At 34.6% G+C, this 72,089-nt stretch overlaps 2 protein-coding genes across 2 annotated transcripts; one reads left to right on the top strand and one right to left on the bottom strand.

Moving 5' to 3' along the window:
- Positions 1–60,724: 60,724 nt before the first annotated feature.
- On the bottom strand, positions 60,725–61,435 carry LOC140450773 (uncharacterized). The gene has a single exon (XM_072544445.1). The coding sequence runs from the start codon at positions 61,433–61,435 to the stop codon at positions 60,725–60,727; it is 711 nt and encodes a 236-aa protein (XP_072400546.1).
- Positions 61,436–66,883: 5,448 nt separating this feature from the next.
- Positions 66,884–71,271, top strand: LOC140450772 (uncharacterized). Its single transcript, XM_072544444.1, has 2 exons — positions 66,884–67,595; positions 67,661–71,271. Exons 1-2 carry the CDS (start codon positions 66,884–66,886, stop codon positions 71,269–71,271), a joined length of 4,323 nt encoding a protein of 1,440 aa, XP_072400545.1.
- Positions 71,272–72,089: the final 818 nt, after the last annotated feature.

The following is a 72,089-nucleotide window of genomic DNA, read 5'->3' as shown; positions in this document are numbered from 1 at the left end:
GAATCATAATTATTAACAAATATCTGTTTTATTTTTATTGTAGTGCTTTATGATATACAATGGTTTCTGTTTGATTACCTGGTGAATATACAAACAAATCTGATGGTTTTCCAACACGGGAACAGGCAACATACAATTGCCCATGTGAAAAACATGGGTTTTCTAGATTAATACCACAAACACCTAATGATTGCCCCTGGGACTTATTTATGGTCATAGCAAAAGCAAGCCGCACTGGAAACTGTAGTCGTTTAAAATTAAATGGTACATCAGTCGGAATCATTGGGATGCGTGGTATCAAAACGTGTTCTCCTTTATACTTTCCTTTCAGTATAGTTGCTTCTATCACTTTGTTCAATAATTTTTTTATCGCTAACCGTGTTGTTGCGAAGACGCGGTTGGTTGATATTTCTCAACATTATAACTACCGATCCAATCTGTAATTGAAGATTGTGAGGTGGCAATCTTGGTAAATTCAGCGAGTTTAAAAATTCAGGCGGATAGTTGACGAAATCATCTTGATTAGTATCCGAATCAACTGATTTATATATCCTCAATTCGCCTGTAATTTGTTCTTGAATTTTAAAATTTAATTCATTTACATCTATGTTTTTTGCAGCCAATATAGCCCGTTTGCTCAACCAATCATGGTTTCTTAAATTTTAAGCAACATCTGTTAACCGACAAAAACTTTGAGGAAAGTTAATGCAACCAGTCAAGGTGTCTATAGGAAATTTGCCATTACCAATGTCAATGAGTTGTTTAGAGAATATGTTTTCAGATTGGTCATTTTGCAACTCGACACGCATATTCTTGCTTAAGTGTAATACCTTGACATGTGTATAAAGCTTAGCCAATGAACCTTGCTAATATACAATTAGAGTACGAACAGGTATTATGTTCGTAGCTAAACTTATTTTAGACTTTACTGTTTTTCCAGGGCTGGTTCACTAATTATGATAAATAACTACAACGTTGGTATACTACAAAATTCTATTACACACAGTACAGTAGCATTAAACAAAATTCCTTATCTACGGAGGCTGGTAATACAATTTTTAGAGCGTCATTGCGTAAACGAAGGTAAAACCCCATACGGTACGCACTCAACCGCTGTTACTTGGTGACTGACTAAAAATGTGTTCTCCTCGAGGCGTAGCGGGGTAAGTATCTGCGTTTTTAACAGGTCAAAAGGAGATATAGACATAGCAGATAACATACGGGCAGTTGAAAAACAATGTACATTTCATTAAAAATATTTTTAACTGTTGTAAGTTACAACAACATGTTTCGACAAATTGGAGGACTTTAAACATGCATTGAGTTCTGATTGCCCCGTAGATCTTGTAAGATTCTATCTAAAGCCTCCAATGATTTTTTATGTGCCATCGTGCATTCATCCCAAACAATCAATTCACATTGCTGTAAAACCTTGGCCATTGCAGAGTTCTTCCAAATGTTGCAGGTCGGAGTTTCGTTGCTTTGCATGTTTAATGGCAATTTTAGTGCTGAATGGGCTGTTCGATCACCATTAAGCAAAGTTGCTGCGATTCCCGATGAAGCGAGTGCAAGTACAATTTTATTTTGTGAATGAATTGTTGCTAATATCAATGAAATCAAAAAAGTTTTTCCTGTACCACCAGGTACATCTAAGAAGTAAATTCCTTCTGTTTTATCATTTGAGGAGCGTCCACACAAAACTACACATGTCCACTTAAAGTAGTTTTGAAATATGTTACAAAAACTGTTTGCACAATGGCAAGTAATTTTTATTTGACGAAAATGTCAGTAAGTATACTTACGTGCACACTGCTTTGAATACAGTTGTAATTACTTTTTTTTGTTTGAATGACTATTTGCTATTTTTAATTTGGACATGTTCAATATGGATATGTGCAGTTTTGACTGGACTGAGTAACGGACATGTGTTATTTTGAACAGTTTATTGATAAAATTCACGAAATTGTTATTAGTATGCATAAAATCAAAGAAAAATAAATCATTTTACATTATAAAAATAAACAATAAACTTCAATATTTACATGTGAAACTTTCCGCAGTCTACTTCCAAGCAATCGCATGTCTCTTCTTCATCGACCTCTATTGTTGATGATTCTTCAAAATTCTGTATTGAATTTCCATAAACAATGTTTTTAAAAAATGTCAGCTCTGGTAGATCTTCCCATTTAATTTTTTTTTTCATCGTTATTATACTGTTTTTCCAAAAATTGCTGTACGTCTTTTTTCTTATCTTTCGCAATTTCGTTTCCAAGTGACAGTTGTGTTAACTTGAATGTACTTTCACTTTTGCCTCTTTTTACTAAGCATTGATATGGATCTAGTTGGATTTGAATTCTATAAAATTTGGAACCAATGTACTTAACAGTTGTAGTATTGTTTTTTGTAGTAAATTTTTCATTCAGAGTTCAATGCGTTTAAAATTTTTTATTCCTGGAATTTTGTTGTACAGATCATCCGTTATGTTTTTTATATCGTATAAAAACCAATCCTTTTCTAACATCATAACATTTCCGATATTAGAGTAAACCTCATTGTATTCTTCCACACTTGTGATCAAGTCTTTGCGTTTCAATAATTTCACAATCCTTAAAATTGCGCGGTCTGCTAGAAGGTAGCTATGCCCTCGAACTGAAAACTATATTATTATAGTTTTGACTGACACGAGATTCTAAAAGCCAGCAGGCCAAAATATGCATTATATACGAATTTTTATTTTGGCCACCACAACCATCACAAATAAGCCGTATTTGCTCACAATTTGTTGAATCCAAAGAGTCTTCCTGTCTTCTCTCGGCCACAGTAAGCTTTGGACCTCTTCTCCCATAAAGCTCTCTTCTTTCCACCCCCAAAACATGCAACGGAACACATCCACTTATGGTCCATAAGGCTGCCGCAGACACAGTCCTGTAGGCGCATGAAACTCGCAACAGACTTGTTCTGTCTACTCGTGTCATGAGACTCCTATAGGCCGTTATCTCTACCGCCTCGCTCCAGACTGGTGCCGCGTAGAGGACGATCGACTGTACAACACCGTGTAAGACCCTCCTCCTTTCGGATTTAGGTCCTCCAATGTTCGGCATCACCCTCCCCAACGCAGCCGCACTATTCGCAGCCTTCCGGACCACCTCCCGCACGTGCTCCCTCCATTTTCCATTCTGGTGCAATGTCACTCCTAGATACTTTACTTGTTTCTTGGGTGTTAGACATGCTCCCGCACATTTGAATTCAATATTTTGCCTGTTCCTTGTTCCCTTCAGAATGATGGCTTCGGTTTTCTCATTCGCAAGTTTCAGTCCGTGCTGCGTCATCTATTTCTTTACGACGCCGCCTGCGTTTCGAATCCGGTATTTGAGATCTGGCTCATCCCGGGCCACTACCAGTACAGCGAGGTCATCCGCGAATGCGAAGGGGGTTGTACCCTCTCCGTATTCACAGTGCATAACCCCGTCGTATGTCAGATTCCATAGCGTCGGGGCCACGACAGATCCCTGGGGTACCCCGGCCGTCACGTCCACGAACGTGCCCTTTTCCACCATAATCCTTCTCTCGGACAGATACTCCGCCACCACATTCATCAGGTAACCAGGACATTCTCTCTCCTCCATTGCCTTCATTACCTCGTTCCACTGCAACGTATTGAATGCATTCTTAACATCAAACAACCGCAGGGCCGCCCAGCGATGTTCATCCCCTCTGTTGGGCAATGCTTCGAGTACACTCATGATTGCATCAATCGTGCTTTTCCCTTTACAAAAACCAAATTGTCTCTTTCATAAACCACCTGACCTCTCAATCAGACAGAGGGGGCGATACTTTTCCTTAGCTTATGTCCTCCAACTCTCAGGAAAGGTTTGTGCTTCCAGCAGTGCATTCACGTGTTCCAGAAGCCACGCAGGTTCCACCCGTCCTAGACCCTTCACCGCCTCAGGTGGTATCTGATCTAGTCCTGGAGACCTGAAAGTCTTCAGTGAACCTAAGTCATTCACTCAGTGAGCCTCGATAAGTTCATCCATGGTAAAGGGTACAGCTCGCTCAGCTCCTTCATCTCTCCATACACCATGACATCTGCCGTTCGGAAAGAGCTCTCTTGTTACCTCAAGCTTCTTGTCCATAGGCATTTCGTAAGGAGAATACGCATGGAACTTCTTCATGACGATCTTGTATCCCTGACCCCAGATGTCCTCATCCAGCTGTTCACACAACTCTTTCCAGTGCCTTCTTTTTTCTGTACGGATTTTCCTGTACAGTTCCCGCTTCCTTGCGCGGTACTCTTCTTCGATCTCCTCGATGATCTCAGGGTTGATTCCTGCTCTACCTCTTGCTCTTGTTAACCTTCTTCTCATTGCTATACATACATTTCTTAGTGCCTCGATGTCCGCATTCCACCAATATGGCATCCTGTTGACATCTTTGCGACCAATCTTGCTTCCCTCCATCGCTTCTTTAATGACTCTCTCCAGGCTTTCCACTGTCGGTGATTGACCCTGCATTATTGTCACTTTTCATTTAATTAGCTCCTCGTATACTTTCCAGTCATTCCCATCGCCGCATCTGCCCACCGACGTCCCGGATGCACGGACCGTGTTAGTGGTCCCCTTTCCAGTTATCGAGAACTCAATGTACTGATGTTCAGTTCCAATGTAGTCTGGCAAAACCTTACAGCCTATTGCTTTCGCCGCTATTTCTTGTGTCGCCATGGTCACGTCGATGTACGTACATGTACCTCTCCTAACAAACGTAGGTTCCAGAGCTGTGTTCAGAACCACTAGGTCTAGAGCACCCACCCAGTCAGTTAGTATCCTGCCGCGAGTATCGGTGATGGGAGATCCCCACTCCGCTTTTGCTTTTGCGTTAAAACCTCCCAGTACTACGTACTCGCCCACCGTCACGTTTGGAGAAATATAACAGCAGACCAGCCGCACCCCCTCCATCCGAACAATCACATATCCTTCTTTCGGCTTATTTTCATACACTCGCAGTTTCCTATTGTAGATTCGTACAGCAGCTCTCCCGGTCGTATCTACAAAGCATCCCCTTCTTTTCACCGCTGTTGGATTTGGTTCTGCCGTCACCAGCACATCGATGTTCTTTTCTACTGCGGTAGTCTCAGCAAGATCATGTGCTAATCTTGCCGTTCCCACATTAGTTTGGAGCACTCTCAGCTCTCGAGTCATGTTTTTTTTGTTTGCCATTTTTAAACCTTGGACTTCTTTCGCGCTCTCTTTTACACTCTCGTACTCTTCTTGGGACTAGTCCTCAGTTATTCCTATTTTCGACCAGTCGGTTGAACTTTGGGCATATTCTTGAATTTTCCACATCACATGCCCATTCACGTCGCAGTTGGGGCATATGGTTGTTTCTTCCTTGCATTCCAGCGCTATGTGACCCTCTTTGCCACATCGGAAGCAACATCCTCTTCTGTTCTGCCCCTTGCAGTGTCATTGTTTGTGTCCAAAGGCAAGACATCTAAGGCATCTCGGTATTTCTACCCTTCATTTTATTACTCGGCATAATGTGTAGTCTACTTTTATTCTTTTCATTTGCAAGATCTTTTCGGCAACGTCTTCATCCACATCGATCACGGCACTCATCAGCCCTCTTACTGCGCCTCGTGTCTCGGTCCAAATTTTTATAATGTCACATGCCCGCTATTTGCCAGCTGCTTCCTCTGTGGCCACTACTCTCGACACGCATGTATTATTAGAGAGAAGTTTCTTCACTTCCTCCGCCATTTCCCATCCTCCGACCAACTACAGTGATATTCCTTGGTCTCTAGTCTATCTGATCCTTTTAATGTCAATGTCGTTTCTTCCTGTCAGTTTGTTTTTTACCTCTGTCATTAGATCCACAAAGTATTTTTATTTGGTTTTATTGATGATTACGACTCCATTTTGTTCTTTGGACTTGGTGTTGATATTGTAACGATATATTTTGCCTACCATATTATTATTATTATTACTATTAGGGGTAGAAGATGGGGGATAGACATTCTTGGGGCGAAGATAGGGTAAGCAAAATGAACGCTATTTGTGCGAACGGCACTCAGGTTTTGGTAGGAGAGCTGGGGTCGTGGATAAGTAAAAGACAAAGGAGTTTGGATTGGGGCAACTACAGAAAAATGAAATAAAGGGTCATAAATCTCTTGGGACAAACAAAAACAAATCGAAACAGGAAACACCTCAAGAAATTTAATATAGGGCGCCACTTGAGGTGCCTAATTATACCTATTACAACCAGCTAGTTGCAACTGGAGATATAATTATTAAACATAAAAAACATATCTTTTTCAAATAAAACTCAAAAAGAAAGGGTTTGTTAAAAAAAATAAACAAAATGTTGAAAAACAAAATTTAACATTTATTTTTGTGTCACCACAAACAGTTACAAAATATAGAGAACACAAGAATGCTCAAAAAAGACAATACAAAATTATAATGACAATAGCTGCAAAATACAAAAATACAAAAAAGACTTACATGTGTCATCTGTTTACAATTTCCAGTAGTTGGAGATACTACAAAACTTACAGTTGTTAATGGGCGACAATTTGTAGCAGAAATAAATTATTACAAATCAAAAAAATATCTTTTTAAGTGAAACTATGCGTAGTGGTTAACCTTCTTTAAAAAACAAAAACAAAATCTCAAATATGATTAGGTATTTACCAAATGTCAAAAATAGTGCTAGCTGTCATATGTTAATACTAAATCTTAAAACTGAGAACAATTAAAATGACAGCAAGCTAGGCCCCGCCCTAACATCTACAATTTTAGTTATTACAATTTCTTAAACTTTTATGAAAGCAATTATTATTAGAAAATGTTTATTTTTCCTTTAAAAGTTCAACCAAAAAAAATTACCTGGGTTTCACTAAAATTTCTGGGGTTAGGAAATTCACTTACACTGGAGATTTACTGCCACCCAAAAAAACTGCATCTATAGTCTGGAACGGCTAAAAGTTGGCAGTGGACACAAACTTCGAAAATCTGCTTCTTTAAAAAACTGGGACCATGTGGGTATTTTTCAAATCTGTTGGAAACGCCGCAAATCTCTTAGATACAAATCTTTTTTTTCAACAAATTTGCCGGCTTCTTCAAACCACACACACCGACATCTGCTCTCAATGACCAATCTTTTCAACCTCATTTTAACTTCACATATAACTGCTACTATACTATACATTTTCCCATGAAAAAGGGCGAAAAACACAAAACATTACGAATTTGAAGGAAAATTCGGACTCCAATAAAACTAAACACGCCTTTAACAGCGGCCGGCCTTACCGAAAGCTAATTATCTAAAAAAATTCCTCACATCAGTTAGAATAAACAAACCACTTTGGGTATAAACAAAACAACGGAAATTAAGACGTAGATTAATTTGAAAACGCAATATCGGGCGGTTTGAACAAAGAAATAAAATGATTCATTATCGACGGCGGCGACCTAAAAAAAGAACGAAAGATTATATGGGTTTTAAATTGAAGGATACGAACTAAGAAACATTGAAAAAATTCTTCGTTATTTTAATGCATATGTAAGGGGATTTCAATTAACACATATACGAGGGGATTCCAATATATTTCAAATGCTACAATATTGGTCCACCTTCTTGTTGTTTTTTTACCTAGGTGCGTGATCGTTACATCTCTTCCTCTTACATCCCATTCCATAATTTTTCTCGAAGTCTCAACTCCCAGTGCTGCCGGTGTGTGGATTCCCAAGTTTTCTCTTCTCAGCTCCTCCATCTTCTGTACCAGTTTATTGCATATTTTCAGGAACTTCACCGGCACAGGTTCTTCCTTTTTGTTTGGGAGAAGTTTAAATCCATACTTCTCCTTGTGGATCCACGTTCCATCTTTATGAGCAGACATAGTGACTTTCATAGTTCCCATTTATTTTTTAGCTATAAAAGCCAAGCTTGGCATACAGGTTCTGTTCTGCGCATACAGGTTCTGTTCTGCTCCCAAAATGAAAACGGATCACTTAATCTCGGCAGCAAAGGCTGCTGCAGATATAGAGTCAGTTCATTTGAAAAAGAACTTTGAATCCGCGTTTCCTGAGAACTTGAACTGGAACCACTGTTCACCAACTCCAGATCGTGTGAAGATCAAAGTGGGTTTAATTTTAAACTCACTTTGGCTTCTTCATTATGGAAGGAGCAGGAAGGAGAAAGTTTTCCGATTTCGGTAAGGTACGTCCTAACTTCGAAGCCTACTTCACTTTCCTACGCTTCAATTTTGGCCTCAGTGAAAACTTGATTAAAAAACAAGTCTCCCCAGTTTAACCTCGTCTCGGCGTAGGCTTTTGCCTCTTATTTTTGGACTCGGTCATTGTAAACGCCATGTCTTCGCTGTAACCGTGCTTACAATCACGGTTCAGACTGAAAAGTCTGGCTTTGACTCTGTCGCTGCAGCTCCTCGGCGGTGTGCTCGATTCGCTTCGCACGTCTGTACTGTTTAGCGGTGAACGCTGAACTGACTAAAAGAGTCCTTAGGAAGTCGATAAATTTATCTACCAGTACAGCTTCCCCCACCCTAATTGATTATTTCACACATGAGCCATTAACACGGTCAAAGGTCAAAGTGTGCCTTATGCTGGCCACTCACTTGCGGATATCGAAGAGGCGATGGCATGCAGGCCGCGACTGAAAGCCGTTATCGAAAACCGATGCATACGAGATGAGGTCGTTATCCGACGACCATTTCCTTCATATAAAAATCTCTATGAAACCGCAACTCTTCACCATACACAGTGCAGTTATCGAACAGAAAACATGTCTCTCTCACGAAAAAGGACGTGTGCTTTAATAATTGTGCTTGAAACACAAAAGAAAAATAAAAGAGCGTACTGGTTTAAAGACTGGCTGATGAAAAGGAATAGGTTCTCCTAGATGTCAATTATGGCAGAATTAATGCTTTCCTGTACGGACGATTATAAAAACTATTTAAGAATGGATGAAACATGTTTTAAAACACTACTTAAATTAGTGACACCTTTAGTTAAAAAGCAAAACACTAAAATGAGAAGTGCAATTACTGTGAAAGAAAGACTAACTGCAACATTAAGGTTTTTGGCAACCGGTCGCAGTTTTGAAGACATGAAATATACAACTTTAATTTCACCTCAAGCGTTAGGGGTTATAATTCCGGAAACATGCGCGACGATCTACAAGGTTCTAAAAAAGAATATTTAAAGGTAAATATGAAATTGATGATTATAATAATTCTTAGAAACGAATAACAAAAAGGCAAAAAAATAAGTAATTAGAATTGTCTAAAAAATCATATTACTTAAATATTCTATAAATTAAGTAAGTATTATTATTATTAAGTTATATTCTATATACCGACATTTTTATTATTGGACTGTCTATTTTCACATGATACGTCATTATTGGTATTATTTATTGGTATATTACTGGGAGTAGAATCAAATTGACGAGGCGCAGGATGCGTAATATATGTTGCTTCATCTAGCTTACCTTGTACTCCAGCAAATAAAATTTGGTTTATTAAATATTCTGAAATATTTCTTTGACGCTCATTCATTTGTCTTAGTTTAAATGCCACCGTCGTACCAATACTGCTACATTCGTCGTCAGGTTTGGTCAAAATTTTGTATGTTTTATCAATAATGTCGTCTCGATTATTTTTTTTTCCTTTACGTATAGTGTTATTGGAGTAGGTAGGCACTCTAGATGAAGTGCTATTGAAATTTCACAATACTGTGGGGGAGCAATAGATGGAAAGCATGTACGAATAATCAAACCACCGAACATCGGTTCCTATTTTCATAATTACAAGAATATTGCAGTATAGTTCTAATGGCAATAGTTAACGCTGATTATGAATTTATTTATGTGAATTGTGGCTGCAATGGTAGAGTATCAGATGGTGGCGTTTTGGAAGTAACAGATTTTTTTGAAAAATTAACTGAAGGAAACTTACACTTGCCTAATAGTGATTAAACCACATCGAATTTAAATTTTGTTTTCGTAGGCGATGATGCGTTTACCTTGAATGCACACCTACTAAAACCATACCCTAACAAAAATTTAAACAACGAACGGCGTATTTTTAATTATCGGTTAAGCCTTGGTTAAACTTTGTAGAAAACGCGTTTGATATTTTGACGAATCGCTTTAGAATACTTCACACAGAGATAAACATGAAACCGGAAAAGAGTGACCTAATTGTTATGGCTTGTGTCCTATATAATTTTTTACGACGCATTGCGAAAGGTTTATACATGCCGCCAAGCTCAACAGATATAGAGGACTTAAATTCAGGAACAGTTATTAACGGAAACTGGAGAGAAGGGTACGGTATAGATGGACTTCAGGCCAGTGCTTCTCGGTATCACAGCAAGCAAAGGATGTCCGTGAAATGTATGAACACTTCTTTGTTGGTGAAGGTAAAGTTTCTTGGCAAGATCGGTTTTTGTATTGATAACTAATATTCATAAACGTGTTATGTAAAAATTATAATAGTTTCATTTTCATTTTTTTTATCTTCTACCTCATCCTCACTACTGTTAATTGAAGAAACGGTCTCAGAAGTATCTTCTTGTTTAGCGGTAAATAACAAAAGTTCATAATACCATAGCCCAGGAGTATAAATATCGTCAGTGGATGCACCACTTCTTTTAGACTTTTGAACTTTTTTCAATTCCTTACGGAAAGCACTTCGCAAATTATTTATTTTGCTGCGCACTGTATCCTGAGATGCTTTAACATTAACCGTTTTATAAAGGTTTAATAATTGTTGATACGCTTTCTCTCTTAAATCCCGATTCGCGTAATATTTATCTTTAACCTTCCATAGGCAAGGGTGTGATTGATAAATGTCAATGAATTTACGTAAAAATTCGGGATTATTTTCACGTTTGTTCGCCATCTGCTCCTCAAAAAATCGGATTTGTCTAATAATGATGTCAGTTAAGTAAATGGACTGCAGATGAGATGTTACACACGTGCAGTTTCTATAAGCGAGCGCGCCGATGCCTTTACGATAACTGCGTGTATGTGAAGATCAGTGTTGCCAGGCCAAAAAACTAAAAATCACCAGACACTTGCTTCAAAATTTGCTAGATTTGCAAAAAAATCACCAGATAATACAACAATAAGAATAAAGCTTTACACAATGTTTTAATTATACAAAATACAGCAATTAGAATAAAACCTAATACAATGTTTTAACAAACTAAAAAAATAGTAACTAACAATAAGTTGTTTACATAAGAAAAATTAAGAAGTTCTTGAATCAGAAAAAATTATTTATACATATTATTATTAAGCTTGTTAATGATATCTGTAGTTATAGAAAAGTTAAAACAGTTGTTATCATTTAATGCAAAATTCTACTTATTGTGTTTGAGCCTAATTTATTTCAGTTTTTTTTTTTTTTATTTAGAAATTACAGCCGCATCCACCATAATGGTTATTAGCGGCGGCTACAGAATTACAAAATTAGAGTTTATAAAATATTCCTATAGATTTTAAGAAATTTACGATATTAATAACAGAAAAATTAGTGCCTAATAAATTACTTAAACTGTTAGGTATGTTAAATGTAAGACGAAAATGGGCAAATCTATGACATTCGATTAATAAATGGTTAACGGTTATTTGTACATTACATGTTTCACAAATAGGTGGATCACTTTTGGACAGTAAATATGAGTGAGTAAGTCTCGTGTGTCCAATTCGTAATCTAGTTATAACCAATTGTTCTCTTCTGTTCCTGGTTGAAGGTTGCCAAGCTGTAACGTCATTTTTAATTTGCTTCAGTGATGTTTGAGAAGATTGCCATTCGTTTTTCCACTTGCACAAAACTCGATTTTTTATAAAAGCTTTTATATCACTCGCGGTATTTCGATTCTCGGCTTTTTCTATATCGACACATTTAGCAATTTCACTCGCGCACTGGTCCGCACTTTCGTTGCCAGCAATACCAATGTGGGATGGAATCCATATAAATCTGATACTCCTAGAATTTTCTTGAGCCTTCATGAGTTCTAGTTTTATCAGTTTCTCAAGGGGACCTTTAGGATAGATCTGTTTAAGGGTTTGAAGGGCGCTTAGTGAGTCACTTAAGATAACAGAGTTAGAAATGTTATTAGAATTTATATGCATAATAGCTTTAAACATTGCATAGAGCTCAGCGGAGAAAATCGAAAAGAAGGTTGGAAGACGAAATTGATATGTATCGCTTGGAGTAACGAATGCAGCACCTACTCCTTTATCACACTTAAATGCATCTGTAAAGATTTTATAGCAATGTTCGTAATGCTGACGGAGAATTAGATCTAGATTATTCTTAATCTCTGCGTAACAGTTAATATGTTTGTTGTATTGGGTTAGACAAGTATTTAAATTTGGGGTATTAATTTTCCAAGGAGAGGGGATTTTAATATTGATTGGAAAGGTAATTGGGAATTCTATATTAAGACATCTCAGGTAACATCGTACTCGCTCATAGTAAGGCTTATGTTTGGTACTATTGGTAAAGAGATTTATATATCTATTAGTGAACGTATTATTAAATAGAGGTTTGTTTACATTTGAGGCTATTGACGTTGCGTGTGAAAGTGTTAAGGAAATTCGGCGGTGATATAATGAAGGCTCCCCACTTTCAGAATATAAACTTTCCACCGGTGACGTTCGAAATGCGCCAAGAGAGAGTCTGATTGCTGTGTTGTGAATAGAGTCTAGTTGTTTTAACAATGTGGGGGAAGCAGAGGCGTAAGCGATTGATCCATAATCAATTTTTGATCTAATTAGAGTTCTGTAGATTGTAAGTAAGGTAGAGAGGTCAGAGCCCCAAAATCTATTTGACAGTGTTCTCATTAGGTTAAGTTTCTTATGACAAGTCGAAACTAATTGTCTAATATGTTCTTTCCAAGTAAGTTGATTATCAAACCACATACCTAAGAATTTTACACATGATTTGAAGGATAGCGATGTATTGAAAAACTTGAGATTGGGATTATTTGAGAAGTTCTTTTTTGATAATACCATACCAATGGTTTTTGTAACGGAGAATTGAAAACCAGTATCGCGAGACCACTTTTCGAGTTTTTGTAAGAAAGTTTGCAAAATTGTTGAAGTTAAATTAATATCTTTGCCTTTTACGTAAACCACCAAGTCATCTGCATATAAACGTGCTTTTAAAGGTTTTTTGAGGTTCTTGATTATGTCATTAATAGCAATTAAGAAAAGTGTAGGACTAATAATTGAGCCTTGAGGTATACCGTTTTCTTCTTCCTGCATTTCGGAATAGAAGTTGTTAACTCTTACACGAAAAGATCTGTTTTCTAGAAAGTTCTTAATAAAATGAAGGCAATTTCCACGAATGTTCCATGACTGTAACTTTTTTAAAATGTTAAATCTCCAACATGTATTAAATGCTTTTCTTAAGTCAAAAAATACTGCGATACAATGCTGTTTTGTTGCCAGAGATTCGTGAATATCACTTTCCAGGTCCAATATGTTGTCTATACCGGATCGGTTTTGTCGGAAACCATTTTGTTCGTTTATAAGTAAGTTCGAATTTTCTAGATGCCAAATCAGCCTTGAGTTAATAATTTTTTCTAGTAGCTTGCCCATTGCACAAGTTAGGCTTATCGGTCTATAGGAATTGGGGTCTAGACGAGATTTTTGGCTTTTGAGAAATGGGAGAATGATAGATTTTGACCAAACAGATGGGTACTGGTGTCGCTGCCAAATGAAGTTAAATAATTGAAGCATGTAATTTTTAGCGGAAGTGGGTAGGTGCTTTAAAAAAATACTTGGGATATCGTCAGGACTAGGACTTGTTTCTTTTAGATCGTTCAGTGAGTTGTTTAGTTCTTGTAACGTGAGAGGAGCGTTTAATGGAATGTTATAGTTTTCTAAATAGAGGTTAGACTTTTCGGCCTCTAGTTTATTTTCCAGAAATACAGGGTCAAAATTTTCATTGGAAGACATTTCTCTGTAGTTTTTAGCTAATGTATTAACAATTTCAAGAGGAGAGGTGACAATTTGATTACCTATTTTGAGACTAGATATTGGGGATGACTCCTTTATACCAGAAATTTTACGTATTTTCTTCCATACTTCTCTTACAGGAGTGGAGCTGTTAATGCTAGAGACATATTGGACCCAACTGGATTTTTTTGTTTGATTTATTAAACGTTGAGCTCTGGCCTTCATTTTTTTGTAGTTAATTTTATTTTCGAGTGTTTTATGCTTCTTAAATCTATTAAAAGCTGTTTTGCTGGCACGTACTGCTTCGTTACACTCCGAATTCCACCAAGGCACAGAAACATGATTTTTAATGGGCTTTGTTTTGCCGATGAAGAGCTCCGCACTCTGCAGAATGACACTATTAAAAGTACCTAAAGAATCGTTAATATTATCATTCAGTATAAGACTCTCCAAAGCCTTATCTATATAATTTTCAAAATCGATCCACTTAGCCGAATTTATATTCCATTTGGGCAAGAAGGATATTGGGCAAGGCTGACCTGAGAGATTCTCAATGGTAATAGGGTGATGGTCGCTACCATAAGTATACTCAAGAACATTCCAAGAGAGACGCGGAGCAAGACCTGGATCACAGAGGCTTAAATCTATCACGGAGGATTCTCCAGTGCAGATGTTAAATCTTGTAGGTGAACCATCATTTAGAAAATTTAATTGAAGATCCTGCATTACCTTTTCTAAAAGTTTTCCTCTGTGATCAGTACGCTTAGATCCCCAAATAAAGTTATGACCGTTAAAATCACCTACGATGATTCGAGGAGAGGGTATCTGTTCGATAAGGCTTTTTAAATCTTCATATGTAGCTGAAGAACTAGATGGAAGGTAAATGTTACAAATAAAAATTGGAACGGGAGCGGTGATCTCTATAACTATAGTTTCAATGTTACTATTGACAGGAAAAACATTTGCAACCAAAGATTTTTTGACAAGTGTCATAACACCACCTGAAGAGAAATTATTGTCATGTACTCTATCTTTTCTAAAAATGTTAAAATATTTGGAATTGTAGTTTTTTTGGGGGTTTAAATTTGTTTCTTGGAGACATATTATTTCGGTAGAGAATTCAGAAATAAGTTTTTGTAAGGTTGGATTTCACAGTTTTGTTTTGTTCAAGTTAATTTCATAAAATAATCTTTCCACACTTGCACTACTGTGTGGTAATATAAATAAGATATTTACAAAATTTGTAAGTTCTGGAAAGACAAGACTATTGTCACCTTTTTTGGAGTTACACACTTCCTTCCAAAATTCGTCTTCATTTAAGGAGAAATCAAAGTTTGAATATTTTAATTCTCTAAACTCTCTATCTAAAGTATTAATGCCGTTAACCAGATTTAGAAACATTAAGCCTAGGGGACCGATACTTTCTGTTTTTTTAATATTTGGCGGACTCAATACAGTCAGTTACTGAAGAATTTTTATTTCACGAGAATTGAAAGGAGACCGTTTATGAATCTGATTTACTGCTTCAATATAAAAATCCAGACATTTTGTTTTAACATTATTTTTTATATTTTCGATTAAGTGGTGCTTGGTCAATTCTGCAGCTACTTTAGGACCTAAGTAAATTGCATTAAGCGGAAGAAAGTTTTGTGGGTCGCGGTACTGGATATTTTCTAAATCTGTATTTTTTAGGTAATCTGGTTTTATAAAATAACTTAATAAAAATTTACAGGCACTAGACATTCGGGGGTAGAGATTGTACATTTTTGGAGTTTAAGATTGGAATTCTAAATTTAGATTTGTAAAAGTTGGTAATATGTATTCAAGAAAGAGAAGATAGATTTTATTTAATGGATTGTTTAGCATATCGTTAATTTCATTTGCCCCTGATACTTGATCAAAGGCGTAGATTCTAAAATAATGCTGAAGAGCATCATACTGTTCAAGAATTCTAGAAACTTAACACTTTTGTTGCAGCATATTTTCCACTAGGTAACCCAGGTTCATCTACGTCCATATTAAATTGGCGCATTTTTCCATTAATTGTAACTACAGAAAATTCGTCTACACGCTCCACTTCGGCAGCGATTAATTGCGCATTGTACTTCAAGATTGGCTGGTTCTCCATTTCAATATCATATTCAAATATTTCACCTTCCTCAAACGGCTCATGCTCAGAAGATTCTCCATCGTCTTCTAATTTCACAAAAGAGTAGCCACTAGTAGATTTTGTATAGCCACCTTGTTGTCCCAGGAGAAAGTTCACCATCTTAAAATAAACACAGATCGCCCACTGATGTTGGTCATACTTGATGTTTTTTAGCACCAGCGAAATTGTTTTATATTCTTCTTTCATTTTTGTAGAATGCTCAATTGGTATACTTCCATATTTGTTGCCATTATGTAAAAGGACACACTTTAAACTTCGTTTGGAACTGTCAACATTTTGTCTAACAGTCCTTTAATATTATTACAAAAAACCATATCATTTTGCTGAGAAAAAAAAGGCAAAAGATCTTTTTCTCTATTACGGTAGTATGTAATTTTGGTGTCTGGGTGAAGAAGATTCTTTTGCTTTAGTCTGGAGGCAAGCAACTCAGAAGAATCCTTTGGAAGGTTCAAATCTCTGATAAGATCACTTAGTTCTTCCTGAGTAAAGAGTTCAGGGCGTGTTGACTCCTCTTCAAAATCACTGTCATCTTCCTCAAATCTATTAGTATGTAGTTCGTCAGATAACGTTTCGACATTATCCTCTGGTAACGTAGGTAGACAGCTAAATATTGGAATGGGTATCTGTTCAAGCTGATGTGGAATTGGTCTTATTGCTGAATCCAGGTTAGGATATGTCCACGTATGTCGATTGTTACGATTAATGCCCTTTATATTCACAAGACAGAAATAACAATCGTCAAAATGATTTTTTGGTTCCCTCCATACCATTGGTACACCAAACTTTAAACATTTTCGTTGTCCTTTCGTCCACTGTCGCAAGTTTTCCAGACAAGTTTTGCACACTACATGTGGAGCCCAGGATTTATCTTGATCTCCTAAATGAACACCAAAATAGGCTTGATATGCCCTTTTTATAAAATCACAAACTGGTTTTCTACTTTCTTTTACAATGTACTCGCCACATATGTAGCAAAAAACGTCCGGGTTATTCACACAACATCGCCTGCTTGTAGAAGCCATGGTTTTCAGTTGTCAAAAATAAACTCTTGCAACGAAACTCAAATTCAAACTAAATTTTACAATAGAACGCAGTTGACTTTATAGGAATTTATTAAGGCCGTTTCAGAGAAAATACTATTTACTTATCGGACAATAGTTAAAAAGCAATTAGCGCTAATTTCAAGTTATGGGCATTTCCAAGAAGTACACTTTACTTAGAAGTCATTAATATGTATTTTTATTAGAATTTGTTAAGTTGGTTTATAAACATATTGCAGTTATTGTGGTGGAATATAAAGAAATGTAAGAATATTTAAGTATTTGATGAGTATGTTATATCTCGAAAACTAGAGCTGATACAAAAAAAGGTTTGTATTCTTTGAATCAGCCTGTATACAGCTCTGTATTAAATTATGAACTATTTTTATAGAATTTTGTACAAAGTTTGGTAAAAATGAGTTGTTGTGCAGAACGACACACACGAATTTTGACAGACATTTTTTAATAGGGCGGATCAGAGCATGTCTATAAAATAAAAATATAGTTGAGCAGGCATTTCCCTTGCCATTTAACAATGTTTTAAAATTGTTTTTGATCACTCCACCTCCCATAATTTTTAGCATATTATTATGTTCTTTGAACTGTGTCAAAATTGTAAACAGAGAATCCTTTAGGTTAGACTATTGTTTTTAAGGTGTTAAAAGAAAAAATCATAAAAAGTGGGTTGGATCTGCTGGTAAAATTTTCCCTCTTTTTTATGCTAAAAATTCTGTTCATTATTTTCAGCCCTGCCCATTGGCGACAACACCAGATGAATGGAACAGAGTTTCATCATCAGTGAAGCTCACAGAAGCAAACAAGTTTATGCCAAACACAGACATGGACATCGATATTGAGGTACTTAAACTAGACATTAAAATGTTCACTTATTTTTGTTTTTAATATATAATAGACTTTCTAAATCTTCATCACAAATAAATGCCCAGCCGTGTGGTGCTGATCACTTGATACTACTTGAAATTAAATTTACAATTTTAACTCTAGAATTATAACAACGAAAAAATGATTTACGTAATAAACAATAAGGAAATACCTACAATACCGGTTTTACACCTGTTGATAGGAAAACGATTAAGTAAATTTAGTTGTTAACTCATAGCACCACAAAAAAGGGCCTAGGTCACTAATCCGAGATAATTGTTACTGACAGGTCCGTTTTTACCTTATGTATGTGTAATTTGAGATTTATAATTCTTGACTTTGTTTCAGAGTTCCCTGAGTGATGCAACCTACACAGAGTTAAAAAACGTTGAGATCAACTGCCCGTCAATGACTCCAGCTTCTAATTCCCAAACTCTGTGCAACTATACAAAGGCTATACTAAATCATGATGATTCTTCAAGTTACGATTATTCATCAGGATCAGATGACGTCTTCATTCCTGAGAGTCCTTATGAATTATCAGATGAGTATGAATCATCAGACGAGATCTCCAATACTCCGCATACAGTACGAAAGCAGATCTTCAACACTCCATCGCCACCACCACAATCAGCACACATGCACAACCCTAATACTCCGTCGCCGCCACCACCACATGCAGTACAGACGCAGATCTCCAATACTCCTTCATCACCACCGCATGCAGTACTGACTAAGAACTCCAATACTCCGTCGCCACTACCAAATGCATTACAGACACAAGAGAGAGAACAAGAAAATACTGACCAAACAAATGAACCTACAAAAACTCGAAAACGGCTTAGAAACTCTAAAAATTGGGCTAAAAATATAAAAAAAAAAATAAAAGGAATCATGGTAAGGCATATGTCAATTCTACAGGGAAAGATGTTCAAAATAGACAAGTAAGAGATGCCTGTACTGATAAGTGCCGTCTAAAATGTAAAACCAAAATTGATGACGAGACGAGACAAAAAGTGCATAAAAGCTACTGGAACCTAGGAGACATCAATCGTCAACGTGATTTCCTGGTAAAAAGCATGCAGCCCGTAATACCAAAGTATTCGATGATAAAGCCAGAAAGCACACGGACAAACAATTTTGCATATTATTTTGATATAAACCACGTCAAAGTGAAAGTATGTAAGTTATATTTTATGAACACACTAGATATAAATAGCGCTGTAATTTCAACAGCCCAAAAAAAGAAGACTGACGAAGGATTTGTTGACAAAGACAACAGAGGAGGTAATCCCAATGCGGGGAGACCAAGGATTCACGAGGATGTCAAGAATTTTGCTCGAAGGCATATCGAATCTTTTCCAATAATGGATTCCCATTATTGTAGAGCTCGAACAGAACGGAAATATTTACAAGGCGACTTGAATCTGACGGAGATGTACAGACAATACTGTATAAAATGTACTGAGGAAAATAAAATGCAAATAAAAAAACATCTTTATGAATCCATATTTAATACCGAATATAATATATCTTTTTTTACTCCAAAAAAAGATGCATGCTGTACATGCATGAATTACGAAAATTTGAACGCAGATGAAAAAATTGCTCAACACGAGAACTTCAATGTACATATTCAGGAAAAAAAGAGGAGTCGTATTGAAAAAGACAATGACGTCAAAAATTCATCGGAAGATACGACGGTGAGCTGTTTCGATCTTCAAGCGGTGCAAACAATTCCAGAGGGCAGCAGAAGTGACTTCTTCTACAAGAGAAGATTATCATGTTATAATTTCACCATATATAACATTAAGAAAAAAGCTGGATTCAGTTACTTCTGGCACGAAGTAGTAGCTCGTCGCGGAGTAAATGAAATAGGGAGCTGCATCTTGAATTATTTGAAAGAAAATCCAACAAATAAAATTGTATTCTATTCTGACAACTGTCCCGGGCAAAATAAAAATAAATTCATTGTGGCCCTATTTATGTTTTGTGTGAGGAATCTCGAAATTGAATCAATTACTCACAAATTTTTCGTGGTCGGGCATTCGCAGAACGAAGGAGATGCAATGCATGCTCTGATAGAGCGACAAAAAAAAGAGCTCTCAAGACTGGACCATTGTACGTGCCAACACAACTCCTGCCAATAATCTCCCTGGCTAAAAAGACCGGCCAACCATACACCACCAAGGAAATGGTAGACTTCTATGACATAAAGTCCTTGGTGACGAAAGGGGACAATTTCACCATAAATGAGGACGGTGCAGCAGTTAAGTGGAATGATATTCATATAATAGAAATACGGAAAGAGAGTCCACATCTGATTCTGTACAAGAATTCATTTGCTGATGAGAATTTCAAAATTAAAACACCCGTAGAAGAACTCGGCGACAAACAGAAATGTCAACACTGAAACCAGCGTATACTCAGCCACCGGGCGTTACTGCAGCAAAAAAGAAAGATTTACTATCACTATGCAAGACTGGAGCGATTCCAAGACCTTGCTGGGACTTCTACAATAGCCTATCTACCAATGAAAGACCGACGGAAGAAGATTCAGACTGATTGAATAATTTTTTAAATAAAGTATTAAACCTAGATGCAGTTTTCTTCTTTTCTTGTTAGCGATGTTTAAAACAGACTTTCTTGGTTCACAGATTTGGGTATGGGTCTCTCCCACTGACTTGGGTTATTAGTCATGCTCTTCGTGGTCATTAACTATATTGCAAGAGGAAAACCCGATAGCACGATGGGAGGCGGGACCGAGGTTCGAACCCAGAACCTCCGGATTACGAATTTCCTATGCTAGCCATTACACTACCGGTACTTTGCTAGGGTACTGCCCTCTTAATACTTTAAGGAACAACCCACCAAGTAGTGTTGTTGTGTCTCCCCATTGTTTGGGAGGTTCGCAGAGACCTGTGCCCCTCAGTGAGGGTATAAATGGAGTAAAAAAAGGTTGCTCGATAGAAATTTTTGTACTATTGTTAGTCACTCGTACACAAACCTATGAATACATGTCAAAATTACTCTGCAAATTGATAAAAATGTCAGTTCCAAACGCTAACAACTCTTAATAATCTTAAATAACATTAATTGTGGTAATAAAATCATTTCTATTTTTATATCAAATTCAAACTGAAGTATAGTTCCATGGACTGTAATAATTTCAATAAAATCTATCCACTACTAATAGATGAAAATTAAACTGACGAAGCAACGCAAAACTTAATTTGCAATTATCTCCACAATTTGATTTTCAGACTTGTAATAGTCTGGAACTGAGGTATCGATTTGTATGTTGCCTAGTTCTAAAAATGGCGTTTTTGGAAAAACGAAGAATGAAAAGTTCAAAATATCACTTTGTACTTTATAGTGAGATATTAAAAATTAATTAGACTACAGGATATAAAGAGTTTTGACTAGTTACGCTACAAAATAATATCGTGAAGTGAATTAAATTGAAAAATTTATCAATTCAAAATTTTTATCTACCCAAGTAAAAAACATTGTTTTTTACGAAGTTTGGGTACACTTGGAACAGAAGGGCGTTAATTTATGATTTTTAGTTATCTGCTAGAGTAATGTCTGATCTGCATATTACATGTATGTCGACTATCAACAAGTTCGACCGCGTAATGGTTGTAATAAAAATTTTCTAGTTTTTTGAACATTAGTTTTACGAAATCTTCATCATATTTTATGCTCCTAATATAAATACCTTTAGGAGTCCAGATAACAAAATCGCATATGTTCCTTTGGTAAATATAGAGCTGCCCCTGAATTTGATATAATAGTAGTTATGGTTTTTTTAGGGACATTGATTTGCCATTATCACTTAACACGCTACAAAATGTTTTTATGGATTTGGCTGCCTCTGGAGGTGTATATTCTCGGGCTGAATACGGACACTTAACTTCTACAATCTTATTGTCACCTACTAACCCGTCAGAGGAAGCTTCTAAAAACCCATAACCTTTTTCCAAACATACGAACAATCCACACTGATTTACTATATTTTTGGTTTTGCAAACATTTGCTTCAATAGTTACACTTTCATTCTGTTTTCCGTAGTCCAACTGTTTTAATAGCGGTAAAGGTTTATAAAAAAGTGATTCAACTAGATTTCTAAAGTTAATTTTTCTCTTGCTTATCTCACCGAAAGTAGAAGCTGTAAGACGAGACTTTCTTTCCTCAAACCAGTTTGGATTATCACTTTGGCCCCTAGTGGATTGCTCTATATATTTACCAATTTCTGGTGTTACGTATAAAGTTTGTTGCTTAATTAATTCGCCTATTCCATTCTCTGCCAGGTCGGGTTTTTGACAGTGTTATCTATAATATGTAACAATTTGTTGAGTGTTATCAATATGGAGTAACATTCGCCTGGGTCTACCTAATTTTCGCGTTTCTTTTTTTCTTATTCTCTTATTTACTAAACGTTTTAAAATATTTGAAGGTGCCAACCAGGACTAAATTGATAAGCCAACCCAGCAGCTTGACATCTTATATTAAAACTATTTCTACGACTATAAAATGTCTATTTGGCGTTATTAAACTTTGCGACTTGTCGCGTAAATTGTTCTGCTCTATTGCTAGTTGCATCTTTTATTAGAGAACTTGATTTAGCAGCCAAGTTTCCTAAAATTCGCATTATTCTGAGCCTAGTTTTCGTAGAAATCTTCTTGAAACAATTATATTTTTTTTCGCCAAACTTTACGCAATATTCTTGTTTACAATATTCATGATCTCCAAAGACATGATTTATCACATGCAAAAGATCAGCCTAATGATTTTCAACAGGATTTTCTTTTTTTGCATATATGGAGATTAGTTTTTTATAGAACTTTCTAATAAAATTTATACGAGCGCTTGATAATAATTTTTTATTAGTAGCTGATTCTTTAGCCATTTCATGAAAATGTTTAGTAATATTTTTTGTTAAATGATTGGCACATTCGCTTTTTCTTATTTTACGGCAATAAGGAACCTTTTCAAGAATTTTTGAGTAGACACTGGAATCACCATAACCAATGAAGGTTGTATATTGAAGTTTGTGCATGTTTTCACTTTTTAAAAAACTTTCAATAAGTATATCAACCTCCATTGCTAGTGATGATCCAGTCCAATTTTTGTAAAATATGTGAGTAGGTTTCATAGTTTGTTTTCGTTCATTAATTGCACATATACCACAATACTTATTGTAAATTCCTATAAAAAGTAGTTTTTTTGTATGAACACCAATAATGCATGCTATTCCGGATTTTTAATATGTATTTATGTCCATACGAACGGTGACTCCATCCACCATCAACAACCACTGCACATTGACCAATTCCTCCTCTTCTCAGGTTTTGGGTTTCTAATGCTTTCTGGTATTCTTCCTCCCCTGCTGCTTGAATCGCATCCGTTAAACATTGCTGCCACGTTTCTCCTAGTTTTTTCTGGTATTTATTAAATGTGTGAAAACCCATTGGCGGAACATTCAACACTGATAAAAATTCATTTTGGGTGATTTTGATACCATAGCTATAAACAGTTATCTATGAGACGAGCATGTGAAGAACTAGATTAGTATTTTTTGGTTGGTGATAGTGGTTACGGAGTCAAGAAATATCTGATAACACCCTTATACAATCCTCAATCACCAGCTGAAGATTTATTTGAGGCAAAAATTAGAAGAGATTGTATTTGCAACATCAGTGTCACACAATATTGCAATGCTTTTTAATGACCATTTATTCATACTGCATGAAGAAGAGAAAGCAGCAATGGCATTAGTAAATGTAGAAAATGAACCTCTCTTTGATATAGGAGCAAGAGAAGTAGACAATAATATAAAAGGATTTCAACTTGTGCATGAATATGGATAGAATGTGTATATAACATATTCTACGGAGGGCTAATCCTAAGAGAATATTATTTACCACAATAAAGTACTGAAAAATAGCATATCTAGGGCATGAACTGAGAGGGGAAAAATCAAACGTACTGGAGATTAGACAAGACACCTAAGAAAAAAAAAGCTACAAAAAAGAGATATGATGACTATTGACGAAATAGTCGAAGTTATTAACTTTAGATGAGAAGTGATTATAAAATAAGCTTTATTTCTGATATATTTACATAAAAAAACTAATTTAAACTGAAATTAAATGAAAGGCGTTGTGTATCGTTTATGGTTGTTGATTGTCTCTTTTCCCCCTCACCGGTCGCAGTTGCGTCGTGATATATATTTGAAAACGCTCTTTCGGAGAGCTCTCAGGGAAGTGGGTAAAGGAATGATTATCAATAAATCAATATATTCTTCGATTGCTACTTTTGTCTTTATTAGATTTCTTTTTTTAAATCAATTTAAAATCAAAAGTTGAACAATAAAGTGAAAAGGTTAATTAACAAGTTCTTATTATAACCACTACAGTGGGATTCTAATTAAAGCGTCGTACTAAAAAAATTGAGAAATTTAGTGTAATGCTCGATTCTACCAAAATCAAGAATAAATTTCCACTTAGCTGTTAGAAAGTCTATCTTCTTGATTTCTGGAGACTCGATCCCAGGTGAGTACTTAATATTTATTATTATTATTTCCTTTAATAATCCGACGTTTTAGGTTCTTTCTCTCTTATGGACAATTGGATAACATCCGATCCTAACTAATATGGAAAACTGATAGCCAATCCCTTAAGGAGTCATGAGATTATAAATATAAGTTGAAAAGATGATCAAAATAGTTTGAGATTAAATCACAAATTTATTTAAAATAAGTTGTTGTACTACTAATAGGATTGAGATCTGTTTAAAACTACAAGAAGAATTCTATCAAGCTATTTTTGACATTAACCTTTAAAATAAGAAATAGACTTTTTGGTTTGTTTATTTTTAATTCAAAGTTTATTATTCATTTAAATTTATACTTATTTTTGTTTTAGGCTGTACAAAATCAAGGAAAGAACGAATAGATCATCTCAGAGACCAAATAAGACTTGGGAATGCATTAATTTTCCATGAAATCTTGTGGAGTTGTTAACAATTATTTAGCCAAAATTAAAATAATAAAACTTTATTTCAATAATTTATTCTGAATTCTTTGGACCTGTAACAGTCGCTTCAAAACGCTGGCACCGAGTTTGGCGCACAATGTAGCCACTTTGTTTTATTGTCCGTGAATTCCAAACAATGACACAAATAGAAAGATGATCAAACAGAAATCCAAAATTTAGATTTGATTTATTTTAAATCAAAAATTTTGTTAAATATTATATTTATCTGCTCTTTTGATAAATTTTGATGTTTTTCAAATATTGACAATTTTATTTTACTTTTTTGGTCCTCTTTCATTAACGCAATTCTTGCATCGGATTCATCTTTGAATACTTGTAGCTCTAACATATGCTTCTCTTTCATGAGCCCTTTTTTAAATTCCTCTATCTCTGTTTTTGCAGCTGCCCATTGCGATATCTTGGTAGCAATTGTATCAGTCTTGTATTTTTTTTTCTGAAAAATTGCTAATACATACAACTATTATTTATAATAACTTACTATCTGCTACAACCAATGGTTTTGAAACATTTTTTTTTTAATTTCTCTGGTTTACATTTGCTCCATTTACTTTCACTTTCTGTAAGTTTTAAAAACATTATAAGTACTGTAAATAAGCTAACAAATCAAACATACATAAGTCAAAAAGTACTAACAACAGAATAACTCAACAACAATGATATTAAAATATTTAATTCAAAATATCAAATACATTGTGTTCGTCTTTATAGCTTTGAGAAGTCACTTCCTTTAATTATATTTTTATATTTAATTCCATGTTATATAACAAGAATAATAATTCCCTTTGTAGATATGCATGATCTAACTATCTCTTATTTTGCCCCTTTTAGAACTTAGTTCTTTATACAACAGTTCTACAAACATTCAAACAATTCTTGCAATTTTGAAAATATTGATAACATAATAAGATAAATATGAGAGCAACAATTCAGGAAATAAATGATCAGTAATATATCAAACTATAAAATGTATATGCAACTTTTTGCCAGAACTTATTATGTAAACCAGATAATTTACCAAAATAAGATAATAAAAAAAGTTACACTTTATTTGTTTCTACTTACTGTCACTAAGTATATGCTTTGATCCGCCACTAGTGGATGGTTCCTGATCTGTATAATGTGTGTGATCATCAACAATTGCATTATTTGTAAGAAGCGAGGGACTCCAATCTTCTAGATCATAATGTGCCCCTGAAACAGTCATTATTTAGTTTAAAATATACTTATAATATTTTGTATAACATACCACTTTCCTCGGTTTCATGAATAATATAATCACCAGCTTCATACACCTCTTCAGGTTTTTGGACCACAGCATCATCATCAAATTCTGAATACAATCCTTCTAATCGGGTACCTAATATCTCTTTTATATCTATGTCAATTCCATTGATCTGAATGTCCATCTGGGAACCTCCACCTGTACCCATAACATGTGCTTTTTCATCAGCAAATTTTCGTTTTTTAATGTTCTCATACTTCTTTCGAAGCACTTTTACCTCACGAAAATTTGACCCGACTGAAGAATTGTACTCTTCCTCTATTTTTTTTCACGCCAACACTTTTTTCGTATTCATGTCCACATTGAACATTTTATTTTCTAAAATGTGGTTGTACTTTGTGGCCAAAGATACCAATATTTTTTCTTCTTGGGCGGTGAAATTGGGAGCTCTTCTTGTGTCCATTTTACAAAAAATATACTTCTTCAAACAATTTTTCACATGAAAATAAACATATTGCAAGAATATACTATAGTCCGACAAGATATTGAAAAAGGTGACTTATACGTTTAATATGACAGCCGAATTGTACGAGGTTTAAATCAAATACGCCGTTTACTAATAAGAAAATCAACACAATATCACATAAATAACATTTTTATTGATCTCCGTACATTTTACTCGACGATATGCGGTCTTTTACAGTGAGCCAGCTGTAACAACAAATGCATTCACGATACGTTTTAGCAAATAATATTTGGTCACCACAAATAATCCGAATTCGTAATTATTCACTCCTTATCAGTGGCGTTTCATGAAAGCGTGCTTAAAGTCTTGTATTAAAATTTGAATTTATTTGAGAATTTATTGAATAAAATAAAAACAGTTAGACTAAGTTTTTTTTAATAAAATGTTTAGATAATTTATTGCCAAATAACAAATATAACAATTGTTAGTAAAAATGTTTGTATTTATACGTATTTATATTATGATTTTTAATCGTAAAGGCTCTGCACTGAGGTATTAAGATTTTAGAATTTGTAAATCTTAAATAATATTGTTCTAAATAAAATTGTTTTGAATTGGAAAAACTATTTTGGTCAAACTAGTGTACTAGATACAGTTTATATATGTGGTTTACAAGACTTAAAAACCGATTTTAATCGCTTGAGAATGTTATAAGGGCTGTGCTTATTAACGAGTGACATTGAGTACCTAAAGTTAGCCAACTGTAGTGTCAACTACAGAATGCGTATTACTTTTAAGTAATTGATTTGTTGCGTATCAATTAACTGAAATAAAATCTTAAAATAAATAGGTTTTAACTTTCAGGTATTTTATTTTGTTTCATGAGTTTATGCAATAAAATCTATAGTGTTTCTATAAACTATTCAATTTATGATGATATAAATAAGCTAATATACATTAAACTAATCACAACTAAACCAAATTTTTAATAATCTTAAGAGGTGGAGTTATAACCTCTCCAATTAACTTGTTTCCACACCACCCATGGGATAAAGTTTTCGGTTCGTTTTATTTGTACGTGGTGTCCCCAATAGGCCTAATCCGCAATGCAATATTCATTCAGAGTCTGTTTCTGACTGAGATGAATTTAAATGAGATTGTTTTATTATAAGAGTAATCAATTTGTTCACAACACTGGTAAATGTGACTGTTTCAATTAATTTTAAAAGCACATATGTACCTCATCTATCTAGCTATGGAAAGCTCGAAACGGAAGTGGAGGATCAAGTGAATAAAGCAAACAGAGCCGCAGGTTGCCTGAATGAAACAATATGGAGAAATAAAAATATCGGAAAAGAAATGAAACGTAGAATTTACAAAACAGTCATCAGACCAATAAATGCGCGGCAGAAACACGACCTGATACAAAAAGGACAAAAAATGTTAGAAATAGCAGAGATGGCAACCCTTTGAAAAAACGATGACAAGACAAGGTGGGCGGCATTAATAACTGCGTAAAAAACAGGTATAATGGAATAGCTACATAAGCCGAATGACAACAAATAGAGTAGTAAGCACGGCGAGAGACGGTTCTCCAATATGAAGAGGATCAGTGTAAAGATCACGAGAACAATGGAATGACAACTTACTGGAGGCACATTGAAAAAACAGATAGTCATATTTACACAAAAATAAGAAGAAAATATGTACCTCATAATTTTCCAAATTATTTTACTCCATTGATTCTGCAGAACTGTCTGTTGAACTGTGTGAATCATTTGATTCTAATTGTATTGTCACAGGCTCAATAACAGTATCCACCATGCCGTCCAATCTCCACATATCGTCTTCTACTTTAATAACATGGCTTATCGCGTTGTTCCAATCAGTTGAATGTATATTGTCCAAACTGGCTTGCAAGAGGCGCTGGACATCAATAATTTTAAAAGTGACATTTTCTCGAGCTACATATCCTTTCATTTGTGCCCAAATTAATTCTATTGGGTTTAGTTCACAATGCTAAAATGGTAGTTTTAAGACGGTAATGCCATGAAGTCTAGCCATTGTATCCACAGCATACTGACGATATGTACTACGATGTTGTCTAATAATATTCATTAGCTCCATTTTAACCATATCCTCGCCGTATGGAATGGATTTTTCTTTTAACCAATTTTATAAAACTGCTTTTCTGTCACTCATATTAGGAATTCGTTCAACAAGTCGGCTATCCATTGTTTAATACTACCACTGAATTAGGTTCAATACGCTGAAGAACGTTTTCGAACCATCTTTCAAAGCATGTGGCATCCATGTCCTCATGATAGTCGCCTGTGTTCTTTGATACAAAAATGAGAGCACTATTTTGCAGAAAACCTGTATCACTACCGATATGAGCTACAATAAGATCGTTTCATGTAACGAAAATTTAACTTGTGTAGAACTTTTCTTAGCATTTCGGCGCTCATTTGAGAAATCATATTGTTTTCCAGTAACTTGGTCCTCACTGTTTTGATCGTTGGGGGCTTATTTGCTAAAAATAATGTATGTACAGTCCTCCTGATTAAATTCAGTTGTGTTTCATCTAGATCTAGAGGTTTTCGTCCACGCTGGCGAGTTTTTGGCTCACTTAAAGTTGCTGTAATTTTAACTTCACGCACAATCCGTTCCACTGTCGAGGCTGACACCCCTGTTAAAAAGGAACCGCGATCTACAGCGTCCGTTGTAGAATGTGTTTTTTTAAGTCAATCATACACTTTCCACACGATTTGTTTCTCAGGTTTTGAGAGAGGTTTGTGTCGATGAAATTTTGTGGTACCTGCGCTAACAGCTGCATCCATTTTTATTCTATAAAGACGTAAATATACTTTCATTAATATTGCAAAGTTTTATTTATTATATGTTTTAACTTCTGTGTTTAACAATGTAAATGAAATGTCAATTATAGTATTTTTATTATAGAGTGTTGCTTTGTTACCCAGGAAACTTAAACAAAAATTAAAAAGCCATAATGAACAATATTTCTTATCTTAACTTAAATCAAGTGATAAAAGTTTTTAACAGTATCCGGGCTCCTTATAACATTATTGGCTGAACCATGTTCCATAGACTTTTCAAAATTTTCTTGATTTTAAAAATTAATTATTGATAATACAATAATTATTGAATTTTTCGATTAAAAATCTAAGTATTTCGATTAAAAATCTAAGGTTTTTCTTCATTACAATATAATAATTAATTCTTGATTTTTTTATTACAAATCCAAGTCTTAATCGTTTTGTTTTAAATCTTACAATGCGTTTAATGTGTTTACTTGTCATTTCATGATTTCATTTAAGACAAATACGGCAAATCAATAGATTTAAATTTCACAGCTGTTTAATTTACTCACCTCGAAATAACGAAATATAGTTGTTAACAATAATAATATTCTAACAATAATAATAGTCTAAAATAACAATAATAATCTACGAGTTTGCAGTAAAAACTTTCCGCTGTAATGTATCAAAATTCACTCACGTTCACTGTGCACTACAGTACGCTACTGACACTTCTCAAATTTAACCATTATCAGCAGCTGCAAATGTATGTGTCACCGTCTTCAAATTCTTAAACAAGTACTTACCTACAATACTTACCTATTCAAATGGTTTGTTCACAAATTTAACGTAGGAAAACGATTAAAAATTAAACTAATTAAATTAAATTAAACTAATAATGAGTAACAGAATTATCGGTAGACTTATATTCACAAAAACCAAATAATATAAAATTAGCGGGAAAATTGCGATTTAACCTATAAATGAAAAAGCATGCGTTACGTTGCCAACCTTATCAAATTTTGTATGAACCTTGGCTTATCTAAACTTGACATTGAACAACCCTCATGAAGTTGAATCCACGCTCAAAATTGAGGCCGGTTCAATTAAGCGATCGCTTAAGCCTGCAATGTACAATCGGGCCATAGTGTTCCTCTAACAGCTTTTTAACATCTGTAATTTTAGCAGCATTAACTGAAACTCCAGTTGTTAGTCTTTTTGGTGTAAATGAAGATGATGTTACATCTTTTTTTTACTTCGAGCGTTGCTAATATCGGATTTATAAAATTCTTCGCCGGAGACCAATACAGATTTGCGAGAACGTGTAATAATAAATCTTTTACATTTTGTTATTTGGATATGAAAGTTTTGGGTGTTTTTCAGAGCAGCCTTCGCCATATCTTTAAAATCTAATATAAATATATTTGAAACATCGTACGTTGTTGCAATTTCTTCAAAAACTTTTATTTGCCCCCCTCAACCGTCAGAGGCAAGACGCAAACTTTTAAACTAAAAACGCCTAAATAGGCTTGTGTGTGTGTGTGTGTGTGTGTGTGTGTGTGTGTGTGTGTGTGTGAGAGAGAGAGAGAGAGAGAGAGAGAGAGAGAGAGAGAGAGAGATGGCATTAGACAAAAAATTTTTTTGCCACAGAAATTTGTTATAAGGATGTTTAAATTTTTATTTTAGAATCGTTTATAAACTTGATTAGAATATTATATATAGATTTGTCAGAATAAGATAACAGATTGCTGATGTTAACTGGTAGGCTAATATTGAGATCAATTAAACCTAGATATAGGCTTCGAGTCTGTTCCCTATGATTAGGACAATCGAAAAATAAGTGGTTCAAATCTCCGACAGATTTACCATCACAAGGACGGAAAGGGGTTTCATAGATTCCAATCCTATGCAGATGATCTGGAAAGAGGCCATGGTTAAGTTTTAACCGGGTTATTAACGAAGAATGTACTTTATTATAGTTAAAATTAAAATGGGGAATATTTTTTGGTAAGCATGGATGAATAGAAAAGTAATGGTTGCTTGAAGTCTTCTGAACCTCTTTATATTTTGACATCCATCTTTCCCTGCCACTACTCCTGATAATAGAAAAAAGATCTTTAAAGTAGTAAAAATTTGTAATTTCGGATATCTCAGATGTATTTTTTGCCATACCATCCACTAATTCGCTTCCAATTACTCCATTATGTCCTTTAACCAAAGAGTAATGTAACTGTTTTTTTTTGTGAATTTTAGATCATGTAATAATTTTTTGATATCAAGTATAATGGAGTTTTGAAAACTATCCAATGGATGGCTACGAATATTTTTTTTAGTGCGAAATCAAGTTCTGAAGGAGTAAAAGGTTTTGACATGGAATCTATACTAGTATTAAAACGAAAAAATTCTTTAATCCTACCAACATTACCAGAGGCAGATGAAGGTGCAAGTTGGTCTAACATCTGTTTAATGAGATTTTCAGAAAGTTGAGGTTTTTTGTTGTACTGATAGTTATTGGAAATTGATCTGACGGTTGACCATATTTTTGAGAGAGGTGTGCTTTTATTTAGACTATTTAAAAAATTTATCCAACTACTTTTTTTCTTTGTTTTAAATAATCGTCTGGTTTGGGCTGCTATATTTTTATAGTTTATGTAATTATTATGGTTACTTTGGGTTCGATACGCTTTCAATGCTTCTGATCGTTTTTTTTATTATGAATGTACATTCCTCATCAAACCAATAAGGCCTTGGAATTAAAGGAGTAAAAGGTTTTTTTATGGGCATAGATTTGGAAGCAGCTAGAGAGATAGTCTGAAAGAGTAGGGCTTCTCATCGTTAGAAAGATTATTAGATGATAAATAGGCTAAAAAGGCTTTTAAAACTAAATAGATTTTTTATAGATAAGTATATTACTTTTTAGAGTGTAAATTTTATGATATCGTACTTTCAAAATAAAAGTTACAGTACCTACTCTCCTGTAACTCTTTAAATTTTAGCATGGCCAATTCAAAATTCAAACCCTATTAAATTTTGTTGTAATCTGCCAAAGTGTTGTACAAAGTAATTGATATTGCAATCCTGTTAGTATGAAGTTTCGTTTGAAGCGTTTCGAAGCCGAACGTAATGCTATCTATCGATGATAAATATTGCCATTGCTTCAGATGGAGCCATCTCCCTACATTACAATTTGATGGCGGCAGTTCAAGACATAATTCTTGTTTAACGAGATTTTTCATATGTTTATGAAAAAATATTTAACGTTTGATTGCATTTTCCACTTTTACATATGAACTGCTAACTGCAAAAAGGGGACATCTGCATAAAAGTAAATTTTACAGAAGAAGATAAAAACTAAATAATTATATAACCAAATCACTTCGAATCAGGAAACTTGGTATACATGTTCAATATAACTTTATATACAATGATGTAAATAAGTGGTATATAATTTTAATTATATTTGTATAATATTCACATTTTAATGTTGTGTAGAAGTCCCCTTTTTGCAGTTAACTGGAATTCAAATAAAAATTATGAGGAATAATTCAATAATATAAACACTACTTGCCAAAAAACATCTTTATTTGCCATTATAATCAAGTAATATAAAGTACCAGTTCTATAAGTAAAAAACTAGGAGTAGAAAATAGTCGATAGTATTAATTGTCAACTTGGTGGACAGTGGGCCATTCTGTTATTTCCCTCCAAAATTGGATATTGTCATCGTCGATGAATCTTAGCATTTTTCTAATGTCTTCAACCTTGGATGCCATTAATGGGCGTTTTTCAGAGTGAGCTCGCGTTGAAGGCAAAACTATCAATTCTTCGGTTATTTTTCGAAGGTTAAACTTCTCAGATATGGCACCGTTAATGAACTCACTGCATGTGAGGATGCCAGGTTCCACTCTATCGCATTTCATGTGATGGTAAGTTGAAATTTGAAATTTTATTTTTCTTTCCTTGGGAACTTTTATTTCACAGGATGAGTTACTAAGACACGTTTTTTTATAATAACGTGGCCACCAATTACTGAAGTCGAGAAAAGCATCGTGTCTCAGCAGGTGTACTCGAAATTTTGACGGGTTTTTAGAAGCACTCATTATCACATTAAGAATTTCTTCTATCAGATACAGCCTGTCAATTTTCTTTAGCTTCCTCTTGATAAAGGCAAAATCTCGATCACACGGCATGTATGAGTGACCCCTAATCGGATAGAGCAATTCAACGCTGCCAAATTTACCTAGTTCAACAAGTGTCATGATAAACCTTGCAATAGGATGGTTTTTATTTTGACCAGCGCATTTATCAGCAAAAATTTTCAATTTTTTTACGTGAGGGTCACATAAAATGTATGTCTCAATATAATTACTCAAAAGACTTAAAACCTCGTTCGGGCCTTTGCCACCCTCTCCCTCGTGGTAAACATAGCAGACCATAGTTCCGTCTTTCAAATTATGAATTCCGAAAACACTAACTGTCAATTTTCTGTAATAGTAGAGATCTTGCACAGGTATAATAGGTAAAGATATATTGGCCATGAAATCTATTGCAATTGCGGCAGTTGTTTGGTCTTTATCCTCCCGTTCTGCTCTGAGGTAATTATAAAACTTTTTGCTCCTTCGCTTATGAACTAGCAACTCAGCAACAGCCACTCTTTTTGCGTTGTCATTTAAAAATTTGTTTTTAATTTTTAGTGATAACTCTTCACAAGTTACACATGTATCCTTCTGAGGTTGGCCGAATTTGAGATCAAAATTTTCTTTAAAGTATCTCCAAAAAGATTCGTAACTAATTTTATGATCAGCGTGTTTAACTTTGTACATGTCGTACATTTTCTGCACATTAAGTGTGGAATCAAGATATTACATTTCGTGAGAAGTATAATGAGCTGTTTTAGTGGGGTACGAAGCAATGTGTTTATATACTTCCGAAAGTACTTCAGTTGGTATTTTATTATAACTGCTACTTTTCCCGCGTCGATCACGAGGAGTTTGCTGTTTATGAAGCAGATTAGATAACCGCTCACATCTTTTCTTTGTGATTCCAAAGCTCGCCAAAAATCCTTTTTTACAAATAGCAACTCTACTGCCATTAAGAAGTAAATTGTACGTCACTGTCTTGGATTTAGGTTTTTTGTTTTTATCGGCGGGTAATCGCCGCTTAGGGACAGCACAATCCATAAGGCCTTGCAAGAAAACATCCTGTTCATCTTTATTGGATAAGTTGTTGAATGTGGAGAGAATTGTGGTCTTCTCCTCAGCATTCCAGTGAGACAAACACTTCAACTTGCATCTGAAATAAATGAGGCAGATATTAAAACAATTTAAAATAATTGACAGATTAACATAACTTAAATAATCTTAGTAAATTGTGTAAGAATGTCAGCCAAATGCAATGCAAATGATTATTACATTAAGTTACAAAATAAAAGCACAATAAATTGAAGAGTAATATGGCTAAAACTGCTACTTACCCACATTCTAAGGCGGGAACACGAGCTAGTATCTCCTTTCCGGCTGCATTGACAAAAGAAATGCCGCGAACTCTTGCATCACGATATTTATTTCGTGCATATTTATAAGAATTCACAACACCTTTTTTTCTTATGCAAGGTGTATCCGAATCACTATCACTACTAACATTGCTACGAGCCATTGCAAACAAAGTTAGAGATATGATACAACAACACCTCTCTTATAAATAATTCAAGTCGAACTACCGCGGACACCGCTATTCGACACGAGCGCAGCACCACACTGCGGGCTGTGTGTTAACTGCAAAAAGGAAACTTCTGCTGTAAAAGTCCCCTTTTTGCAGTTAAAGAAATTTTAGCTGCCATTTTTAATATACTTAGAATAGACACAGAAGTCCCCTGTTTGTTGAAAACGATGTGTTTACGTGTAAAGAACGCAATAATAACATAAAGTCAATTTATGAAAATTTGTAGGAAGTCCCCTTTTTGCAGTTAGCAGTTCATATATTTATATATTATACATATACATATTTAGCGAGTATATTATACATATACATATTATAAATATTTTATATATGTTATTAAAAAATTTTTCGGTTTCTTACCGGTAGCTTTATTATAAACCGGAACATAATATTTTTTCCTATTGGGACAAAACTGTACATTCAAAAATTTTCAAAAAATTCATAAATATATCTGTTTTGTATAAAACTTAAGTGGTCGCTGGTTAAATGGTATTAGATAAATAATTATAAAGATAAAATGCAATAATTTGTTTGTGAATAAATTAGCGAAAAATAGCAAATGTTTGTAAATGGATATGTAAAATAAAATGTAATTCAAATAACAATTGGCAGGTTTAATATCTTATTGTCAATTCTATATGAGATTCACTTACCTTTTGTCTGTGGTTGGGTCTCGCTCGGAGTCTAAGGTCTGAGGGTAAAAATGGGATGCACACCCGATGCTGGTTTGCTTGCTTGTGTTCACGACGAGAGGTTGTTGTAGAGTGGCCGATCATACGAAACAAAATACGTATGTACGCGAATCCATTGCGGTGGTTCTTCTGTTCTTAGGACCTCCGTGAATAGCAGTAAATTAAGCTTAAAATGACATTTTAAACTTTCTATACAAAGAACGGGTACGTTTCCTTAAGGACTCTGAAGTGTTTGGGTTGATAGATGTTTCCCAAAAACATGTTGTTTTTCAGACAAGTGAATTCTCAGAACTTGACAATAATTAATCAACCAATTTGAGTTCGAGAATTTAAAAGATGAACTAAAGCCATGTTATATTATGTTTAAATAAAAGATTTAAAACTAAATAAGGTCATATTCTGAATAATAAAAATAAAATATTTAAATCAGTCTTAACACTTTTTCAAACAATATCTTATAATTATATCTTTATGCTGTAAAAAATAATTAACAAAATCCTACGCTGTATACTTGGAAAAAAGTAGTTTTTTTTTAGTTTTTTTCAAAAACAAAAACATGAAGTTTGCTTAAAATTTGTCAAAATACTTCTAGTCATCACATATAACCTTCACAATTTTTTTCAAATTTTTTGAATGTGGACTTTGTCCTTTGGGGGTGCAGATCAACCTTAAAATAGGTAAATCTACATTCATCAGAGCTATTGTGGATCGAATTGATGACTCAAGATCCAAACATCGGTCTACCATATAGAACGCAGAGTTCCAATGAGTTACTATATCTTGTAGTATTTTTTGGATTGAGAATCCTTGAATTTTTTGAATTTTCATCAATTTTTGACTGGCTTTTGCTACATTTAATGTGACTTACTGTTTTTACTTTGTCAATGGTAAATTTTACGTCTTGGATTTTTAAGGCATCGTTTATGACCAGATTAAGAGTATGAGCGTAACAACCCAGAAATTTTCATGTTTGTCACAAAATAAAACTATTTCAACAAATATTACCTTCTAAATTTCGTCGTTGAATTTTATAAAAATAGATTTTAGGAATAAATTTGCGCACAACAAAAAGAAATAAAAAATAAAGTAAAAAAGGTGACACCAAACAATTTTTATTTTATATAAAGAACAATAAACAAACAAAGAATAAATTCACTGGCCTCGGTAACATACATCACATATTGTGTTCATATGGCTTAGGTACATATTTTTTCTTACATTTAATGTTTTTGCTCGTGGACATATAGTGCATCGTGCCTTATTCATAGTCGTATTGTCACTGGTTTTTGCTGCAGTACCTAGGACTCTTTTCAGAGAGTTTGGAAGAGATTTTTGTTGTGACCTAACTTATTCACATTTGGAGAAACTTCAACCACAGTATTGTTATTTATGTGCATAGTTGACTATAAGATTACATTTTTATTTTGCTTTGGGCAGTATGATACGAGGGTCATTTGTATTTTTGAGTGGAATCCGAATAGAGATTGCCCAGGAACCTTATTAGGAACAAAGCATAGTGGTATCTCTTTCTTGTTTTTCCTGAGTGTATCCACTAACGATAATTTGTGAGACAGTAATGTTTCTGCTAGAGGTATACCAGTTGTCCATTGTGATGTTTCTTCCTGAACCGAAGAGTACTACACAAACTTTGCACAATATCAATGGACTTATAGCTAACTTGAAAACAACCATCATTGGTTTCTTTGCAGTCTCTCTTACGTTTGTAATCGGCGGAGAGTTGATTGATAAATATATTGGTACTTTCTGTAACTTCTTTGATTATGTCTTCATTTATAAACAAATTAAAACATTCAACAACGGACTTACAGTTTCTGGCTACATTTACTGTTCCTGGTATATGAGGAATTAGATTAAGGCTTCTAGTTCTCACCAGCTCACGACTCTTCTCTCTTGACTATTTAGTGACTTTGTGTTTCCCAAGGTAAAAACGATCTCCGTGTCTTTCTTGTTTTTCATCATTTCAATGATATTCTTCTTCTGATGGTATTTCGCCAACGCTCATACACTCATCAAATGGTTTGAGTAATCGCGCTTGTTCTAACTCCTATTCGCCCATTTTTCCTAAAAAATAATATTGAAAATATTATATAGGCACAATACATATTTAGACTTCCATGCAAGTTTAAAAAGAATAAATATACTACTTACAGGCAAAAAATAAATATCAGTGAACAAATTTTTTGCAAAATTATGTTCAAATTTTTTATCTTGGTAGTTTCTAAAGGTAATAAAAATACATTAAGAAAAAAAATATTTTTTTTTTCAGCTTATCTTGATAATTCAAAAAAACATTAACAAAATATATGTAATATTAAATACTATAATAAACCTTATTTACAACTGGAACGCTTTCAAATAAAATTTTCTCATTTTGCGAAATCCTCATTTTGCGAAAATGAAGAGTTCATGTGATTAAAAAAATTTAACATTTTTTTGTCTGTTGGAAAGGAGTAACATTCTTTTACGACTTCACTTGCTAACACTAATCCATTTACAGTTTGGGTACATAATTTATTTCGAATTTTAGTTTTTATTAAATTGACCCTAGAAAATATTCGCTTACAGGTCGCATTTGAATGTAGACAAACAAGGATATCTAAAATAAAATGTGAAAGATTTTTGAATTTCTGCACTGCTGCACTATCAGTTAATGTACCAACTTTGTACCAGTACTTATCTACATCAAATTCTTTTTGAATATTTTCTGGAATTTCTGCAGAAAGTTGACAATACAATCGCCATTAATCGTAAATCTTCTGTATTAAATTATGGTCATTAATATTTACAATTCTAGGAAATGTATATATATATATATATATATATACAGTAGACTCCCTCTATAACGAGAACTAAAATGGCAGACTAATTACCTCGTTATAAGCGGATCTCGTTATATCCAACAACAATAATATTATGCATACGTTGTAGTTTTCTAAAACATTAACTTTCTATAGTGAAGCCATTCGGAGCAATATAAGATGCTAATAAATATTGTTTGAATGGCGTTTTTGAAAGAAAGATGTGAAACAGTTTTATGCTTCTTCATTTGCGTTTTGTCCTTGGATAAAGTTTCTGACAACCTTTAAAACACTTTCCACATCTTGTCTATTAGGACCCATATTATTAGGTGTGAATGGTCAACCCAATACAATGACACCTGTGAATCATAAATTTTACATTTCCGACTAAGAATCATAAATTGTAAGAAGTTTATTGCGGGCGGCCCGCATTTAAAAAGGGTGTTTATTTATAGCTACGGCCGGGCCAAAACGTAAAAAACACGTTTTTCAATCTTATTTTCTCTCGTTATAAGCAAATTTACCTCGCTATAAAGGGTTATAGTTCAATAGAAATTTCACGGGACATCTAATGTACCTCGTTATAAGCGAAACCTCGTAATAACCGTGTTCGTTATAAAGGGAGTATACTGTATAATATCATATATATATATATATATATATATATATATATATATATATATATATATATATATATGTATATATAATATCATAAATAGAATTAGGATTTTCAATGGATTTTGGATCAAAAGTTGCAGTATGTAATAATCAGGGACTCTAAAATCAAATGGGTTTCTTAATTTCGAAGCAACTCACAATTAAAAATTTGCGTCAGCTAGTATAAAAGTCAGTTTTCTTCTTTTGGCTGAGTTTTCTAAAATTTTGAATAACTTCTACACCGAGATAAAAATTTAGTAAATTTAGAAATTGCTTTGAATTTTCTGGATTCATCTCTGCTAGAGCACATTGATGAACGTAATTGGGATTTTTTTTTTATTTCGAAAAATATGTGTCTCGACAGCTAATGGTCATTGACACAAGTACAATTTACATTCATGTTTACATGGTTAATACTTTACATTGGGTACAAATTAGTTACAATACATTTTTTATAATACATTTTGTTTTATATTAAAGTGTATAACTTTGTGTTTTTTAAAAAGTTTAATACATTTTCATAGTTGCTGCTGTTTGAGATAAGTATGTCTTTTAGGTCGTTACCAAGATTGTATTTTCTTCTGGCCGCTAGGTAGTGTTGACACTCAAGAAGTACATGTGTTACGGAAGTCGTGCTGTTGCAGTACTGGCACAAAATCTGATTACTGGAATTCATTAGGTGTCCATGTGTAAGGCGTGTGTGCCCTATTCTCAATCTTCGAATTATAGATTTGTCCTTTCTTTTCATTGGTGGGAGCTGGTGGTAGAAAATGTTTGGTTGTAGGATGCTTAACTTGGTATTGCTTCTTTTCCAATGATCATTCCAAAGGTCCATTATTTTATGTTTGATTATTCTTTTTAAATCTGATGATGTTTGAATGTCTGTTGTTACGTTAAGAGAACATGCTTGTTTTGCTGCTTGATCGGCTTTTTCGTTACCTGGAATACCAACGTGTGATGGAACCCACAATATTGTTACTGTAATTCCATTAGTTTGAAGGCGATTACATATACTCTGGATTTCTTGAACTATTGGGTGGATAGAATGTACGTTTCTTATGGACTGCATGGAGGACAGAGAGTCCGTACAGATTGCTATAGTTTTATCATCGTTGAGTGGAGTTTTCACCGCTTGTAGTATTCCATATAGTTCAGCAGTATAAATACTGCAATTGCTGGAGAGTCGAAACAAGTTGACGGTGGTTGTAGTGGTTGTAACAGCACAGCCAACACCTTCTTCAGTCTTAGATGCATCTGAGTAAAGGATCTTATCGAAGTTGAATTGATGTAGTATTTCATAGAATCTTTGTTTGATAACGGAAGGTGATGTTTCATTCTTATTATATTTGGATAATTCGATATTGAAATTTGGAAGTTTACATATCCATGGAGGAGTTTGAGGGACCGTGAAAGGGCTGGTCGACAATAGATTGATATCTAAATAAGGAATTAACATCTGTATAGTGGACGGTACCATTCTAGGATTATTAGTAACTGGTAATTGTCTATTACAAATGAGGTTTCTTGTGGGATTTGTGGGATTTGCTGAAACTCTAGCGAAATAGAGCAGTAGAAGTTTTTGTCGTCTTAGATGAAGCGAGGGTTCGAAACATTCTACATGAATGCTTTCCACCGGACTGGATCGGAATGCTCCTAAACAGAGTAGAAGGGAAGTATTTTGGACTACATTTAGTGAACGTAGTAGTGAGTTACTTGATGACATGTAGAGAACACTACCATAGTCAAGTTTGGAGCGAATAAGAGCTCGATATATTTTTAGTAGTGTTTCCTCATCGGCTCCCCAACTATAATGAGCTAGTGATTTAAGAAGATTCATTCTTTGAAGGCAGCTACCCTTAAGTTCTCGAATGTGTGGTCTCCAGGAAAGTTTTTTATCAAAAATAATGCCAAGAAGCTTTATTTGATCTACTACTTGGAGAAAATTTCCATTCAGAGTAATGGTTGGAGATTGCGTGTTTTGTCTTCTGGTAAAATGAATAACTTTGGATTTGGATGGGGAGAAGTTAAGGCCGGATTGATTGGCCCAGTTGTTTATTTTACTTAGAGTGTTTTGTAGTAAAGTATTTGTGCTGGATGTGACCTTTCCATGACAGAATAATATTATGTCGTCAGCATATATTCCGTATTGTACAGGGTCGTTTATGAATGAACTAATATCGTTAATACTAAGGAGAAATAGTGTGCTGCTTAGGACAGACCCATGTGGGACACCGTTTGTGGTTGTGTGCTGTGAGGAAGTTTTGCCACTAGTAATTACTTTATAGGATCACTCTGTGAGAAATTTTTTTATAAACGAATATATATTACCGGATAACTTGTTCTGGTTTAGTTTGTTTAGTATTACAGAAATCGGTATGGAGTCAAAAGCGCTTTCGATGTCAAGGGAGATTGCAATGACATTCATTTTTGTTAGATAGCGCAGTCGCAATTGTTGATTGCAGAAGTATAAGATTGTCCATGGTGCATCGATTTGGTCTGAAGCCTGATTGAAATTGGTCGAGGATTTTATTTTGTTCAAAGTACCAAAGTAATCTTTTATTAACCATTTTTTCTAGAAGTTTACATAATGTACAGGTGAGAGAGATTGGCCTGTGTGAGTTTAGCGTGTCTAGGGATTGATCTCCTTTTTTGATAGGAATCGTTATGGATTGTTTCCATAGTGATGGGAATTTTTGGGAAGACCAAATGTTGTTGAACAGTTGGAGTATTTTCTCATATGTATTTTGGTGAAGGTTTTTTAAAAAGATAGAGGGAATATCGTCAGGGCCTGCAGCTGAGCTTTTTGTCGAAAGAATGGCATTTAGTTCTTGGAAACTGAAAGGTATATTAATGGGATGATTAGTATTGCAAATTTTGTGAGTAGCATCAATTTCGTTATGTGGATTAGTAGGATTATTTGATTTATTGAGAAAGTGTTGGGAAAGCATATGACTGATTTGTTGGTCATCTGTAATTATTTTGTCTTGAATGGTGAGAGCTGGAATTTTGTATGATGTGTAATGTCCTTTCATTCTCTTTATTTTTGACCATACTTGAGTCGGTGGGGTATCTTTTGTAATAGAGCTGGTAAAATGATTCCATGAATTTTGTTTACTGTTTTTTATTATGCATTTTGTTTTTGCTCTGAGCCTTTTAAAATCCATTAAGTCAGCTAGAGTGCGCGATTTTCAGAATCTGTTTAAAGCTCTTTTGCTTTCTTGAATTGCTGTTTTGCATGAGTCATTCCACCAGGGAACGTGTTCTTTTATTGGGTTAATTTTGTATTTGCCGATACACTCCTCTGCAGAGGAAACTATGCAATGGTTTAGTTGTTTTATGTCTTCGTCTATGTTATTTTGATATTTGAGTACATCTGTGCGTTCTTTTACAGTTAGTTTGAAGAGTTCCCAATTAGCATCTGAGATTTTCCATCTCGGTTTTGTATATTCCGATTTGACTGCATTGTTAGTAATGATAATGGGAAAATGATTGCTATCGAATAAGCTATCTAGAGTATGCCAAGTTAGTAACGGGTGTATTTTGGGATCACATAAGCTTAAGTCTATTGATGAGAAGCTTCCTGACTGAATATGAAAGTATGTACTATTTCCTGTATTTTAATAAGTTAATATCAGTATTATTAATGACATTTTCGATTATTTTACCTCTACCATATGTATTTTTGGAGCCCCACATAGTGTTGTGTGCATTAAAATCTCCAACCATAATAAATGGGCCAGAAATTTGAGATATTAGGTTTTCTAATTCAGTGCTTGTCAATGTATAATTAGGAGGAATATATAAGCTACATATTGTGATCTGTTCTGGACACCATGCTGTTATAGCAACAGCTTCTAATGTAGTGTTTAGGTGAAGTTTACGGTGAAAAATTTCAGTTGATACGAAAATTGATGTCCCTCCGCTGGCGCGTCGGTGTGTAGTTCTGATATGGTGATAACTAACAAAATTTTTTAGATGAGGGTTGTGTGTTTCTGTAAAGTTTGTCTCTTGTAAACAAATAAAGTCAGGATTGGTTTCGGAAATAAGTTGTTGTATGCGTGCCAGGCGAGGATAAAATCCATCGCAATTCCATTGAATAATTATGAATTTGTTAAATAAGAAGATTTTTGAGACGTCTGTGAGTTTTGAGATATGTCAGAGATGTACTCATCATCAGTTGTTTCGTGTGAAAAGTCAAGATTGGATAATTTTGTAGAATCGCCCATTAAGAGTTCGGTTTTGTCCTTAAATTTTTTTATAAGACGAGTTAATCTATTTTTGGTTGATTTCTCATTAAGGTTGGTATATATTTGGTATAACGTAGAAATAAGTGATTTGATGTCTGGTGTAAATTTTAATGCTTCTGCGTATGGATCGCTACTACCGCAACAGTTTTCAAGAAGAGCAATTATGTTATCTGCTGGGATTATGAATATCTGTGGAGTTTCTTTATAAAGTTCGCGTATGATTGTTTTTGCCATTTCGGGTAGAGTTGAGTCACAATTTGACCGTTTAAGTTTTTTCTTGATTGGTGGTTTGGAAAAAACGGCATGGATATTAGTTTGTTCACTATGAGTAGATTCTTCAGTTATGCTAGTTATATCGCTAGGAGAAGAAAGTTCTGAGTGTGTGCGTTTATAATGTGTTTGTGTATCTGTCATATGTTGACTTGGTTGTTCTAATGAGGAGTTGTTATTTAAGGATGTAAGTGGTACATTATTGACTGGAGGAGATATCACTGTTAGTGTGAAAGGTACAGTGTTGGTTTCTGGGCTTTTTTCAGTAGATGTGGATTCGGCTCTTAAAGGAGATGAAACAATTGTCTGGTCAGAAGAGGTACTTTCTGGTGGATTTGTGCAATTTGAAGCGACATGCCCTGATCTTTTACAGACGAAACATTCCATTTTGTCAGTAGAAAGGAAGATGCGGTTTTCATTATCTTCGAAAGAGAGCACAAGAGAGGTTTGAAGCTCAAAGGTTTTGGAGGGCGGGAACACATAAACTTGTCTCCTAAAGCTAAGAATATGTGAGAATTCCTCTCCCGGAATGCCTGCTTTAAGAAATTATACTGGAGAAGCAATTTTTAGGCCTAGGCTTTTAACAGCAGTTTCGATAATTTCATGTGGGATACACGGGGAGACATTGGATATTAAGATTCTCTTTGTAGGAGAAACGAGTTTACGTATGTTTAAAATTAGGGAGCCGATTTGTATGGTAGGATGAGATTTTACAAGTTCATCTACTATGTTTTTATTAGTTAAATATATACAAACTCTATTGTTGGAGATTCTGGAGGCGAAGCAGATGTTCTTGGGTTCGATAATATCACCAATTGCTTTTACATAATCAAATAATTTGAGGCTGTCTTCGGTATGGAGTATGATTGCTTGTTCTTTCTTTGGGTAGGTTGTTTTCGGTGTTGTTTTTGCTACTGTTACATATGACATTGTAGAAATGTTGTTGTTTGATGTATCTTGTTTGTTGCGGATTGTTGAATCTTGTTGTGACATTGTTGTGGAAGAAGCAGTTGGTTTAATGGTATTTCCTGTGCTGCTCATGTACACATAAGCTGCACGTCAATTGTTGGTGTTAACTGACAATTTAATTTTTAATGAACTCAATGCCTGGCCTATAGGGCCGGCAAATTATTTGTATTAACTGTTTTTATATGATAAAGTTTTAAATCACTTTCTGATAAAAAGGTATTAATTGTTCTTATCGTACAAAAACCACATCGGGCTCAGGACAACACTCCTAATTGGGATTTAAATAACTTAATAATAATGTTTTATGAAGTTTTATGAAGTTTTTGAAACTTTTTTAAGCACAACTGTAATTACCTTTTCATTTTGAAAATATTGATTCAACTCAGAAAACTTAGACAAGATCCCTTTTAAAAAATAAAAAATAATTTTGTTTCGGGGTCATGTAAACTTTTGTATATGGATTCTGAAGACTGCAAACGATGTTCTAGATACTGTTGTTCAAAGAAAATTGTAGTGCTGGCCACTGTTCTAAAATCCTCATACAGTACATAACTGTGCTAATAACTATAATAAATATTTTTTAGGTTTCTTGCCATTGGAGACTCTTAAAATTTATTTCATTCAGTTAAAGACTGGGGAGATCAACTGTCGCAGCCATAATCCATGATACGTGCAGAATATTAGTAAATGTTCTTCTCAATTAGCGCATGCCAATGCCAACAGAAAAGGAATAGAACATCATTTCTGATGAATTGTGGACGAGGTAGCAATTTTCAAACTGTATTGGAGCTTTGGACGGGAAACATGTAACGATAGAAGCTGTCGGTCCGTATTCTCTTTTGGGGGTGGAACCGTTGTGGGCACCTTCACCTTTGTTTTGGGAGGGGCTGGAGAGGGATGAGCTGCTCCCGCAGGTGCTTTTCCCATCGCCTCTCTGGCCTTCCTCCTTCTTTTTGACTCGGCGCCACAAATTTTGCGGCGCTTTGGCCGATTTTCCTGATGTGGTCCTTGTCCATCCTCCGCTTGGGCCGAAATTTGAGGTGAACATTGCTGTTCATTCTTCGCTCCGGCTTCAGACTGAGGTGAACGTTTTGGTCCAGCCTCCGGTTGAGCTGAGATTGGAGGTGAACATTGCTGTCCATCCTCAACTGCGGCTTCAGACTGAGGTGAACGTTTTGGTCTAGCCTCGAAATTTGGTTTTGGTTTTTTGTTTTTTTGTACATTCATGTTGTTTCCACGAGTAGCTAGGGAAAGGTTGGTCGCTCCTGGCTGAGCCCCGTATTACCAGGGAAAGGCTTTATACAATGGGGTTTGCCTGGTTCCCCAGGGGATCGTTCACGGCCACATAAAACCTTGTGGCTATACAGCCATCGGCACGACTACCTCACACATTAGTTTTGGTAGGCTGCTTCTTGGTCGCTGAAGGAGTTCATCCACTCCTAGTCTCTCGACTACCTGGGAGAGATTCCCAGATACTCCAGAGAGCTACGTGGTGACATGAAATGTTCTAGCGTGGTAGTTTCACATCTTTATATATTTCCCATTTACCAGACTTAGCCCGTTTATAGTGGATACCTTCATTCAACGGAGAGCTCCTTATTAGGGAGATCCAATTCATTCACACACACAAACTTGTTCCACTTCCTACGCCAGACTAACAGCCCTATCTGAAGAGCAATGTTGCCAACCCGATCAATATAATATTTGCCAAACCCCTGTTAAAATTTTGCTAAAATTATTCTAATTGCTTTATAATAATGCTAAAAATGATTGCTAGTTGAGATAATTCTTTAAAGGGTTATTACCAGCTGCATCTTTATAATCAATTACTTCATTCCAGAATTCTACGTTGAAAGATGTGCATTCCCATTTAATGTGAACTATGGTTCTCCATTGAGACAAGAGCCTGTCTGTTGTAGATGTATCCTTTCGAAATTCTTGTGCAATATCGATAATAGAAGGTTTGATAACTTTTAAAGTTTCTTCTACGGAAAATAAAGATACTTTATCAAGCACCTGGAAATTAATTGGTAATCTAGAACGCTCCGTTACAACTTTTAGTGTGAAATGCAGGTAACGTTGACGTAAATTCTTTTCTATCTCAGGTTGAAAGTTGTATTTGTATTCTCGCAATTTTGTTTCAAATGAATATCCCATGTACGGCTGAGGATCCAAATAACTTTCCATGTTTTGAGTAAAAATATCGACTCTCGCTGTTGAATTTAAGATACGGCGACTTGTAGATTGAACTAAGGCCCACAAATCCTTGTAAAGTTTTGTTGGATCAACATTGTTGCTTTCAAACAGCTTGTTCATAACTTCCTCCAAGATAGGTTTTAAATACAATAAATATAAATGATTTACAGGATCATTATACATGGTATATAGTGTTTCTGCCATATAGCAGTGGTTGCCGCGCATTGCAACTTCAAACAAAAGTTTTAATTCCACCCATTGCTCCAGAATGCGGTTGATTGCTGGTTCAATTGATATCCATTGGGTGTTACACTTCTGTGGAATTAACAAAGGTTCGGATCCACAGTTAATTGTTTGATATATATTTTTGTAATGTAGTCGTCGCGTCGGTTTGAAGAATGACTAAACCAATTATAGGTTTCTCTTATCAGAAATTCGACATTACGTGAAAGAGTTTCTTCAGATGCATGAGATAAAGCCAACTGTAGTGAATGGCACACGCAGCGAACTAACACCAAATTATCATTACCGGTAACATTTTTTAATAAGGCATGTACTCCATTGTTAGTGCCTGTCATTACCGTAGCGTTATCTGTGCCCATGCCAATCAGTCTTCGTATGTCAATGTTCAGAAGTAACAATAATCCTGTAACACCGTTGACTATACTGTTTGCAGTGCCATCTTCAATCTCGACCAACCCCAAGAATGTGGATATTATGGTTTTTAAAGGCCGACTAAAATATCTGCTTGATACTCCTAACATTTTTTTACTCACTGAAATATCCGTTGACTCATCAAGTAAGAGACTGTACTGTTGATCTCCCAAATCTGACACAATTTCCTTAATAAAATGCGGAGACAACACATTTTTTGTTATGTTGGAACACTTTGTACTATGGATTCGCAAGTCTCCACTTTTGCTATCACTAAATCGGTGTTTACATAATTCTGATAAATGATCTACATCTATAATCGAACAATGTGCACATACAAACATAGCTAGTGCAGATTCTGCTCTCTGGGTATTTCGATCTATTTTTTACTTTGTGAAAATTAATCGTTCTCTGACTTTTAACTATGTCCATAGAATTTTTATGCTTGGCTGACAAAATGTGTAATTTTAAACAATGGATTTTGGCAATCATCTCGCACTTGCAGTACTTACAATAGGCCTTCATCTTATCGTTCCCGACAGGCTGTAACCAATCATTAAAATCCTGCATTTGCTCCCACTCTGACCTGTAGTTCTGACTATATTTAGGCGGCATATTAACCACTCGATCAAACTATGTTGCACGGGAAACTATACTGTATAAACTGTAAGAACTTTTATACCAGTGGCCAATATTGAAATTATCGACAAGACACTATTTTAATTTAATTGCTTTATTCCAACTCTGTAATATATATAGCTATAAAGTTAAATTAATAAATCTCACACGATTAATGGGATAATCAGTTCAACAGTATTCCATTATCAGCTAATAAAAAATCCTTATAGCAAGCATAACCCAGTAAAATCATAACAGATAAATTATTTGTTTTAAAAAATGCTGAAACATAATCCTGTGTAGTTAATAGTAATATCATCGTCCACAGATATACTAATTATTATAAACATTATTGAAGGCGAAGGGATTTGCTGATGTAGGTCTGTGTGTGTGAATGTGTAAACATTTTTATTCGGAATCGGATTTGACTCACTGATATCAGTTTCAAGTTCCTGTGATATACCTAAGTTGATTTAGTAAAGGCGGAAACGCATTAGAGAGTCGCGGACGCGACTCGTCGCGAACAAGACAGTACCAGACTCGTACTTCAGTATTCGTACTTGGCAGTCGCGGACTCGTCGCAGTCTACGTAGAAGTTTACAGTTTTTCGATAGCCACAGTGTTGTTCATATCGATTGAGTAACGTGAAAAGAAAAATGGCTTGTGAGAATTTGGAAGAATTGTTTTTCTTGGCTGCTATATTAGAACAAGAAGAAAGGAAAATTAAAAAACCCAAGAGAAAATACTGGGTACATCCAATCAATCTCTCCCGGCCATTAGAAGGCGAATTTTACACATTATTCGACAGATTATGTATGGACGAAATACGTTTTAAACAGTCGTTTCGAATGTCAGTTGAAAAATTTAGGCAGCTGGAAAAACTGCTAGAAGAAGAAATTCAGTTACAAAATACAAAATTTAGGCGTTGTATTCCCCCAACTGAAAGGTTAGCCGTATGTCTAAGGTTAGTAGTAAAACAAAGATATATAGATTACCAAAATGTAATTGCAAAAACTACTTATCACAAAATGTGTAATAATAAGTAAAATGGATTACCGGTTCTTACCCCTACGGTTTGAATTATTGCAAACGATCATTTATAATAATATTTGACTGAACTCTCTACATGTCGTAATAATTTAAATTTGAATTTGAGCTTGAAGGATCAGAAGAACACGTTGTAGGCTGGTTGATATTCCAAGTGTACATTGGTCTACCTCAATTTGATTGATAATTTCAAATATTTTTCCCTTCACAACCGCTTGCTGATGAGGTGTAAATGTTTTTACAATTTTTCCCATATTAATTAGTCCTAGGTGTGATAACTAATAACTTTCTCTTAGAGATTCTTAGTTCTAAGACTAATTAATACTTTATTTGCAGATTCTTAGCTTTAATAAACAATTATTTGCATTTATTTAAAAAGGTATTTTCCCTCTAGCTTGTAGGCATATACGACCTATATGTCCACGGACCGTGACCCTTACCTACTCCGGTCCATTTCAGCTATGGATAGTGCGACTGGACCACCTTCCCTCATTCCCGAGGGTTCAGGCCAGCGACAGTATCAGAGCTTCCACTTTCGTTTGACATGCTACATTTTGCTCCGCCACTGGAGGAGGTAAACGAATCGAGATTAGACAAGGAAAGATAGATGAAACAACTTATTGCAAGTGTTTTTACACGCACACGCCAAGAACGATGAAAACGATTATATCGTATTTCACTTATTATATTGAAAAGGCTATGCTCCTTCTTGAGAAATGAAGAATTCGGCTAATTCGTTTCTCGCATTTTGTGCCGCAGCTCCACTCCTTCTTGCCCTTCTGTCAAAATTAAGCAATTCATTACAGGAAGTATTTCGTTTCCAAAGCCCAGGATTAATTGCTCCAGTATCCGGACATTCTACATCAATCATTCCAGGTGGAGTGTAAAGATCTCGTGAAGTGTTTTTCGCAAGAAATTGTGTAGGTGAAGTTAGGCCAAAACTACGTTCGTTGCAGTTTCTGGTTCCAACAATATGGGCCTACGAAGCACTCAGAGGAAAACAGCACTTAAAATGCCAAAAGCGTTTTCTGACACTCTTCGTGCGCGGCTCAATCGATAGTTGAATATTCTATTTTTTGAACCTTTTTCCTGATGCCCTGCGAATGGCTTCATTATGTTTGTTGATAGTGGGAATGCGTCATATATATACATTGGTTTAGAACGTCTTTCGACGTTGTCCGATACCTAAACACCATCTCCTCCTATCTTCGCAGTCGTTTGTTGTTAAATTTCTTTCGCTCATGGACTTGTTTACGCCGTATTGCCATTCTAATCTGGGTCTTCCTCTTTTCTGAGTCTGTTGCTGGCATCTGTTGAACATCATCATCCGCCACAAAAACAAATGGAACATCAGTGCTTCGTCCTAGTAATGAACAAGTAGTTGGAAGGTTTAGGGTATTTTCTTCAAGGCACTCTTTGAAATATGAATCGTTGAATACGCTCCCGTCCGATATTCGTCCCTGATATCCCACGTTTGCATATTAGTGGAGTTCCTGAAGCATTCAAAACAGTAAAACCTCGGATTAGAGTTACAGTGAACGAATTAATATGATCTATGTGGGATATTATTTTTAAAACTATAAATTGCAATGTTTACCCAAAATTTTTTGTGCACTCTATTTTTTTTATTGTTAAAACAAATTATTATAAAAAATTAATGTTTGACCATATATTTTTACTTTAAACATTTTTTTTATTTATGTGTTAAATCTTACCTGAGTAGACATATAGGAATATTTTTCAAAGATACCTGTGTATAAAAATAGCAGTAGGGATGTCGAACAGATAGAAAAACGTGGAGGGGAGAGCGAAGCGACAGCTGCTATGTACAATGGAATGTCTCAGCTAGTTTAGTTGCAAGTAACACGTGTTCTGTGAATATTGTGCTTTTATAACAGTGAAAATTTGGTTTTTTAGTGAAAAATTCTTGTATATTTTTGTACTGGAAGGTGTATTGAAGACGACGTTTTTATATTGAACTACTACAAATTATTTCGTATTGCTTAATTTGGTAAGTGATTAGATTGATAACTACAGTTCATTATTGAATTAATTAAATAATAAATAAATCGAAAATTAAAGATCAGTTTCAATAAAAAAAGAAATATATGATAATAATGAATCAAATGCAATTAATTAGATATTAATTTTTTTTTAGATTTCGAACAATGGATAAACCAATGGCTAGCAGCATGGCTGATGAAAATAGCTGCATAATATGTATACACCTGGGTTCATCTTCCAAAACATATTCAAATTTAGGTGAAATTATAAAAATTGGTAGAGGAGTAACCTCTTTAAAAGCTGCTTCAACCGAACGGCAAGATGGATTGTTACCTCACCTACAAACTGAATTTGTTTATGCTCATTCAAGTTGTCGACAAAAATATATTAATAAAAAGTATATTGGAGTGTCTAAAAATAAGGCCCGTGAAAATCTCTCATTAACGCTTCCGAAAAAAAAACTTCGAAGTAGCATGAATTTTAATAACTTCAATTGGGAAAAAAACTGTTTTATTTGCGGACAAGAAGCTGATGAAACAAAAGAAGCAAAATTAAATAAAGCTCGGCGTAGGCAGATTTCATACATCAACACTCCAACTTTAAATGAATCCTTCACGAATTTTATAGCCGTCCAGAAAACTGATTATTATCGAGATATCCATAAAAGGATTTCTGGTATAACCGACTTACAGACACTTGCAGCAAAATATCATTCGGATTGTTATAATTTGCTGAAAAATTCAATTCACCTCAGTAATGTTGAAAAGAAAATTAATCCAAAAATTTCGATGGTAGATGCAGCAATGGAGCAAATATACAAGTACATAGAAGAGAATGATGATTGCCAATTTACCCTGCAAGAGTTGAAAAATGTCATCACTACAGAGCATATCCCGGATGAAAAAACTATTAAAAAACGACTAATAGATCGATTTTACGATGATATTATCATTTCAACTAAATTTGGGTCCAATACCATTATATGCTTTAAAAAAATTAACCATGATGTATTAACAGAAAATTGGTACAATCAAAAATATAATAGTAAAGAAGAAGAAGAAGAAGAATTTCATATTCTGAAAGCGGCGAGCGAAATTATTCGGAGAGATATAAGAGCCCAAGTGTACGATAATGAAAATTATACGCCAAGTGACAAATTGCTTCAAGATGTTGATGAATCAATTTCAACATCTTTAAATTTGTTACTATCTGAAATGATATTAAAAGATAAGAAAAATAATGCAGTAACAATTCCGAGATATGAGAAGAAATGTAAATCGATAGCTCATTCAATTATATCAGCTGTACGACCAAGATCTTTTTTATCGCCACTTCATATTACTTTGGCTGTGATGTTTCATAGGAAATTTGGCTCTAAAAAAGTAATAAATATATGTCATTCTTTAGGCTTCTGTGCTTCGTACAAAGAGGCTACATTATACGAAGCATCAGCAACTTTTACAGCTCCACCAGAAATAAAACCTGGCACTTTCGTTCAATTTGTGCATGATAATGCTGATTTCAATATCAACACTATTGATGGTAAGGGGACGTTCCATTATATGGGAAGCATTGAAATAGTTACTCCAAGAGATGGTATACAACCTCGATGACCTATCAAGCGTCTGAAGACACTACCACCAATCTGAATTTATCAAACACGGAAATATCCATATGCAAATATATCCAGCTTCTACAGGTTTAGGATTTTCAAAGATAGTAGTTAAGTTACCTGAAATTAAACCGGATATCAAGAAATTTACTACAAATGGGCAATTAAATATTTTGTGGACGTATTTGAAGTTCAAAAATAATAACAAATTTCTCGGATGGAATGGATTTATGAATTTATTAACTAATGCACGTGATTTTGATGTGTCATCGATAATTTTTTTGCCTTTTATTAATGCAGCTCCAAGCGATTATAACACAATTTACACAACTATGAAAAGTTCCGTAGAAAATGCTAAAAAATTGAATATGAGAACATGCATTTTAACATTCGATCAACCTCTATATATGAAAGCACGGGATATTGCTTCTGCTGTGCATTTTTCTGATGAAGTATTAGTTGTTGTGAGGCTAGGCTCTTTTCATACTCTTATGTTTTACATGGGATCTATTGGTTATATTATGGCTGGAAGTGGGATAAAAGAAGCTCTTTCTACCATATATGCTGAAAATACAATTGATCACATAGTATCTGGACATGCGTATGCTAGAGCTGTACACTGTACATGCTCATACTTTATTACAGCAAGCGTTATCACAATTAATTTTTAAAAATCTTATGGAACACAATACAGGTTTTGCAAATGTACTGAATGATGAAGATAACTCTATGATTTTTGAAATGTTCAACTAGACCGAAATAACTGAAAACCACGGATTTCAAACGCTTACTAAAATTTTTGAAAATAAGCTACTTGAGCTTGAAAATAAGAATAAAACTTCAAAACTATGGATTACTTATTTTCGAATGGTTACAATATTGAAGGACTTCATTGCTGCGGACCGTATGGGAGATTGGAATTTACATTTGTATAGTATTGAGCTAATGATTCCATTATTCCATGCATCAGGGCATTTTCCCTATGCGAAGGCTTCACAAATTTATCTACAAGATATGAAAGAATTACAGCATAAAATGGACCCGACGGAGTTTCAATAGTTTTCGGCAGGATATTTCACATCTAGGCGTTCGGATAATTATTTTTCCGGCATTGCAAGTGATCAGACTATTGAGCAAACTTTAATGAAAGGGATGAGTGTCGAAGGAGGTCCTTTTAAACGGTGCTACTGAAAGTGTTGTGTATAAATGGATCAGAGGAGTTATTTACAGTAAAGATAATATTGAAGCTATAGAAAAATTTTGTGACATGTCTTTCAACATTTCACTTTTTTAAATGTACACAATAGAGTACGTTTCATTTATAATTAAACTATAAACTGGCCGAGAAATTCCATTGTACATAGCAGCTGTCGCTCCGCTCTCCCCTCCAGGTTTTCCTACCTGATCGAGATCCCTACTGCTATTTTTATACAGGTATCTTTGAAAAATTTTCCTATATGTCTACTCAGGTAAGATTTAACACATAAATAAAAAAAATACTGTTTAAAGTGAAAATATAATGTCAAACATTAATTTTTTATAATAATTTGTTTAAACAATAAAAAAATAGAGTGCACAAAAAATTTTTGGGTAAACATTGCAATTTATAGTTTTAAAAACAATATCCCACATCGATCATATTAATTCATTCACTGTAACTCTAATCCGAGGTGAAAACCCCCAGGCGCTACACTATATATAAAATTATAATTTGCGTCTACAACAGCGAACAAGACAATGCTAAAGAAGCTCTTGTAGTTGAAAAAATCGGTTCCTGAGTTTATAGGAGCTTGTAGGGATATATGTTTGCCGTCTATAGCTCCGACACAATTTAGAAAATTCCATTTGTCGTTGAACTGCTTGGCTATAAAGTATCAACTTTCGTTACTTTTAGTCATCTGAAAATAAAAATTACATACCATAAACAGACGAACGAACTGTAAATTGCAAAGCAAAACGTGGATTAATTTAGAAATTAATATTTTGTTTCAGGGTAAACGAAAACTAAAGGAAGAAGATTCACAAGAAGTAGAAACAGACGATGGAGAAAAGTCGCTACAAGTACTGGAACAGAGCATTGTTGGTTCCGAAAATGAGGTTGGAACAACAGCTCAATCTCGATCTAAATCAAATTCAATTAACATTGTGAAGTCGCCAAAAAAAGCCCGTAGTTGAAAAAGTATGTCTACTAATTTACCAATTGTAAACGAGGCAGTGAATCTTATGCGATCCATTACTACTAAAAGGGCTGAAAAGGATGAATTTTCGTTGTTTGGTGAACAAGTTGCAATGAAGCTTTGAAAAATTGTGTCGCCATTTGCTAGATTTTCCGTTCAGAATATAATAATTAATATTGTTCTATTTGAAGCAGGAATGGGCAAATACGATAATCCTCATTTCATAAATCATTCTCATCCATCTATTCCACATGCATATCCACTGCAATTATTCAATGTTGCACATAATTCAATACCATCTCCAGGACATTACCCCATGACATTAAGTGGTCGGAGTTCGACATCAACTTCTACTATTAATCAAGATGAGTACATTTACACTCTCTTATTGGAGTTTATTGTTACATAAAATAATAAACATAAAACATGTACCTACTGGTTACTTCACTCGATTTCTTCTGATTGGTGCCGTTCATTGTTCTTACATTTTACGCAGGTAATTGTGGTTTCTGAATGCATTTTACATACAAATATTCTACATACCCACATCTAACTGTTGTGCTGGAATTTTTTGAGCCTGGACATATTGCACAACGTCCACGTTTTCTAGAGCTTTGCACTTCTGTTCTAGTAGGTTCTTCACATGATTTATATTTCATTAGAAAACCTTGAATATCCTGAGGAAGATATCGCATTGTCGCTCTTTCTGAAAGATGTACTTTCATTAAACTCAAGCTTAAATTCTTTAGAAAAAAAAACGAGTGTGGCAGTCCAGTGGTACTGCCGGTAGAAGTTATACTTCTATACACGCGTTCGCCGTTAAAAATTTATATAGGAGTCAATCTGCACAATCATTACATATGTAATGCTATAGGTAAGAGAGAGCAGAAAGAGAAAAAGAATTAGTTATGTAGGTATATGGTACATCTTTTGCAGTATATAAACATTTGACCTGTAATAGGAGTATAGTAAATGAAGGATTGTATCAATATTTTAATGAAAATATATATTTTTATTTTTATATATGTATATAAAAGGAGTTAAATGCAAAAAAATAATTTTACACATACTCTGCAATAAAATTCATTGTTTATTTTGTTAATAATATAAAAATTACAATACAATAAATACACTGCAACATAATTCAATATAATAATACAATATAAATTAAAATGTAACATTCATAAACCAACCAACCATAAAAAAACCAACAACTCGGATTATGTTGCTAGCTATACACGTAACTTTCTCTCTTGCGAGAGCCCCCGCTTTAGGCCTTTGCCTCTTCGGGGAAGGGGTTTTGTATTTGCTTGGGTTTATTTTACCGTTAATGTCAGGACTAGAATTGGTTTTAAGGCTGAGAATTGGTATTGCCTCCCGACTTCGTGTGTTTTTTTATTTTATTTCTTTGACTACTTTAATCAGATTAGCCGGTTGCTTTTAATTCTCCAGCGCGCTTACAGCCGAAGTAAAAACCAGTGTATTTCACTGTAATTTCGACAACGGCTCAGCGCGCCAGGGGCAAGCATCGGTTATCGGATTTTCAGTAGTCGCCGGTGATTTGTTGTTAATTATGCTAATAGGTCATGCAATATGCTAATAGGTCGTGAACCTTTCCGCTATTCGCCGTAGTCGCTTATTGTCCCATCTGCGTCCCCTCCAGCGGCTGAACCAGTGTATTGCACTGTAATTCGTCGGCCGGAGGATTATGCAAATGAGCCAAGCGACGCTTTCACGGGGTTGGTTGTCGCGGTATTAGCGTATGCGGTCGGCGGATTATGAGGGACTTACGTATCTCTGCTTTGGTTGGTGTTTGATTGCCTGGGTGGGGGCGGCTCGGTGCTGTTTCTTTGGACGTCTTCTTCAGCGGTTTGGCGATTAATTCCAAACACCTCAACTTACAATAACAAATTCTTTAGCAGATTTTTTTGGCCTTTTTTTCAAACGTGGAGGATAGCTGTGGCTACAACCTCACCTAGGATCAGGTATTATTGTGCAATGAGTTGGGAACCACAGAAACCAACTCGCCCTGTCCTTTTAGTTATTTACGCGGTACTCATAAGGAGTTGATTCGAGGACATCATAGTAGTCATCAGGGAGATCCGTGCGTACGATGTTAAGTAGGACGGATGGGAGATGTGGAACTTTATTTTTAGGTTTTCTGACTGCTATGTGCCCTCTAGGATGGCAAGGCATCTTGAGAACTCTCGGGGCCCTGGTATTGCGACCCTGGATAGTCCGCAAGGTGTATCTCTTGCCTAGGGATAGAATACGGGTTGTGATTTTATCTATATTATTTGCAACTATGTGGACTAATTCGGATGGATAGAAATTAACCTTTCTGCATATTTTTCGAAGGATCTTTCTCTCGCATGCTAGGATTTTGTTCCTTTGTCTACGTTTTAATGTCGTAAACAAAGGAGCAGGGTATTCAATAATTGGCCTTATGAAAGTTTTATATGTGTGCACTAGTGTCGTTTTATTTGTGGCACCGAATTTTCCGCTTATACCACCCAGTAGCGCTGCTCTTCGTCCTACTTGTTTAAGTACATTACAAACCTCCGCGTCCCAGCTTAGAGTTTTTGATATTGTAACTCCAAGGTAGGTAACAGAGGATTTGTGTTCGAGCCTCGCATGTTTAGGTATAAGGGCGGAAAGTCGGATTTTCTGTACGTCGGATGTCTAAACACGATATTTTGTGTTTTATCCGCGTTTATTGTAATACGCCACTTTGCACACCAGTTTGTTATGTAGTTAATTTGTTCTTGAGCCCTATTGAATACCGTTGGCCTCCTGCCTATGGAGAGAAGAGCCGTATCGTCCGCATACAGAAGGGTTTTTACGGATTCTCTCGGATCTTGTGGTATATCTGATGTGTAGATGTTATATAAAATGGGAGCCAATACGGAACCCTGAGGGACTCCTGCTTCAGGAGTGAATGGTTCGCTAACTTCGTTTGCTACTTTAACTCTGACCGTTCTATTTGATAGATATGAGTGCATTAATATTATAAAGGGGATATATATAAAGGGATGTATGTGGCAATCCGATTGATTGTAGCTTTCTTATCAGGCCTGTGTGCCAGACCTGATCGAATGCTTTTTGGATGTCGAGGAACGTGCCTACAACAAGATGATTTCTGAAATTAATGCACTGTGAGATATGTGAGACTACTTCTGTTAATGCGTTTTGGGTTGAGTGTCCCGGCCTGAATCCAAATTGAAAATTAGGAATGATATTATTATCTTCTAGGAAGTTTACGAGTCTCTTTTTAAGGAGTCTCTCGTAAATCTTACCTAGTGTATTTAAGAGTGATATAGGTCTGTACGATTCAGGATTTGTCCGGGATTTGCCTGGTTTTTTGATCATTTTTGTGTTTGAAATTTTCCATGAAGTTGGAAAATAGCAAAACTTAATGGATGCATTAACTATAGTCTTTATTACTGTGAAAATACTCGGAGGTAGTTGTTTTAAGCATTTGTTGTGTATGCTATTAGGGCCTGGAGCTGTGTTTTTACTGACGAAACACAGCTCTTTTATTGTTTCTTCGTCTGTGGGGTCCATCATCGGACTGTTGATGATGTCCTCAAGACGGATTGGAGTGTTGAGTACTTCACGGACTTGTCGTTCGGTTTGAGTTTTAAAGTAAGGGGTTATCCGGAGAACGGAATGTGTCTTGGAGAACGTTTTTAAACGCTTCCGCTTTGTTTTTGGGTGTGGAAATTATATTATTTCCAATTTTTAGATGTGAGTTTGGGAGCGATTTTTGTTTTGTTAGGACTTTAAACAAATTCCAGAATTTCGAGCCCTCTTTGTAGTCCAGAGTCGAAGTAATGTGTCTCCATTGCTGGTTTTTCAGCACATTTACTTCTAGTCTGATACTCGCAGAGAGCCTGTTGTATTCTGTTTTTGTTAGTGGGTCTCTGTACCTTTTATATTCCCTCAGGAGACGGGCGTTTTTGTTTTATTTTGGCCACGATGCGTGCCGGGAGTGCCGGGGAATATTTGTTGTACGTGGTTTGTGGGATTGCTATTTCGATAGCCTCTGTTATGAGGCTATCTACTTGAATTATAGCTGTGTCTATTTGATTAGTGTTTATTATGTTGCCTAACTCAGGTAAAAGTCCCGTCATTTCGGAAGGCATCTAATTTACATATTATGAGGCATGTCGAAATTGTATAAGAACCGCCTTTGAAGTTGGTGATTGGATACTGAAATTTTAACTAAAAGACAGTGGTGCGCACTATTTAGTAGATACAGCTAAAACATATTATACTGAATAAAGGCGATTTTTTAGTTTTCAATAATTTTTAACATATAGCCAACATTTGAAAAATGATCAGTAAGATATTTGATGGGACAAAAACAATAATACCTTCGTAATACGTTTTACCTAAACAAACAAACTATTTTTATTGTACAAAAAAATTATTAAGTTCTGAATATTGATAAGTTTAACAAAATGGTTTTTTAAAATAGCAATTAATTGTCAAGCGTATTTTCCAAAATATCAAATACCAATAAAATACCAAAATATTAAAGAGTGACGATAATTATATGCTTATGAACGGTCCCAGTTACATGTACCTAGAACTTCTACCTGATTTAATTCTTTTCTTGGAAGCCTTTTAGTGATATAATAAAGTCATGTACATGAACATGAACATAAATATTCCTATCTTTGGGAAAGGCCTAATTTCATGAACCTATCCGATTTAAGACGTTTCTTGGAAATATATATTAGCGATATAATAAAGACTACCGTCAATATTGCTGTCCTTCTAAAATATATGCACATCTAAATTTGTAAATGGAAATTTTAAAGATATAAAATAACTCTATATACATACCCTTTAAAAATTTATATACCTAATGTGGAAGTTTCAAAGAAGAACAACAAAATCTAATTTAAATATAAGGTTGAATGCTCGAATAAATGAACTTTGATCAGATAAAAGGCATATATCGAGCACAGTTTAATTAAATCTTGCCCAAGTACTTTCGATCCCTAGATCATCTTCAGGGGCATCTGAAATAAGCCAAGAAAGGTTTTTTTTATAACCAAAGAAATTGATTAACTTCGATAAAAACTCGAAGTTTTATGGTTGAAAAAAGGTTTTTTATATGATTAACGTTTATAGACTTACTTCGTCAATTGCCGGATAGGCCACAATTGACGAAGTAAGTCTATAAACGTTAATCATATAAAAAACCTTTTTTCAACCATAAAACTTCGAGTTTTTATCGAAGTTAATCAATTTCTTTGGTTATAAAAAAAACGTTTCTTGGCTTATTTCAGATGCCCCTGAAGATGATCTAGGGATCGAAAGTACTTGGGCAAGATTTAATTAAACTGTGCTCGATATATGCCTTTTATCTGATCAAAAATCTAATTTAATTTTCTTCCGAAGAACACTCGCTGTCACTATCGTCACTTCCTAAGTTTATCATAATGGGATTAATATCTTCTTGACGGTCTATTTGGACTTCGGATGTTAAATAACTGTCTTCTATTTTAATTGCATGATGACATCGTTTTCTCCACTCATCTGGGGTTATTTCGGAAACTCGTTTTTCCAACAGGTGTCTCACATCTTCCAATTTGAAAGTTATGTTAGTTTGTGCGATATTATTTTTAATCGCAGCCCATATTAGCTCTATCGGATTTAAATCCGGATGGTATGGAGGTAACCGTAAAGGAGTGTGACCATATTCACGCAAAAGTTCATCGAATTCATACCTTTTGAAACGATTTTTATGGTACTTAATCAACGCATACAATTCGGGTTTAAAACTTTGAGGATTAAATTTTATATTGTTTTTAATCATCCAATCAATCATATCTTTTTTTTTGGAATTACTATTAGGCGCAGGATTCACTTGCACCGAATGGTATGAGGCATTATCGCAAACAACTACTGAGTTAGGCGGTAAATTTGGAATTAGTTTTTCCTTTAGCCATTTGCGGTAATTCGTGGCATTCATTTCTAAGTGGTAGTTACCGGATTTACTACCAGGCTTAAATATTAAAAGCGCGTTTGGAATAAATCCCATTTCACCACCAGCATGCACTATTATTAAACGTTGACCCTTCGAAATGTTCATCAGTAACCCTTTACTAGAATTATCATCAAGTTTTCGATAAAGTATGTCCACTGTGTACATATGTCTCATCGAGGTAAACAATGGGTCTGTTTTCGTTTCTATAATGTTTGATAAGTCTTAAATATTTGATTCTCCAAGCCCTTATTTCCATCTTTTCAACCAACAATTTTCTGTTGTCCTGTGCTCTTCTCCAACGGAAATTCATATTTCTAAGAATTCTTCGTAGCGAGGCTTCTGATACTTTAATGTCCAAATCTCTCTCAATTTTGTTCTTCAATTTATTAACAGTAACACGACAATTCTCTGTTCTATGAAAATCGTGTATTATACGCCGAATATCTGTAATTTGATATTCTGGTAAATCTATCAAAGGTGACTTTCGTAAAGGTCTCTTTAAAGAAAATTCAACTTTGTTTTTATTATCTAGAGACCGTTTGCTCTCTTGTAGTATTCTGGATACGGTCCGTACAGAAATGCCTATAACGACGTAAATATAATCAGCGTATAAGTAAAATGAAAGATGCAGTAAGAAAAGATCTGGAGAAAATGGGAGTGAGAAAATGGGAAATAGTGGCACAGGACCGACAAACTTAGAAGGCAATAGTAAATGCGGCAAATACTCACGAAGAGTTGTAACGCCATTGATAATGATGATGATGACGTAAATAATAATTCAAAATATTAAAATTAAAATATAAATAAATAAGAGCTTTCTACGAAAACAAGAGCCTATGAACTCGTTCTCCACATATGGAAAATTATGACGATCTATTACTAAATGAACTATCTAGGGAAATAATGACAATTTGGCAAAATTATTTTACAGTAAATGTGGTTATTATTTTACAAAAAGTTATGGTAAATAAAAATGAAGTAGTAATGGAAACAAACCATGGAATTGTAGATGACCACATAGTAATAGAACTACCTACAGACCAAGAAGTAGTAAACAAAATAACGAAGTAAACGTAATAATAGCTTAAAATAACGACTGTAACGAAAGTGCAGAGAATACGATATTTAGGACACATCGAAGGAATGAAAAAAGAAATAATTCGAAAATGGTATTTTCGACACACCCAATACAAAAGAGAAGCGAAGGTAGGCTAAATTGGGTACAAAAGCAGAGTATAAAAGATTGACAAATAAGTGACATTGAGAACTAAAAGTAAAAAGTGTTGGAACATTGAATTTGAATATCAAAAATTAATACTAAATGCCTTGTGAATGAAACTCCTTACCTGTTGCTTCAGCAGTCTTATTTTTTACCATAAGCAGAGTGTCCATTTCACTTTTCATATTTTTAAAATAATTATACACATTAAATATTATTTGACGACCCTGCTCTTTAATAACGCAATGCTTTTTTCCGTCCATTTTCAGCAAGATTGTTTGAAAATAAAATTATCTAATATTTAACACACACAACTTGTTCTCAACTGCACTGCTGCGCTACTGAGTGTTCGGATTTTTTGATATTTTTTAAATGGCAACCATGTCAACAACGCGCTTGGTTATGCGCATTCATTCCATTTTAGAATTAAGTAAGAAGTAAGAGTGCACATTCCTAGACGTGTAAACTTATTCTATTACAATTAAACGAAATTACAGTCCACAGCGTTTCAATTCAATTCTATTTACCAGTGAACCAGCGAAGAAGTGAAGACAAACCAGTGTTTTCACATTCTATTAAACATTTTGGTCCAAACGAGCTGAATTTGTGAAATATTCAATTATCTATTTTACCGGCATGCAAGCCTTGTGCCCGCCAAAACTAGTTGGAGGCAAAATCAAGTAACCAGTTCCGAGTTCCAGTGTCAATTCCAGTCGACCAATTGAGCGAGAGAGCCGATCGTAAAGAAACGTAGGCGACAACTTCGACAAGCGACAAGTATTCGTCAGGACTACTGTACATACAAGGTCAGATCCATTTCAATTTCTTTCCTATTTCCTAGTAAAACGTAAAACCGTCCATTTGATAATTCATTTAAGTTTATTTGACAATAAAATTAACATTTTTATGCAATTGAAGACTACAGGGGAAAAACGCTGTAAGTCAATTTTTAAAATTTTTGGAAAACGCGATTTTTAGATTCAAAACTTCATAATTCATAAATAAACATGCTAAAACACTATTGTATTGAGTATTTGACAACTCATATATACAGAGTATGATATTATAAAATTGAAATTGTCATGTACAGTAGGTAACAAGAGAAATTAAAAAAAAAACAACCAAAGGTCTGGAGGAAAAAGGCAAAAACGCTGTAATTGACAAAATAATATAATATGAATTCAACGAAAGAAAAAATAAACAGAACTAGACTTGTTTAACTTAACTAAAGCTAAAAACATTAATAGTATCTGTTAAATGAATCGATAACATTGTAAAATTCTTAAGATAAAAAATAAGTCAAATTTTTGTTAGCTGATCAAAATACATTCTTCCTTTTTCTGAACAAATTTTTTTTAAAACTTGGAGATCTTTGTATTTTGCCATTGGAATGGGCAGTGACTCAGTATAGGATCGAGAAGGAAAAACGAATTCTTTTCCAGTATACGGTGGTTCCCTACCAGTCACTTTTTTGTTAATGACAGCCGAAACCATTGTTCCATTGTAGGTGTCTCTGAAATAAATTAGTCTGGGATGTTGCTTTGAAATGCTTAATTCTCTTATTGGTCTAGTTTTAAAAGGTGCTTTTGTAACATACATAGGTGCAAGAAAAGTGTCCCAGCTACGCACCAAGTAGTTATCAACCACTTCTACTTTATAAGGCACAGGTTTTTGACGAGCCAATCGTAACACTGCTTCCCAATCTTCTGGGGTTTCTGCTGCACTTTTTTGATTAACGATACCAAAATCTTTATCCGTCTCCATGTAAGAGTGACCTCTTATAGGAAAGGTCACTGAAATAGAGTCAAATCTGTTTATTTTATGGACTAAATAATGTAGAAACCGGAATACCGTCCAATTTTTATTTTGGCCTCCACACGAATCACAGAAAATCACTAAGTTACGAACTTCAGGAGGAAGCTGGATTGTCACATAGTCATACAGAAATGAGCAAACTTCATTGGCACCCTTTCGAGCTACTGTCTCAGGGTACGAGTACATAACAACATCATTATCACTAAGTCGATGGATATTAAAGGAGTAGAAAGACAACTGCCTTTTATAATACACGTCGTTACTCGTAATATTAGGCATTGGAAGGTTTTTATTATAGTCCATTGCTATGACTTCATATTCTCTTGAGGTCCTTGCTCGTAGTTTAGCTTTTGTTTTTCGTTTGTAAAATGTCTGTGCTTTCAGCAAGTGAAGTTTCTGCCCTGTTTTAAGTTTATTAATTAATTTTTCATCTTTACATTCCCTTATTTTTATTTTGGAAGCATCACAAATGCTGCAAGTGTCGGTTCTGGGATACCCAAAGGCGATATTAAAGCGTGTGTTGAATGTTTTTCTATATACTTCATAGCACACTGCTCTATTGGGATGTTTCTCAAGGAACATTTTGTACATCTTTTTAATGTTAAGTTCCTCTGGAAGGTACTTCCTGCTAGATTTTTTTAGGCTGTAGTGACTCATGCGTCCTTTGAATGATTTTATGTGATTTAAAATTAACTGCATAGTTTCTTCAGACAATTTATTGGGTCTTGAGCCATGTTTACCTCTATTGTCCTTGGCGGTTGTACCATGTTTTAGGGCTTTTTGTACAGTTTGTAATCTTCTCGTGGATATGCCATGAAGAGCAACAAAAGCTTTTTGACAAACCTGAACGTCTTTTGCAGGTGATGTATGCCCCTCATCATTAGTTACCGCAAGGCGAATTCTGTAATAAAAAGAGCCATCTCTTACGTTGCAATTCTCTTCATCTTTTCTTGGCCTTCTTTGAGTTACAGGAAGTATGGATATTAGACCACCCAAATACATACTTTGCTCGTCCCAATTCAGCATAGAATTAAAATTACGAATAATTGTATTTCTTTGTTCAACCGTTATATTTTCAAAACACTGGTAACGTTTACAACGGCAGTCCTCGCCTGTTTCGTGAGTTTGCACTTTTAGCGCTTTAGCTACATCACGTATTCGCCCAAAACTTTTTCGTTTTCTTGTAGTTTTTGACTGTAAAGCCTCTTCAATTTCGCTGTCCTCACTTTCCATATTAATAAACAATAGTTCAAACTTACCAAACGTTAAAAAACAAACTGTGATTATGATAATATTGATACTTAAATAAACAACTTGTATGAATGCTGAACACTGACTGTGATTTTCCGTTGTAAATTGTCCCTACGGACAGGCGCATTGAGCACTTAAATCTGACTTATAGCATTGTTGCCTAGTTTAACCTTGACTTGCAGCGCTCTTCCATTGTACAGCATTATTTTATTCGTTTGTAACGTTTGACTTATTGCACTTTTATTTTGTTTGATAGTTGTGGATTGTACTACGTGTATCCAAGTATCGAAAAATGTATTCCTCAAGAAATCGATAAAAATTGACTTATAGCGTTTTTCCCCTGTAGTCTTCAATTGATCTATAAATCTATTTAAATATTACCTTCGGTTTGTAATATTTGTGTACAATTATTTGTTTTGATAACAATAGCTAGTTTTATTCAAGTATTTGGCTATTTTAACTACTAGTTTAAATAAGATGGCTAATTCAAATAACGAGATACAATTTGTAGACGATTTAAAAGATCTGAAAAGAAATCGAGGAACTACGAAACAGAAATTATCACTTCTAGAAAAATTTATTAATAAAATAAAAGACAAAGGTGATGTTGATATTACAGATATTCAAGTTAGGTACGATAATAATATAAATCTATTAAACGATTTTGATATAATTCAAACAGAAATTGAAAGAAAGTGCTCTGAAAGTCAATTACCAGAAAACTATTTAGAAAGAGAGGAGTTTGAAAATCGGTTTTATGCGGCGCAAGCATATTTACAAGGTGTTTTAAAACCAATAACTAGTAATAGCTCACAATATAGTCAGTCTAGTGAATTTAAACCAGGGAATGATCCCCTACAAAATGTTCTATTGCCTAAAATAAAATTAAAAGTATTTGCAGGAGAGTTTAAATCTTGGATTGCTTTTAAAAATAGTTTTAATGCGACCATTGCTAATAATACTTCGCTTAGCGATGGACAAAAGTTTCATTTTTTAAAAGCCTCATTAGAAGGGTATGCAGCTAGTTGTGTTGAAGGATTAGATAATGTACATCAACCATTTCTGAGAGCGTGGGAGTTATTATGCGATAGGTTCGATAAAAAACAATTTCTAATAAATAGTCATTTTAAATCTCTATTAAATTTATCAATGATGCAAAAAGATAATAATTATGCTAGTTTTCGAAAAATGTTGGATGAAATATCACAACATTTATAACTTCTTTGGAAGGTATTGACATACCAAAAGAAAAGTTGTATGATTCATTCATGATCCATATCTTAGTTAACAAGTTTGAGAAAAATACTGTACGGGAATGGAAAGAAACTAAATTTGCAAATGATTTACCTTCTTTAGAACAGTTTATTAATTTCTTAAAAAATAAAACAGATATATTACAAAGTTTAGATGAGTCTCAAGCATTCAAATCACAATTTTCAACTTCAAACAAGTATCATAACAGATCTAACAATCTAGTACACTTTGCAGTTAAAAACCGATACAATTTCTGCAGAAAGGAACATTCAATTTATAAGTGTCCTACATTTAAAGCTTTATCGGTCGAACAGAGGTTTCAAGAGGTTAGAAAACATAAATTATGCGAAAATTGTCTATTAAGTGGCCATGATAAGAGCCATTGTAAATTTGGTCCATGTCCTATTTGTAAAACTCACAAACATAACACTTTGCTTCATAAAGATTATGCACAAGTTTCAATTCGTGACACCAGTCACCAAGTAAGTTTACCTACTACTTCTGATCATAGAAATGATAATTTAGAACAGCAAATAAGTATAAATTTTGCAAAAAATGAGAGTCAAGTTTTATTAGCTACAGTTTTATGTAATATTAAAGACCAAGCTGGTAATTATGATAAGTGCCGAGCCTTACTAGATTGCGGTGCACAAATGAACTTAATCACCGAACGTTTTTGCAATAAATTAAAACTACAATTAACTGATACAAATTGTTCAATTACTGGTATTAGTCAACGTTCTTCTAATGTTAATAAAAATGTTCTTTAACAATATTTTCACAATTTTCAGATTTCAATTCTAGTATATCATGTCTAGTAGTACCAGTTATATCAAGTAGATTACCTGCTTATCCTATTGATATGAATAACATTCGATTACCTCACAATATTAACTTAGCAGATCCAGAATTCAATTGTCCCAAAGAAATTGACTTATTACTTGGAGCTCACATTTTTTGGGATCTTATACTACAAGATAAAATCTCATTAGGTAAAAATTTTCCATTATTAATCAATACTCAATTAGGTTGGGTTGTAACAGGTACAGTTCCAATTAATTCAGATAAATATGTATGCAATTTTATTAAAGTACACATCCCTGAGGATGATCAATTAAAAAAGTTTTGGGAACTTGAAGATGTTCCTACCAAGAATGAATTTCTGTCTCAAGACGATCGCATTTGCGAATCCGTATTCAAACAAGACACATTTCGTGATGAGAATGGACAATTCGTTGTAAAGTTGCCTTTAAAACACTCTCCTAGTTTATTAGGTGATTCAAAGCAAACAGCTATTAAAAGATTTAAGTCATTAGAATCAAAATTCTCCAATTCTTATTTTAAGCAACTCTATTTTGATTTTATTCACGAATATGAAAACCTAGGTCATATGAAGAAAATTTCTATTAATTCAGAATATTCCTATTTTTTACCACATCATGGCATATTAAAAGAGTCTAGTGTTACTACAAAACTTAGAACCGTCTTTGATGGAAGCTGCCAAAGCTCATCAGGATGGTCTCTTAATGACCTTCAATATGTAGGTCCCAAAGTGCAGAACGATATTTTAAACATTTTGTTAAGATTCAGAATTTATAAATATGTTGTATCAGCAAACATTTCTAAGATGTATAGGCAGATACTCATACATCCAGATCATAAATATTTACAACAAATTCTTTGGCGTAAAGATAATAGCGAAGAATTTTCTATTTACCAACTTAACACCGTCACATACGGCACTAGATCTGCGCCTTATTTAGCAATTAAATGTATCAGAGCATTAGCTGAAGACAATTTAGACAAGTTTCCATTAGCTTCTAGCACCATTTTAAATGATATGTATGTCGATGATCTATTAACTGGATCTAATGATCTAAGCGAACTACAAGAAAGATGCAAATCTATTTACCATATGCTCAAGTCAGCTCAATTTGTTTTAAGAAAATGGGTCTCCAATGATCAGCAAGTAATTACCAATTTTCAAGAATCCGATGTCTCAAATTCAGTATTAAATTTGGGAGATCATGATAGTTGCAAAACATTAGGTGTCCAGTGGTTAAATTCGTCTGATTCATTTACTTTTAACATAAACAAGTTACGTAGTCATGAACCATTCACTAAAAGGCACATGTTATCGATTATTGCTCAGATATATGACCCTCTAGGTCTGTTAAGTCCGTCTATTATTATTGCAAAAATACTCATTCAACAATTATGGACTCTTCATATTTCCTGGGACACTCCGATTCCTTTGGATTTGCAACAGACTTGGTTACAATTTCAAAATAATATTGTTATTTTTAATCAGATATCTATTCCTCGTAAAGTTGTCACAAATACTTTACTTGATATTCATTGTTTTTGTGATGCATCGAAAGCTGCATATGCTACGTGCATTTATCTTAGAAGCGTCGATGATTCGAATCAGTATCACATTAATCTTTTGTGTTCAAAAACTAAAGTTGCGCCAATTAAACTTTTAACTATTCCTAAACTAGAACTTTGTGCTTGTCTATTAGGTGTACAATTAATAAAAATCGTAACAGAAGCCATTAATGTAAATGTTCCCATTTTCATGTGGTCTGATTCTCAGGTAGCATTAAGTTGGATTCATACTGATCCTAGTAAATTACAAGTTTTCGTTGCTAATCGAGTAGCAAAAATTCAAGCATTGTCTAATATGTTCACCTGGAATTACGTTAACAGTTCAAGTAATCCAGCAGATATTGCGTCTCGTGGTATTATGCCCGAAAAATTAATTTCCAATACACTTTGGTGGAACGGACCAACGTTTTTGCAATTGCCACAGCCAGAATGGCCCAATGTGGGTTTTAAGTTAAAAACGTCAGAATTAACAGAGTTGAAAAAGACTCCTAAAGTTTTCCAAGTTATATCAGTACAATCATCAGATTTAATTACTAGATATTCAAATTTTATTATGCTTCAAAGAATAACAGCCTATTGTTTACGTTTCATCTACAATTTAAGAAATAAAGCTAACAAGCGTACTGGTAATTTATCTATTGTAGAATTAGATGAAGCCCATATTATTATCATCAAACAAGTTCAATTAGAGTCATTTGCTGACGAATTATCCTTTTTCGATAAAGGAAATCAACTTCCAAAAAGTAATAGACTTTCTTCATTAACTCCATTTATGGATAATAAAGGAATTCTTCTAGTGGGTGGAAGACTCAACAATACTTACTTATCATTTAATACTAGACATCCTATTCTTCTTTCATCCAAACACTATTTTACTAAATTAATTTTCGAATATAAACACAAGCAACTATTTCATCCAGGTCCTCAATTATTGCTGTCGGCAGTAAGACAACGTTACTGGCCTATAGCAGGACGTGTGTTAGCAAAACAAGTTGTCAAAAATTGTTTAACTTGTTTCAAATTTAATCCTACTCCATTTTTAAGTCCAATGTCTAATCTACCAAATAATCGAATTAAACCGAATTTTCCATTTGATGTAACTGGTATAGATTATGCAGGTCCCTTTAATATTCTTAACAAAAAGGGGCGTGGGGCTAAAGTATTCAAATGTTATTTGGCATTATTCATTTGCTTTTGCACAAAAGCTGTTCATTTAGAAGTTGTGTCAGATCTTACAAAAGAGAACTTCTTATCAAGTTTGAAAAGATTTACCGCTAGACGTGGTATACCTAGTACCATTTATTCAGACAATGGCAGCACCTTTATTGGAGCCAACAATTATCGTAAATCATTAGGACATTTTTTACAAAACAATTATAGTTCTATTGAACAGGCTACCAGCGAGCTACGAGTAAAATGGATTTTCATTCCTCCTTATACACCCAATCATGGGGGGCTGTGGGAAGCAGCTGTTAAAAGCACTAAGCATCATTTAAAACGTATATTAATTAATAACAATGTAACATTTGAAGAATTTAATACACTTATCATACAAATAGAAGGTATATTGAATTCACGACCATTATTTGAAATGTCAAGTAGTCCTAATGACTTATCTCCTATTACCCCTTCCCATTTCCTAATTGGTAGACCTCTCACGTCATTGCCAGAGTATGACGTAGACAATATAGCCAGCTGTAGATTGTCTAGATTTCAGCATGTTCAACAGCTGTATCAACAATTTTGGCACCAATTTTCTAAACAATACGTATCTCAACTCCATCAGCAGTATAAATGGAAGGATCCATCCACCAAGATTCGACTAGGGACCTTGGTTCTGATTAAAACTGATTCTGTTCCTCCCTGTAAATGGAGTACAGGACGAATTACTAAATTATATCCAGGTAGAGATGGAGAGACCAGAGTAGCAGAGGTAACCACCAGGAATGCAACAGTGACTCGTTCAATAAGACATTTGTGCCCTCTACCCATGCAAGACGAACTTATCAATTGACAATTACTTTTGTCTTTATATTTTGTGTATTTAGTTATGTTATTATTTCATTACTTTGTGTATATGTATATTTTTTGAAGGTGCCCTTCAAAAGGGGGGCTATGTTCGGATTTTTTGATATTTTTTAAATGGCAACCATGTCAACAACGCGCTTGGTTATGCGCATTCATTCCATTTTAGAATTAAGTAAGAAGTAAGAGTGCACATACCTAGACGTGTAAACTTATTCTATTACAATTAAACGAAATTACAGTCCACAGCGTTTCAATTCAATTCTATTTACCAGTGAACCAGCGAAGAAGTGAAGACAAACCAGTGTTTTCACATTCTATTAAACACTGAGTATTGAAATTATTTACTGCTAGGGTGTGGCTTAGGTAAAAATGTCAAATTTTGACCTCTGCCCAGTGCGATAATATGCAAATTAGATGCCTTCCGAAATGACGGGACCTTTAGATTGTTATTTATGAAGTTTTTGAAAAGGTCCCAATTGGCTCTTCGATAATCTCGTCTTTTTATCGGGATATGTATTTGTGGTTCCGTCAGATTTGTGTTTACCAGTAGTGGTAAATGATCTGACGTGATTGAGTCACCTATGAAACATTCATCGTCGAATCTTCCTATCATGTTTTCAGTACACAATATGTGATCGACGATGGACATTCCATTGTGATTGAAAAAGGTTTGGTTAGAATTCTCAATTCTAATTATGGGGAGTTCTAGTAATAATTCAGTCAGGTGAATACCATCCTGATTGTTTGAAGTGTCTCCGAATTGTGTATGTCTTGAATTGAGATCGCCTAAAAGGATGGCCTTAT

This window comes from Diabrotica undecimpunctata, chromosome 9 (assembly GCF_040954645.1).
Source record: "Diabrotica undecimpunctata isolate CICGRU chromosome 9, icDiaUnde3, whole genome shotgun sequence".
NCBI lineage: Eukaryota > Metazoa > Arthropoda > Insecta > Coleoptera > Chrysomelidae > Diabrotica > Diabrotica undecimpunctata.
This window is presented reverse-complemented; position numbering and strand designations above follow the sequence as displayed.

Bases quoted from the DNA above. Each gene is read 5' to 3' on its own strand.
- LOC140450773 (XM_072544445.1), bottom strand. From the start codon at position 61,435: ATGAACATTTCGAAGGGTCAACGTTTAATAATAGTGCATGCTGGTGGT.
- LOC140450772 (XM_072544444.1), top strand. From the start codon at position 66,884: ATGATCCATATCTTAGTTAACAAGTTTGAGAAAAATACTGTACGGGAA. The intron at 67,596-67,660 runs GTATTAGTCAAC...CACAATTTTCAG, and splicing joins TACAAATTGTTCAATTACTG to ATTTCAATTCTAGTATATCA.